The sequence below is a fragment of the Molothrus aeneus genome, chromosome Z (assembly GCF_037042795.1).
Source record: "Molothrus aeneus isolate 106 chromosome Z, BPBGC_Maene_1.0, whole genome shotgun sequence".
NCBI lineage: Eukaryota > Metazoa > Chordata > Aves > Passeriformes > Icteridae > Molothrus > Molothrus aeneus.
In genome coordinates, this window is record NC_089680.1 from 42,234,396 (window position 1) to 42,306,484 (window position 72,089).

A 72,089-nucleotide genomic window follows, 5' to 3' on the forward strand; every position below is an offset into this window, starting at 1 on the left:
GTTCAGTGCAGAGTAGCACAGAAACCACAACCTGACATTTACTTGCAAACGAAATCGTTGAAGTGCACTGAAAATGAAACTCTCTAAACATGCAATGTTCAGCTGAGTTCAGCAGAGAGGCAGATTGAAACGAAAATGAAAAACTCAGCTGAATCCCTCTCGCTGAATTGAAAGGAGAAAAATCTCAGAATCATTAGGTTGGAAGAGACCTTTAAGATGAGCCCTAACACCTCAACTAAACCATGGCACCAAGGGCCACATCCAATCCAGCTGCTCTCTCAGTTGGTTCATGCTTTTGATGGATTCTTTACCTTTTCTTTCTGGGCTTCCTGTGTGAGAGACATGGATATACTAGACTAAGTACAGAAAGATGACAAAGGGCCTGGAGCTCCATTTCCAAGCATTCCTGGCACTTCTCTGCAGGACAATCAGTAAATTTGAGAGCATGCTGGACATAGGCAAGGACCACCCTCTGAAGGCCAAGCCCAGGGACAACTAGCTTGTCCTATTTGCAATTACCAAGCACCACATAATTTGTAATTTGCCCTAGTATTCTTATTCAATTTAAACTGTGAAACCAGCATAAACTCCCAGTAGATCCAAAATGTTATGGAGTTCAAGACCAATATGCATGTTCTAGTTACCTTCCTCTAGCACATGCCACAAGACAACATGTGCCAACATGCAGCGTCATACACTCTGGACCTCTGTATGAGACTGGCCATGAGCCAAAGGTGCCAAAGCTGACAGCCCTTACTCTCTCTATATAGGAGGGTCAGTACCTGCTGTGCATGGTGCCCCTAATGCCTTGGGGCATGCACATGCACTCCGTGGGGCACTGGTCCCACTGAGCAGTGACTTCCAGCCATCCTGGCCCCACAGCACAGAGGCCTCTGAACAGCCTCAGAAAACCTTGTAGAGAAAAAAACAAAAGAAAACAAAAACCAAGCCCTTTTTTCAGCATTTACCAGAAGACCACAATGACTCCTAGACAGGAGATCTGGAAGCTGGTAGTCAAAGGGATCAATGGTGTTTGCAACTTGGGTTGGAGGGCTGGAGCCCTTCTTCCTCTTGGGAAAGCACAGTGCCAGCTGCACTGCGGGAAGTGCTTCCCATGCCAGTGCTTTCTCCTACTGGTTTTGCCCATTCTGCAAGATCCACCCTCCCCATATTTCTCCTACCCCTCACACTGGTCAGCCTCAGCCACTGGCCAGCAGATTCAGGATCTGTCTTCAAGATCTCTAGAAATGCAATTTTCTGCACTTTATTTTCTGCACCAAGTCAAAATTCTATCTAGACATTTCCAGATACACTTTTGTAACTCCTCAGGGCCAGAAAGTTTTCCTTTGGTGCTTTGTCTTTACTTGGACTTTTGGAGGGAGGTGAGGAAAATAGAAAATTTCAGGATTTCTAGAAAATAGCAGCTTTACCAATTCCTCTCCAAAATAGATATGCTTTTGTTTCTCTTTTAAAGTGAAAACATTTGCTAAATTACTTACTGCATTGATTTTTATGCATGCTCATTACATCACAGGAAGAAATCTCAGGAAGAAAAACTGCAAGGAAGCAAAAGCATTTCCTCTCCTACAAACCAGCAAAAACACAACCATGATATGACATGCAGGATAAAAATAGTAACATTCCATTTCTATACTAAGGCCTCTCAGGCCACCAGTGTTACGATGGTTGCACCATTAGAAAACTGTACCACCTACAGTTTTTTTCCATAGCCATTTCCTGCAAACAACTATGGCATATGAATGTATGAGAGCAGTTTGCAAAGATGTGCTGATGCATAAAGGCAAGCTTGTCCCCACACAACGCATTTGGTGCCACACAGGCCCTTCTGCAAACAAAAACTGGGCTGTTTGATGGAGCCTAGCTATGTCTGCCTGTTGTGGTCTTGTCCAGCAAGAGACAACAACCCATATGTCACCATTTGCAGCACAAACTCCAGGGCCAGTTTTCTCATGGTGACAGCTAAAACTGTCAACAGTGTCACTATTGTCATAGAGTGTGGAAGAGATAGGACAAGATGTCCCAAGGTCTGCTCGCAACGTGCCCAGGTTTTTCTGATAGTAAATGCTGAACAAAACTCACAGGACAGCCACAGCCAGGGATATTTTGGCTTGGCACATGACTTCTCTCAAGAAGTTTTTTTAATGAGAGGCCCCTCTACCAGGCAGAATTGTTAAGCCTTATTCCACAGGTCTGTCCCAGGCCATTGCTATGCATTATAAGAGTTTCCTTTTGGGCCGCAGCCCAAAGTTTTTTGACTGATTTCATGCAGATCTGATTTCATGCAGAAGTTTCTAGAATTTGGAAGTTTGGGGATTTTTTTCTCTTTACTTTCTGCTTCTTTTTTTTTTTTTTCAGTGCATAAGTAGAAATATTTCTTTGAAACAATTTCCTTCTAAAATTATCTCAGCTTGAGGAATCATGCTGCAGGTAGCTTCTATGCCTGCATATTCCACACACATACTGCTTTTATTCCTTGCATAAAGCTTTAATTTATGACTCATCACACTGTAAAGCTGTGGTAGAAAGAGGCCAAGGACTGTTTCAGGAAAAATAGCACCAAAGATATGCTTGTTCAGGCTGCTTTCTTTCTCAGAAAGACTATGTTGTTGCTCTTCTCTCTTATTTTCCTTTCTGTTCTACTCAGCAGGGTGAAGACAATCAGTGCAGCTGGTGAAACAAAAACCCAACTGGCAACAGTGATGACCAACAAAAGACTTGCACCAATTTACATCAGTCAGAGAGTTATTTTACTTCATACTGGAGTCTCAGATCTTACCTCCCACTCCTTTATCAGGCCTTACAATGGAGGGGAGCTTAGCCATTTGCCTTGCTTTGCAGCTAAAACAGTGACAGTAGAAATCTCTGATATTGAGCAAACATTAGCCTGTTTGTCCTGGCTGACTGGTGTGGGGGTTGTAAAACTTATTGCTAGACCCTTTGGCTAGTGTTCAGAAGGTAAATCAGGGATGGGCCAGCAATACGTTTGCCCACTGACAGAAGGTCTATCTAACAGCATTGCTATCTATGAGTGCAGATGGCTCTGGGACATTGCTCATGTGCATGTGAGTTTACTGGTCATTAACCCTCTTCTGATAATCAGCAATTTCCTGGGATGTGAGGTGTTGCCCTCCAGGTGCCAGTCCCATTGATATCTTGGGATAACACACATGGGAAATATTTGCTTCAACAGCTACACCTGAGATCCAGCCTGTGATTGAACACTGTCTCTCCTGGTGCTGATAATTTGCTGTTTGTTCTGGCACTTGCGAACAGTTTTCATCCTCCAAAAAGTAAGTCTGAAATGCCTGAGAAAGCCTGCAAGCTGGTCAGCAGCTCCAGAGAGGTGTGAACCTTCCCTCCAGCACCAGGGATTACAAGTTCTTGCCATTTCTCTGGAGACATACTAAGCTTTAAAGGAACTGGACTTGCAAAAAACAGATGCAGTGTTATCTGGCAGTGGGTTGGATTAAGCTGCTAAGTATTGCTATTTCCTATCCAGACGGCAAGGGGATGAGTAATGTGTACACAACAAGAGCAGCTGGGCAGAGGATGTTTTTCATGTGCTTCTCCTAAGTGGCAGCACTGACAAATCTTGGATTACTGCTACAAGCATAACTCTGTTCAGTATGCTTCAGTATGTTTCCCCACATTCTGGAAACTGCATTACCTTCATCCTTTGTGGAAAGAAAAAAAAAAAAAAACAAGAAAAACGAACCTCTGTGGTATTCAGCATGTGCCAATTGAATAACCAGTACTGCTGTGCAATGCCACAGCACCATTTGCTCTGAGGAGAGGTTGCTGGTTTTTCCTACCTGACCTCCAAGAGCACGAAAAAGTAAAGGGAGCTTTTGTGAGAGTCACAAACAGATTTACTCCCCTTGGTAGGAGAGGCCCATTCACCAAGGTGTCTAGAGAGTGGGTACCTGTTTTTGGGAGCATGCTGCACCACAAATGAGCAGTGCAGCACCACTGGCAGATATGAAGGCTGCAGAGGTCCCTGTTTCATGTCCCCAGATGATCAGAGCTGGCTATAGGGCAGAATAAGGAACAGGGTACTCTCTGATTAAAGGATACTAGTTGCTCCCAACCTTTACCCACCAGGGTCCTGCCCTCTGTGTGAATACAAGACAGTTGGCTCCATCTGAACTCCAGATTCAGCAAAATTTTTAGGCAACAACTCATCTCACAAGTGTTGCCCACACCTCCTGCAGGCTGCCCTACATATCCTGAAGGTGATGCTTGGACCCTGCAGGGACACGCAGGACCCTGTGAGGCATCTCAGAGTGCTGGTGCTGCACAGGCTGGGGGGACCTGGAACTGAACTGGCACTTCTTGGGTAGCAAAGAGACTTCCTTCAGCAGGGTCAGCTCCTTGGAGAAATAGAAACCTAATTATATAACACTGACACTGGTTCCCAAGGGCCCAACAGGGCTGGCAGCACCTCTTGCACTGGCAGCACCAGCTGCACATGGTGATTGTGCCAACTCTGCCACTTCTGCCTCTTTGTACTCCCTCCTCCAGCATGAGAGCAGAGTAGCAAAATCCACTCATGGACCACAGCAGAGGCTCACCCCATGCAGTGCCATGAGGAAAAATGGATTATACCTGATTTCAGTGGCATTGCTGATGGAGAGGAATGCCACTTAATTCTGTTTCCCTGTGCAGTGATAACTCCAGCAGGGTTGAAGGAGGACTCACAAGAATATCATTCCAAATTACTTCCTCCCAGCCCCAGGAAGGAGAAGAGGAACCCATGCTTTAAGGAGTTAAAAGAGGGCCTTCACATCTCCATCCGCCCTCCTTGTCTTTCTCTGAATTTGCCTTAAAGCTTTTTCCTCCAGCTTCTGCCCACAGAAGCCTCCTGGCTGCCATAGTAGGAAGCTCACCACTAACTGTGCATAATGTTGTTCCATCCATCCTGGCTCAGGCAGAAGTGGTCCAGATAGCTGCATTCCCTCTAAGTGAAAGAGTTATTTACTCAGCTGAGACCTGATCCTGGTGCCAAGTCAAGGCTGTCTGTTGGCAGCAGAAGGAACCACACTCTGGGACAGCCATCTCCTAGCAAAGGAAGTTGGGAAGGATGAGTAACTTAAAACCAGCTGAAGGCATCCTCAGACCTGCCTCTGGCCCAATATAATTGGCACTGATTACAGGTTTGCACAATCTGTAGTCATGAGTTTTCATTTTTAGATTGCTCAAGGTTTACATGTAGTTAGTTAACGTGGAAGCAGGACACCTGAGGAATGGCTGTTTGCCCTGGGCTTTCCAAAATATGCTATTACCTGCTCAGCAACTCCCTTGCCCCCAGAACCACAGCGGCCATGGCACCACATGTCCCACAGGCTCCACTTCCCAAAAGCAGAGCAAAAGAACATACACAGCATCAGGGCTGTGCTCTTGGCTGAATGGGGAAAGGGCTGCTAATGAGAGAAACAACAGCATGCAGTGATACTGGAGCAGGCTTTCCAAAAAGCTTACATCACAAGAGTTGTTCAGCCACCAGAGAAACAATGCAAGAAATAGGAAAGAGAACAGTGCTATTTGCAAAGTATATCTAAGTGCAAAAGCTAATTAAATATCATTCATGGGTCATCATGACTAAATACTGAGAATAAAAATAATATTAGAAACAGCCTAGAAGAAAAACAGCTTAGTACATGGCATGGGTTAAAAGCACTCACCTTCAGTATGTATTGGCTCAGGTTATGGTTCTGAGATTGGAGGTTAGGAGGAAGTTCATGGGTTGTGATCATGCACAGCGGGGGCTCTGGGTCTTCACAGCATTTACTTAGACATCACTGAAGCCTCAAGCTCCTGAGCCTGGTCCCTGCTCTTGCAGGGTGCTGCCACCTCCTCAGGTATGCAGCAAATACCACAGCAAGGTTTTCTCACTGCCCTTTGTCCCAGGCATGAATGCAGTGCCATGAGAGGTGTGTAGGATTTTGACAGATGTGTTTCCAAGAAAAAAATGTTCATCTCCTCCTGTGGCAATGTCCAGAGGCTTTGTCTGACTTCATCAGCATATGTTATTTTATATGCATTACTTTGTCAAACAGACACAAAATGTTATGCTCTTTCCTGAGCAGGGAACATAGCCTGAGAGAGCGAGTCTAAGGTACACACACAGGGTGATGTAAGTCTAGAGGACGCATTTGCAAAAGAAGACACCCTAGAAAGGCAAGTTTCAGTAAGATATCAGTTCGGAAAAAGCAGTAATAGACAAAAAAGACTAATTCCAAGTAACACTGCTGCAAATACCACTACAGCCATTCAAAGAAGACACAAAGAGAACACATCCACTGCCTTATGCACCATTATGTCAGTCAAACCGGAATAAAGAGGATGGAAGGTACTAGATTTTAAAATAGCAGCATTCTATACTCTTTCCCTCTCTTTCACACTGGAACAAATGAAGACAATGAGGAATCCAACCCTTTAGCTGCCAGATAAATAAAGAAGCTTCTCAGAAATAGGATGTATCACCTGGTGGAAAAAATCAAAGCTAAAAACTGGTACCCAGTTGAAAGAATACTATGTTCAAACAACAGGTCTATTTAGCAAGTAGGAATACAAACACACCCAGACAGCACTCAGGTAAGCATGGAAATCTACAATTTTTTCATTTACTAACATAAAAATGTCATATTTTAATATAAAATAAAAGGGAAGAAATTAATCAAAACCACATTTTCTTTTTTTTCTATTTACAAGCAAAACCTATGATATAGCAATCACATCTAATGTTTATTTAAATTTATTTAAAATATATCCTGCTAAAGAATAAAAACTAATTATTAATATGAAGGTAAATATATTTAGTTTGAAAGTGTATATATTGTGTATAAACAAAATATGCACAGGGTTAATGTTGCTTAGCTAGCTTAAAGCTAAAACTAATCCAATACACAACTCGAATTCCCACAGCTTCATACATTTTATGACTAAGCTGCTGCTTTAATGGCCAGTCATAAAATCTAAATCACTTAACCCAACACGCAAAGCCGAGCATGTGCACTGAAATCTGTGCTAAGCCATTAAAGGCATTGCTGTCTGAGACTATGAGCCTACTGGAGCTTATACTGGTGTTGATCACTGCAGTTGCTTCCCTCTGCCAGCCACCAGACCCTCCACTGAGGTCTTCCAACCTTAAAGCAACAAATACCCAAACAGAAAAATCAAGCCCAAAACTCCCAAACCTGACTCCTTCCCTTCATTTGCAACTGGATTTAGTTTGCTGAAATGGACTTGCCAAGGGTTTATTAATCCCTGCAACCAGTACAGTGGAGTGGCATTCAGTAACGTCTGACCTCTTCAGCCTGTGCCCAAATGTTCCTGTACCCAAATGTTCCTGTGCCCAAATGTTCCTGTGCCTAAATGTTCCTGTGCCCAAATGTACCTGTACCCAATGTACCTGTGCCCAATGTACCTGTACCCAAATGTACCTGTACCCAATGTACCTGTGCCCAAATGTTCCTGTGCCCAATGTACCTGTACCCAAATGTTCCTGTGCCCAAATGTTCCTGTGCCCAAATGTACCTGTGCCCAAATGTTCCTGTGCCCAAATGTACCTGTACCCAAATGTTCCTGTACCCAAATGTTCCTGTGCCCAAATGTACCTGTGCCCAAATGTACCTGTGCCCAAATGTTCCTGTGCCCAAATGTACCTGTACCCAAATGTTCCTGTACCCAAATGTTCCTGTGCCCAAATGTACCTGTGCCCAAATGTACCTGTGCCCAAATGTTCCTGTGCCCAAATGTACCTGTACCCAAATGTTCCTGTACCCAAATGTTCCTGTGCCCAAATGTACCTGTGCCCAAATGTACCTGTGCCCAAATGTACCTGTACCCAAATGTTCCTGTGCCCAAATGTTCCTGTGCCCAAATGTACCTGTGCCCAATGTACCTGCGCCCGGACGGTGGCAGAGGCTCGTATTTCTGCTGTGAAGGATGTGCTTCAAGGCTTACAATTTGCAGTGCCTTGTCAAGCTCAAGAGCCCGTGGCCACTGGACAGGCAGCATGTTTGCTTGTCTAAGCCAGGAGAGTTGCACTTCTCAGGGACACAGATGCTGGACACTGCATCTCCTTGCACCATCTTTCTGGGTTCCAGGATAGCCAGGCAAAAGCACAACACAGAAGACAATCCTACAATCCTTTGTTTTATCCTCCAACTTGGCTTCATCACTTTTTCAAAGCATCTCTGGAGCATCCAGGACTCCATTCCAGCAGTCCCTGACCACACTGACTAGGTTTTCAGCAATGGGTTCAATGGGCACAGAGGCTGGAGGCACCCTAAGCTCAGCTGTGCTGCCCACTGTTTACCATCCCCCCAGGCATGGAGGCAGTGGGACAGACCAATGGGCGGTCAGCAGGATGGTGACAATCAAGGCACCATGGCTGCCTCTGCATCTCCTCCAGCGAGGAGCAGGTTCATGCCACATGCAAGTCCTCCAGGAAGGTGCACATCAGCAACACATGGGTGGCTTCTGTGTGAACTGGTACCTCCTAGAAATGGAGAAGAGCAAAGGTGGAGAGAACTTCACTACAGAGCCAATAAGAAGAGGAATTGAACCTCTGTAAAAAGGACTACAGCCTAATGCTAACGCAGTCAGCCATCTTACCTGTGACATACATTAACCAATGATTATTCTCAACTAATCACAAAGATATTGGGACCCTATACCTAATTTTCGGTGCATGAGCATGAGAGAGGCCCAGAAATGAGGAAATGCACCTCAATCCCATGGATATGTGGTTGGACAGGGAGCGGCAACCTGTGCCTGTACTTGGCTGGGAGAAAAGAAATAGGAAGGAAGAGCAGAGAGAGCAAACCTAGAGGCAGAGAAAACAGCAATAGGAAACCTAGAAGTAAGGTACTGGCCCTGGAAACATTGGGCAGGTGAAGGGAAACCTAGCAGAGAGACTGGAGGCAAAGAAGAATTGTTATTGTGAAGGACAAGATGTTGATTCCCTACCCAGACAAGATGACTCATATCCAATATGCGATGAAGGCACTCAGAGTCTCTGTTTGGATATATCAAGGATTAACAAAACCCATTTATTCTCTTTTTCACCAAGTTATTTCAGGAATTAGTGATGCAGCGAGTAGTCACAGCCAGTGATTACCATCAGCAATCCATTTGCATTGTTTCTATTTCAGACCAAGAAGGATATATTTTGCTTTTGGTTTAGACTAATAAATTTTTTTTCCATATTTATACTGAAGTAAAATAACACCAGATTCATGCTCCCTTTTCACATCATGCTGATGTACGTGGCAGCCAGGAGGTCATGCTGTCATCTATATGGACCTGGTCTGGCTGGAGAAATGGCCCAAAAGGAACATCATGAAGTTCAGCAAGGAGGAGTTTTAAATCCTGAACCCAGAAGGGAGCAGCCAGAGCCTGGGGGCTGACAGTCTGGAAAGCAGCTTGGCAGAAAAGGAAATGAAGGTCTGGTGGACACCAAGTTGAACTTTAGCCAGCAGTGTGCCCTTTCCACAGAGAAGGCAAATGGTGTCTTGGGCTGCACAGAAAGGAGTGATGACAGCTGGTTAAGGAGTGGGATCCTTCCCAATACTTGGCACTGGTGAGGTCACAACTCAAGCAAGAACATGGGAATGCCACAAGCACAATGAAGGAGGTGAAGAATCTGAGAAATGAGGAGAAACTGAGAGAGCTAGGACTGCCCAGTGTGGAGAAGAGAAAGCTCAAGAGCATCTTATCTGCAGGTACAAATACCTGATGAGGGTGAAGGAGAAGGAGACCCACTTTTTTCTCAGTGGTGCACAGCGCAAGGATTAGAGACGGTGGGCCCAAACTGAAACACAGGATATTGCTTTTGGACTTTCTGAAACACTTTTGCTGTGAGAGTGAATGCACAGGATGGCCAGAGAGTTTTTGTCTGCATGCTCAAAATCCACCTGGACCCAGTCCTAAGCAACCAGCTCACACATCCAGTCTTGAATGGATCAGGGGGCAAGAAGCTCCTGTGCTGCAAGAAGGCTTTTGGTGGGCTGTTTGGTGCTGTTTGAAGCAGCAGTGATTACCAATCTTCTACTGAAAATCCAATACCAATTTTTACTGAGGAGATCCTTGTGGTAACACAGACACCCTCTGGCTGAAGGCAGAAATTTTTTGCCACATAAAGTTTTCTTAGAGTAGTGTCTTCTGATTTGTTGCCTGTGCACTTGTGGATAGCTGTAGAGTACTTCTAGAGGACACAGTAAACTAAACAAAGTGAGCTCATCACGAAAGGACTGAAACATACCATACAGGAAAAAAATCCTTAAGGATCTGTCAGCTGGGCACATAAAGGAAAATGGACATTTGGGTTGATCTGATCAAACTCAAGTGGGTAGTGATGCACCTTTCTCCCTGCAAAACAACAGGTTTCAGCTAAGTATGGAGAACAGCCCAGAAATTGGAAACAAGGTTTAGGAGATGTGTAGCAAGGACCATTTTTTCATGGGAATACCACAGCAAGACTTTTCAAATAATGTCTTTTTCTCTAAATAAATGCTAAACAAATACCATTTCCCCCCCTCCTTTTATTACCACCTTGGCAGGAACCAGTTCCCAAAAGCCAACTGCCAAGCATCAGTGTATCAGACTTACAGCATCTCCACACAGTCGTACATGGAGATAAGGTTCTCCAGCCTGGAACTCAGTATGCCCTTTAGTGCTCTCTGATTTTCACACTTTGCTAGCAGCAGGAAGGAGATGGTAAAATTCCCTTGACAGGAGGAAACAGATTTATCCACTGATTGCAGTATTGCAGTGGGAGCTAATGGCTCTCACAGGTGCAGCGGAGATCAGAAGTGGCTGCAGTGCAAACCAGATGAAGGCAGCAGAGCACTGAAATGGTAGAGCTTCTCTCCCTTCAGACACTTGCCATCTCCCACTTAGAAAACTGAAGAAAACGGTGTCCAGCCTATTTAAGACACTATCAGCTTCCTGGGGATGAGAAACTCAAAACATTTCACAGCCCACAAGGGGAAAAAGACCCCATGATGTTGGGAGTTATAAATTAGACAAAGTTCATGGGGTTTTTTAGAGGGAATTCTACTGGATTTTGGAGGAGGAAACAACTTTAGTAAAAAGGACACCTTTATTCTCTAAGATACTTTCCTTTAGGATATAATCTGTGTTTAGGCTTGAAACAATAGCAGGAAATGCTACCTTACTCATGCAATGCAAAACAGCATAATTTTGTGGCTAGAATCCCGGCTTCCGTGATCCTGCAAATCAGCTATCACCACCCATTTGAAGGACTTGAAGGGCAATTTCCTCTGGATATTTGTAGCATTTTGACATTGAAAACCCAATGGAGTGTGTGGCTTCCTGGCCTAAGTCAAGGAAAGCAAAGCTGCCTACTTTGCTGTGACGCCACAAAAACCAGCCTTGAGACAGACTGTACAGACAAGTGCAGTCCTTCCTGCTGCACAGACTTGGTTTATGACTTTATATGTTCATAAAGAATGACTCCACTGTTCACTGACAGTAACATTCTGCCTGAGGAAAAACTGCACCAGATTCTCTTTTAATCACTGGACAGAGAGCTGGAAATGCCAAATTTTACTTCTGATGTTCATTTCAGCTATGTTTTTTAACTAAATGAAATAATCTCTTTAATCATCACCTGTTGCATACAAAAGCAATCTGTTTGACAGGAAAAGCACGAAAATATTATGCAGTTATATTCTGGCTGCAGAAAGACTGTTTTTATGTACACACATAAAAATATGAATGCCAAATGTGACTGTTGTCTTCCAGCAGAGCCAGCATGTTGCTGACGCACTGATGAGATCATTCTTTCAGTCTGCATACAGGCAAGACTTGCTTCACCTTCACCAGTGCATTTATCACTGCGGGAGGATGTCTGAACCACACCAACATTTTAAGCCTGAGATTTTAAAATCTAGTAAGAGGGTTCTTAGTTCCACCACCACTGTAGTACTCACAGAACTACACTCCTTCCAACATCTGTCTTCTCCCTACTAGACACACAGTCTGCTTTTAGAAACCCCAGTCCCACAGCATCAGCAAAGACCCTTCATGGTACAGTCATCACCATACCATGGAGTTAATATTTTAATCTTAAATAAAGTCAGTGGCTGCAGACATTCCCAAACATGGGGAAAATCCAAACCTACCTGCTCCAGCTGGAGCTCCCTCGCTGCTCAGCCAATGGCCCAACAGTGACAAGTTGTCCCTATGTCCCTATCCTCCCTGCAAATCATCTGTAGGAGGGCAAGCTGAATGCCTCAAGACATGGGAAGCCAAAATAAAGCAGCCTTTGAGAGTTTTGTAATCCAGAGATAACAGGTGCAAGTTGCTCTGTCTTGCAGAGTGAACTGCAATCCCTGCTGAAATGCTTTCCTCCTTTTCCAGCCATACAACATAACCCTTAAACAGATCATGCTGAAAGCCCCATAAAATTCATGGAAACAGGCTTATTCTAGATATCTAGCCTTCAGGAATATCTCAGAGGTCTCCAGCCTCTGTCTGAGCAAGAACTCTTAAAATTTAAGAATCTTTCTAAAGTTTCACCTCTTTTATTCTTCCTTGTTATCTAGTATGTTGCAAAGGTGGCCAGATTCGCCCGTACTTCATTCTGGAGCATTAATCACAAGCAAATTTAACACTGCGTTCACCAGTTCCACCTCTTATTGCTGTTATTTCTCCGTCCCACATGTTTCTCTCCTTGGGAAAACTCTTTTATAAAGACCCTCAGGAACAACAGTTGCCCCAAAAGGGAGGAAGCCAATAAAACTGAACAATAAGGAGGCAAGTGACAAAAGTATGTGCCTTGCCTTGCTCAGATTTGGGGGGCTGCCAGCTAAGGAAGCAGAGTTTCTGAATTCTTAGTGGAAGATGCAAAAGCCTAGATGGATAAAATATTGTTCAGGCTTATAAGTAAAAAGTCTAGGAAGAAAATTACAGGTTTTGAGCTTTCCTCTGTCTGCTTACTGAGACGTGAAATGGAACTGGATATTAGACCCATTGGCTCATGATTTATTTAACTTTGTGCTGCTGGCCTTTTATACTAGCAAATCATTAATTTACCTGCATGGTCCACTTACAGAAAGAATAGGTTTGTCAAATTCAAGACTTCTTACAAGGTTTTATTTTGGCATTAGTACATATCCATATATAAAGTTCATACATAAACATACATGCACCTATACCTTTATGTATGTAATGTGTATACATGCAATAGAAAACCAAAAATTGTATGTACAGATTCCCCCAAAGGCTTCATAGTTTCTATTTTCTCATTTCTATAGGGTTAGGGAGTCACTTTTGAATGTCTTACTGTATTTTACATATGTACTTTACAGGCCTGTGTTTGTCTCATCACCTCTTCCAGTGTTTTGGTATCAGAGAACAGGTGAAGTTATTGCCACCAAAAATAAGTTACTGTTCAACATATAAAAATACACTCTTCCAGGCATCAGGCAAGCCTTGAAAGAAGAAAAGCAATTCATCATACAGTAAAGGCAGGGGGAGGGCTAGCAGAGCTTTAAATTGGCTTTAGCTCACTTCCACCCTGAGAGCAGATCTAAGTTTAACACAGGCCCAGAGGATGCAAAGACAAAGTCAAGAATAATAATTCACTTCATGCCAAAGCCCCGTGAAGAGATTTCTTTTGACAGCTCCTGCTTTGTGCTCCCTGTGAATTTACTGGCTTCCTGCACAGGGATATGAGCCTGACCTCTCCCATTCACCCACAAACTGGCTACATATAAAATGGCTGTTAATTCCAGCTGGCACATGGGCTTTTGGCTGAGGCCCTTCCTTCCTGTCTGAAACTGGGAAAAAAAGTGTTGGGGGAATGTGTGGGAGGGATGAGACAGAAAGAAGCAGCAATCCATAAACTTCTCCCTAGTCTGCATTTCTTAATTGAGCCTCTGCAGTCACACCAACAATTAGGGAAAAATCATTAGATCTGATTCAGCTCATAAAAAAAAGCATATTCTCCCCAGAAGCACAAATCACACATAAGCAGAAGTCCACTCTTGATCTGATGAGAATTCAAGAAATAAAGCATTCAAAATGCTGTGTTGGAAAGCATTGAAAATACCTTACTTTTTGCAGTCTCTTAGGTTACAGGATCAAGCTGGCTAGTTATTTTAACCTCGGCTAAGTGTAAAGATGGGCAGCACAAACATCTTCCACTTAAAAGGGTCGTTAGACACTTGTCCTTTCAGATGGACCCTGCAGAGCTTCAGCATAGTTAGAACTTTTACAGGACACTAATCTAGAACTGCCATTGAAAAGGAAGCCCACTGGTCACAACCTTGCAAGATTATAGCTGGACATCAGCAAAGCCTTAGGATCCACAAGACTGGTTGGTATGCTTACACTTAATGTTGGATTTGTAGGGAAAACTGGACACTTATCACAGGTAAGACTTAAAATTGAAAACAGCCACCAGTCCTTAGAAACTTCTACAAAGAAACATTTAGGGACCTGCCAAATAAACAAAAGCAGAATGTGGTGAATTTAGCCATAAAAATTATAATTTGTTCTCAATTGTGTGATAGCTGACAATTGAAATTCGTTTGTGCAGTGCAGAAGAGCTAACAACCTTTTAAGTAGTCCAACTCTAAAGGCTCAGAATCAATAGGATGCACAAAGTCAGCAGGATTTGGCTCTGTGGTTGGTGGTTTCCTTGGTTGTGCTGGTTTTTGGTTTGGTTTTGTTCATTTGTGGGAGTTTCTTGTTTGTCTGTTGTGTTTTTGGTTGGTTTGTTTTTATGATTTTTTTTTGTTAAAGCACATCCCAGGACCCCGATTTCAATTACAGTACATTTTTACAACACTAACATAAGAATCTTTCTATAGTCTCCAAAACCAACATAAAAAGCAGAGATGACTTTGTGGAGGGAAATTCTCATCTCCCCAGATAACTGCATTATAACACTAAGTACTGCCTTTGACACAGATTTAGTTTAGGAGATAAGAAAAAACCTTATGTAAACCTGTGCATTCACTCTGAATATCCAAGTAGTAAACCATTCAGAATAATCTGATCATAAGTTCAAAACTAACATTCTCAGACTCAAAAGATGGATTAAATTTGAAATTATTGCCATTCTATACAGTGCCATTCTCTCTTCTAAGTGTTATTTATGCAAGTATAAACACTGTAAAAGCAGAAACGTTTTTGTGTAACTATTAAACACTATTAAAAGTATATCTATTGCTATATTAAATTTTAATCTTCCTCAGCCTCAACAGCTATCATCAGTATCAGTGCTGTTGGGGAACCAGTTGAATCCAAGAACACCTGGAGCTCAAACTCACCCTAAATTTAGATGATCAGAAATTAGGTGTGAGGCTTAAAAGCTTTTAAGATGAATGAAACAGCTTCCAGAAGTGATTTGTGAAAACAGGTGGTTAGAGACAAGCTTTTCCAGCTGTCAAAACAGACTTGAGAGGAAATGTAGGTAGGCAGCATTCAGCAGGAAACAGGAGAGTGGCAAAAGGAATTCAAGGGAGAAAGACTTCAACTGAAAGTACAGAATAAAACAACAACATTATTTTAACAGTAGGCAGGAAAGTAATGAAATGACTGAGGGAAGAGGATTTAAGTATTGTGCTTTGTGGCTGCAAATGTACTGAGCACAAAATGCACTTGGGAACATTAAAGTTTCTATAAATAGTTTTCAAATGATTCCAGCAGTGTTTGTTTACACCATGCATGCAGGATTCCAACAACCCTTTCATAAACACAGTCTCTTACTAAGTTTCACATGATGTTCATAAAGGGTAGGGAAGAGACAAAAAAAGCCAAGTGGGATGGCAGAGCAAGTTCAGAGTGCTTTCAAGTTAGTGTACCTGAAAGCAAAGGATCAACATTATTTCTCAATGTCAACATGTTCTGTGGCAAAAGCTATCACCTCTAAAATCTGAATCTAAGCTAGTTACAATAGATATGGAACTATGCTGTTCACTTGTAAAATTTTTGTACACTGAAGCTACTCTAAAAAATTAAGAATAACTCAAAATCAGTTTAGCCCATTTGAGTTAATTTCAGTCCAATATAAAATCCAAAAGAGATGATGTAGTTGCAAAAACCTTTAAAGACACATCCCTTTACTGCTGTGAAGATTAATTAGAAATATAATCTAACAAAACTGCCATAAATACTTAAATCTGTCCCATTACAGCATCGAAGAAAGGAAAAAAAAGTACTCCATATAGATTGTATTCAAAATTTATTTTTAAATAAACGAAAAAACAATACAATTATTTTAAATAAACAAGGTGTATTCTACACAGCTGTAAATCAACATAACTTTTACATAAGCTGTTTATAACTTTTAAAAGTTCTGTTGCAGCATTGTCTACAACATTTGACACTGTTGGTTTCCATTTCATCATCAACCAAACAATACCCAAATGAAACCATTTGCTTAAGTGAAGCTTTATTTTTCACAGCCAAAGATGGCTCTACTAATACCAAAGCACCTGTTAAACAATTATCCCCACCTAGTTTTTTAAACGGAAGTCTGTTCAGCCTTTTTTTTGGTTCTGTTCCATTGCCTGCATAGAAATCAGCATAAAGCTAAGTAGCAAGCTAAGCTTCACTTCAGCAGTGCAATGAATGGCATCAAACTTCATGAAACAAATGAAGATACAAACATTGTCAGTAAAACTCAACTATGTCAAAAACAATATTAAAAAAAGAATGTTTTTGTGGGTCACAACTAGACTAGGTTTCAGTGTAAATCCTTCCTCAGGAAAAGTGCTTCTTCCTGATTCACATGAAAAGAATAAAGCATGCATCACAAGCCTTTGTTCATACAGAAATGCCCATTAAAAAAGTTCCATGTTATCATAGGAACAAGGCAAAGAGATATTAAGGTGGATGAAGCATCTTGGCCCAGAGTATGTTTTACAACAAATACCTACACATTACACTTGTGTAGCATATGATGGGTAAGGGATTGGCTCAGTAAGGTAAAAAGTCCATTTTTTATAAATACATGTCATTATTGCTAATATGCTACACATCATCATCATCCAACTTTTAAAGCTGCTTTGTTGACATAACCTTGTAATTAGCAGTTCACTTTCATGGTGACAATATGCTATTCCATATGAAGAAAAGTAAAGCAGCATAAATACAATTATGAAAACAAAAGGCTTATGCAACAGTCTTCTCTAGCTTTGCTATGTTGTTTTTTTTTAATTAAAAATGTTCAAAGAAAACAAGTCCAGTTCACCACAAATTAGAAAATATCACAATGAGGTTGAAAACCAAGTTACAGGGAACAGAGAGAGGAAAACCATGGCATGCATTATAATCTAGTCCTTTTAGTCATACCACTGGAATACAGAAGTCCAATTTAAAGGCTAGACTAACAGGCAAACAGCCAAGAGTAAACTTAGTTTGATATCTAAATTAAGACTACAGTTTTAATCAGTAACAGCAAACTCACCCGGCCCTTTAATATATTCACAATATCTACTGCAATTGAATACTTAATTATGACTAGTATAGGTATGTATGTTCACTTTACAAAGATATTAAATACCTGCATCATGAAATTACATTCTTAAGACATTGTGTAAGAAAATAGCTCATGTGTGAAATGTTTCTGAAATGTATTTCTGCTCCCTACTATGTACCACACACACACCCAACACCCTCCCCCCACCACAAAAGCATTCACTCACAGGGAAAAACAAACACCCCTTAAAAAAGGATGGAAGTACTGAGGGGATCACCTTGGCTAGTTACAGCACAGTGCTTAACAAGGTTCAAGAGACAGAACCAGATCAGACTTGGCCAAAAGATGCCCATAATACATGCTTGACCAGTAAATCCTTCCAACTCATTCTTATCCAACTCAGTCCACTTTTGGTTACTGCAATGATTAAAATATTCCCTATATACATATAAACACAAGACTACAGGTTTACTTTAGTTTGTTTTTGCAAAGCAGTTTAGTCTTTCTATTCATATTGTTCTGCAGCAGCTATAAGAGGTAGGCATAAAACATTTCAGAGCTTCTTTCCCAAGGTCCCATTACTAGCTCAATTTAGTGGAATAAAACAAAAAAGAGCTGTACCTCTGTGATTTTACTAGGTACAGTCTTGTGCAATCCAGCTGGAAAATAGCTATGTGAACCCTAGATTTGCTAGCCTAGCACACCAAGGAGTAAGAAGCTGTTCATATCCCAGAGGATATTTTTTAAAAAAAAGTCTACTGCAGAGCATCTAAATAGAAAGCAGATGTCAGGACCAATTCTCCCTATTTTTATTTGTACATAGAAGGAAGGTACCATTTGGCCAAGACTACAGATGTATTTTCACAGATGCAAGTGCCATGCAAAAATAATTGAAGAACAGATACCAAACATACAAGTAATAAAACTACTGAAGGTAGATCTTCTTGGAAGTATATAAACAACTTATAATACTTTTCTTTCCCCCTTCACTTTCTGACATTCAGAGCTACAAATGTGTGGCTATACATCAATAATTTCTTCTGCAGTGCCTCCACAACGTAACCTGTAGCGCCCTGTCCTCCAGCTAATGGTGGGGTCCCACAAAGCAGATAGGAAAATATAAATTGTCATGGATTCTCTGATGAACCAAGCTACTGCATAATCAAGTTTTGAAAAACACAGAGCACCACCCTAGAAACAATAAAAAGCAAGGTATTTAATCATACTGATAATTCAAGAGAAATTTTAAAGTAACTTAAAACCTTTTAATAATGTTTTATAAAGCTTACTAGGCAGATTTATGTATCAATAGCATCCTTCATTAAAACCCAAGAATATTTTCTTGTTCAAGATACAATTACCCATATTAAATATTTTCTATAGCATTAGAAGAACAAATGCTGTTCACATTTGTGGCATCTTTCTATGTTAAAAGTTTTATAAGGCCTTTCTCCTTGCCCATTATTAACAAAATGAATTTAAAAATGTAGGTATGAGTACACATACACCTCAACAAATATAAGACAAAGTGAAAACTAAAATAAAATAAAATAAAACCTCCTCCCCCCAAAAAAATGAAGTCTCACAAAGCTTCTGCTCTTGTACTGTCAAATGAGCTTAAAATTTCTGCATATGCCCTTGTAGAGCAGATTTGGAACATGAATATTAATTAAGGGGACAGACAAACTTTCTGTCAGAGGCAAGAGCAGAATTTTGTAGAACACAAAATTACAGCATTGTACTTTGTAGAATACAAAAAATAAAACTACTTCTTCCTTTTCATGACACTGTAACTGAAGCTGGAAGACTGAGAAGTAACAGGATTAGATCTGTTATTTCCTGCATGTCAATAGAGTTATTTATGGTTGTAATTAAGATTAGCTTTTTGCTGAAATTAATGGCAGTAAGTAATTTTAGTAACCTCCTGGAAAATAAAATTACATACCTGAACACCTTTTAGTTGAATGTAGTCAAATATAAACCATGCCAAGCAGTGACACATGAAAAATACCATTATATCCCATCTAAACACATGATGAGCTGCCCATCCAATAACTAGACTGGCAACGAAGCACTCTGAGATTGGCTCGCAAATTATTGTGGCAGGCAACATATTAATTCGTAGTTTGGCCCACCTAGAAAAGAAAAACAAATCAGTTTTGACTTTGCATTATTCATTAACTCCTCCTCCTGTGCCCCACCAAATGAGCCATCATAGTATTTTCTAAAACGCTAGTGTAATTTAATTAACACCTCCAAATAAAATACTGCAAAAAACCTCCTTTTAAAAGATGCTATGGATAGCATTTAAAAGGTACTAAGGACAGGGGTGTGTTAATTTTTCTTAATACTTGTAACAGTCATTCTTCTGTGGAAAGTCAGCGCCTCTCTCCCAACACTAATGAAGAAGCATGCATCAAGCTGTGCACTGAACTTTAGCACACTGGGCATTAGATCAAATTCACTTGGAAAATATGTTCCCTCACATCAGGCTGTCCCCACCAAAAGAAGGGAGCAGGGATGGATGGGAGAGGAAATAAAGATCAAAATCTTACCTGATCATTCTGGACTGAAACTGAGAAATAGAATATGAACCAGAGTTTTGCATTGCAACTTGCGTGGCCATTGCAAATTTCCAGCCCCTGAAAAAGGAATTTGTTATAATAAAAATCTGTAAATAACAGATGCAAAAACCAACTAGATAAAAACTGCAATTTCATAGGCTTGAGAAGTTTCTTTGGCATGTGTCCTACTATTACAATGGGTGTAGGCAAAAAAAACTAAAACCATATTTCAACAAGACTCTTCTTTGGAAAAAAACAAACTTAAACCAAGAACTTAAACACAGAACTTAAACCAAGTTCTGAAACTTTTCTCTAAAGGAATTAACAGTGATATGGCTTAATTATTCCTAAAAGCCTTATACTGATAGGACAAAGCACATGTCATTAATATGCTTGCTATATATATGTGAAGCTGATATGAACACTGATACTAACAGTATGTGCTATGTGTTTAAAAAAAACCCAAAAAGCAAACAAAAAGAAAGATTTAAACTACACCTAAAGCAATAAGCTTATTTCAGAGTCATCTTACCGGTCAGCTATCGCTTTGGCCATAAAGTAATCTTCAGCAATATACTGTGCAAAAGCTATCAGTCCTCCAGCCTGGTCCAAGACATCCTTCCTCATCAAGCATGACATTCCTGTTACACACTTAAAGCCAGTTAAGTTGGCTGAAATATATGACCTTGGATGTGAAGTACCAAAATAGACCTGTGAAAAGAACAAAAGGCATTTAAAACTCTGTATTTAAGTACTACAATGACAACTTTGTCCTCTGGAAACATAAGGAGGGTAGAATACACTAGGTGTGGCCAATTACAATGGTGTATTTGGAAAGACCTTTAGTACTATTTAAAAAAACCTACAGTATCACCAGATCTGAGAAATCTATTGGTGATATTGGCTGTATTTTTGCAAATCTATAAGCAGGTTTTAAATTCACATATTGAACTACTGCAGTTCATTTTGTATTTAATTTCTAACTTACTGAAGTTTTTCTCAGGGAATATATGTGTTAAAAATCCATTAAGTAACTGATTAATCACTAAGATTAATGTATTATGTGGTGATAACTGACAGACATGTGAAAATTAACTGCATTCCTGCATACATGTTCTTAGAAACTTACTATATGATTCTACAGAAGCATGGGAGATTTGTTTACTTAGCATGCTTGCAAACAAAAACAATGAAGAAAAAACTCAGATTGTGAGAAAAACTTTTTACAAGATTCAGTACTTGAAGACTAGGAATGACCTACAAAACAGAGGGAATGAGTGCTAGTGCCTCTCATTATTACTTAGTGTAGACTGCCTTCACACTGGTACAGTAAACTTATTCAACAAAAGGTGTGCTCATCTTGCAGTATCTTGGATCAGCAGGCAAAAAGCTCTTCCAGGAATACAGGAGCAGGAGTTGTAATTCTTGCTTTAACAAGTAGCAATACTAGGAAATTTGTGCTATAGACCTCTGCTTTTCTCTTGTAAGAAAAAATTCAGACTTTGTATCATTTAAAAAAAAAGGAAGAAAAGGAAGAAAAAAAATCAGCACAAAAGCATCTCTCACTTAGAGCAATGTCAGAGTAGTGAATTTCACCACACTTTCATCTCTCACATTTCTCTCTTTCATCCCCCTACCAGTTAGCCTTGGGGCCAAAATGCCTTATACATGCCAGCTCCAAATAAAAATGGATTAGATGACATGCCTTGAGACACAAGGAACAAAAAGCCAAACTCAAGCTCTTCTTTCTACCAAAGAGAACTTACTGAGAAAGAGGACAGGGAAGAATAGAACAGAATGAATAATATGAAGATGGTGAATAGGAATCAAACTTTCACTTTCTCTTTCACAATACAATTATTATGAGACATGAAATAACACTATAGAACAAGGGTCTCAGTAAACCAGATATAGATCCTGTAACAAATAGATCTATGCAACTTCCTGGTATAGAAAATTACAGATGTTAAAGATTTATATGGACTCAAAAAATAATGGAAAAGTTAATTTAAGAAATCTGTTCTTACTAAAATGTTTTTATATTAAGGATTAGTAAACATACAAGTCTGGGTCCTGCTCAGGTAGTCTCTCAGCTGAAAATTACAGAACATTGAGGCAGTATTACAGGAAAATAGGATATAAGCCTTGCATTTATTCTACTTTCCATAAAGACTCTGCTTGTAAATCCTGCTGGAAGTAAGATACTGTGTGAGTTAGACTTCACTTAGACTTGTCATGGCCATTTTTGTGTGCTTTTTCAGATATCCAAATAAAATTAATTAGTCCTTTCTGCTAAGCACTAGAAAGCATTCATCAATTCAATTCTTCAGTTTTTTAATAATTTTAAATATAAACTGCAAAACATGTATCTTGTAATCTTTACTGCTCATATTGTAAACCTAAATACTGAATCAACAGACAGAGCACCACAGAAGAACTCTGAAGTACTTAGAAATTGTCCTAGTTACCCTGAGTTGGAAGTGTGACTGCAGCTAAAAAATAACCATTTCATTACTCAAAAAGTACAAGAGGCACAATACAGCTTTCACTCAGCAAGGCTTTGTAAGCAAAAAAGAATAAAACAAGATCCGCCCTCCCACAACACTGCACTCACCTGTTCAAGAGTAGCAGCAAACCCCTGTCTGTCTGCAACATAGGGAAGCCCATGGACCAAGCCCACTTTTTCAGTCATTTGATTGGCCATATCTGTCAGCGTGTCTGGTGTTACTAAGTGACAAATGAAAAAATGACACTTGATGGAGAAACTCTGTCATTAGCAGACTACTGCAGCGAGACACTGATTCTCATTTTATTACCAGCATCAAGAGTACATGTGCTTTGATGCGTCCTATATTATAAAAATGGTTTCACAAAAAAATAATATTAGCGATTAACAATTGTTATGATCAACAACAAATAAAATGGAAACAGCCTGAATTGTATTTTTAAAGGTATTTTCTCCTCTAATTAGAGGCTAATCTTTTATTTCACAAAAACATTTCTTTCCAGACTTTTAACTTTAATTTCTGCTTATAGTCTCAGTTAAATTAGTCTCCAAAATCTGCTTGCTTATGGTGAATAAGCACAGTTTAACAGTTAGCACATACACACCTACCTCTGATTCCACTATCACAAATCCATATGAGATCATATTTGGCAACTTCATAGCCAGGCATTAAGTTATTAATCTTAGGGTTGATGCCAACCTTCTTGCCACCTAAAAAATACAAACATTATAAAAATTAATGTATGGGGAGTTTTTAGAATTGAGACTCAATATCCAAAATATTTAAATATATGAACTGAAGTAAATATTTACCCACTAATTCTTAAAGTCCACTTTTATACAAAATGTCTATATTTTATGTATACCTTCACTTCTATATTTTATACTTGGAAAAATAAAAAGAAAAAATATTCAAATGCTTCCTTAAAATGGCAGTGTAGCGAGATTAATGTAATTAAAGGAGCAGTAGAACTATAAAGCTTATTACTACATTCTTGTAAGGTAAACGTTATTCATCTCTTATTCTTTGAGACTATCATTATGAAGATTGTATTCTACAGTAATTTCAGCAGAAAAATTAAAAAGGAGCAGAATAAAGTGAGACACACTCCTTTACATCCAGCTGACGGACATGGTAAAGTTCTTTTTATATCAGAGAAAAAAAAAACCAATTACATTTTACTACCTTGTTCTAATTCCCCTTTCCTCCGCTAATTCAAAGTGAAGAAAGAGCCACGCAGCCTAAGCAGATTAAAAAGGACTGCTGCAGGACCTCAAGCTCAAATACAGCCACAACTCTGAGTCACTTCCTGCACATTTAGTTCAGTGCAAAGACAGGATTTAAACTGTTGTTTTGGAATTAGGAGATAAAATTGCAGGGAGTTACCCAAACCATTCCTTCTTAAGTTTTTTTGGACTTTTGTCACAGGCTGACTACAAACTTACTTTTTACTGCAAATCAGTGATTAAGCTACAGAAGCAACATGGGCTGAACAAGACAACTATTTATTTAAGTCCATATACATATGGAGTCTACAACTCCAATGCAGAGTACTCCATATGGAGCTGAAGACCTATCATTTTACAAGTCAGAGTCCCACCTTCAAGTTGCACTGCTTACCTATAAACAGTCTAGCATCAACATTTGGGTATTTGCCAAGGAGCTTTTTGCACACATCAATAGCTGGATCATCATGATCTTGTACACAGAGTAGTACTTCATACTAGTAAAAACAAAAATGTATACACTCACATATATATTTACATACATACAGCTAATATCCATACGGTCTATGAAATAAAGCTTAAGAGCGTAGTAAGCTAAAAAAATAAAGAGTGCTGTTATAGAATTAAAAACAAAGGGGTTGTTTTACAGCTAAATGAGTCTAGTTTTTTAATACACAGCCAAGTACTTCTGAAAAAACAACTAAGGCTGTGTCTCAATGAACTCTTTTACTGATGAACATTACTTCTTCTGTTATTGAAGGGTTTCTATTAGTCATGAAATAAGATGTTCTGGTGTACAATGTTAAATTTTTGTTTCCACTTCCATTTTTGCTCACATACGAAATCTTAAATCAAATATTATATTCAATGAAATGACAGCACCTGCAATATTAAAAAATGAGGTTATGACACACTATGACTGCATACCTCTGAACTACATCTTCCATTCCTTTACTTTATAGATACATATGCAGAACAGAGTTGGAAGACAACCCACAGAGACCAGTATATGTACATATGTATACTTAGTTGTACAACAAAGCTCAGGAATATGTATATGTAACATATGTGTATTTTCTTATTAATAGAGTAATGGTTGAAAAGCAAGTGTTAAGGGAAAGCTGTAGATGCTATATGCTTATACAAGCTAGTGATAGTGGGCAAAGAAATAAATCATTCAACATTGAGGCAGCTTCGATAAAGGTACTTCTGCTTTGGCAATGAAGCAAATACTTCTTACCTGATACAACTTTTTTTTTTTCTACCCTGTTAAAATTAGAGCTATTAAAAGCTCCAATAGATAGAATAAAATACAAAAAATGCAAATTTCTGATCAAGATACCCAAAAGCCATTTTGACAGTCTACGACTGAAAAATTCAATCCAACAAGAACCAATTTTCTTGGACATTTGCAGCAGCTGCTGTAAAAAATCAATAAATGGTATTGTTTTACACAAAAGCCTGATCTACTCTAACTCCATTCAGAATACTGAGGAAATTTAACATAATTTAAATGGGAGTTTAAATTTGTTCTAGCACTACAAACCATCAGGCAAATATCTTTACCTCTCAGAATGCAAACTTAAAGTCAATTTTGTTAAGGAGCATGCAGTGTTTGACTTCTACCATCTTACAGCATGGAGAATGGATTTTAAGAGTTGTCTTATTAAGCAGACAGGTCCTCACATCACAACAGAATCTTGACAGCATGAACACCATAGAAATAAATAACTGAAGAAATTATTTTTTTACTGCACATTAAAATTGTGTACAATAAAACTGGTTTTCCAACTCATTATATAATCAATCTTCAATCCACAGCAGCAATGACACTTCTTGCCCATATTCTCCAAGAAATTCAACCAGAAGTAAGCCAGATATTTCAGACTCCAATACTTGAGAAGAGAAAAATTCAAAACAAATGGCCTTTCTATGCAGTAGCAAAGTAAAAAAAAAAAGGCTTATTGACACAAGCATTACCATCCGGTTCATTTGAATTTAACATGAATAGAGAAACTTTTGCACAATTACAATATGCACAGTAGGTGAGAACTCTTCACTTATAAAAATATTATGTTTAAGTCCTGTAGTTTTGAGACAGCATAACTGGATTCCATTCAAGAGAAGAGTATTTCACACCATGTATCACAGAAGAGAATAATTATCACCACAGTTTGAATTCAGCTTCACTGGAAAAAGTTTCAGATTAATCTTCCATAATGATTTTTCACTGCACAGCTGAATTTTGAATACCAGGCAATACTGTTGCTCTAATTTTTGTGGTCATCTCTTAAAGTAGCTCTGGACAGTAACTATAAAAAGTTTTTTCAGACAGTTTGGGGACCTTGCTCATACTGTCTAATCTGTGCTGCAGCAAACTGAAGCATCCACACATGCATTTTCACTCTCCTTGGAAAAAACATGATTATCTACTGTTACCTGAAACTCAGATTTGTGTGTAGTAGCAACATTTTAAAATTATTATCCATATGTTTTCAGAACTAAGGACCAAAACTACCTTTTGTAAAGCAAGATCCAACATTATTTTTTTTAATTATTAAACAAATTTTATATGTAACCAAATGTATCAGATGCATAATGTTTGGATGCTCATTATAGGTCATATAACAGCTTATGATATTGCTGAAGATTCTTTGCACTGTTTGCAATATTGGCATATGCAGCTTGCCTTAAGTATGCTTTAAAATGTGCTTGGCCACACTTTATTGCACTTTGTTGAGCTGAAAGAATTCGTATGTTCATGTCTGAAGCTTTTCAAAAGACTCAAAGCTTCATTACAGAAAAAAATTCCAATTTCTGATTAGTTCCAAGTGATACAGATTTTTATTTGTTTTACCCTGCCTACTTAGGTGCCAGTTTAAGGCTCTCAGAATACACAAACACTGACTGTACAGCTCACACAAACCTTTGACCTTCTACCATTGGAGAAGCAGTGTCAGATGCAGTTTTGAGAAGAACTGAGAAAAGAGCAGTTTTTATGTTAAAGCTAAATTTCAAATTTCAGCAGACACAAATTCAGTAAAAAATGTACTTTTTCCCATCCACAGGAGCATACTTCAAATATTGAATGATACAGCAAACATTTACTTCTTTTAAGCTCTTTAGAGCAAGGAGAGCATCTGACACACTTATCAATTACATTGCTTATTGCTTGTATTACACATTCAAACAGTGTTCAACAGCAAATGTGAGCTTTTCTGAACTATTTGCTTCTCAACACTAACACATGGCTTAGAGAATACCCTACCTACCAACAACTGGTGAGGTACACTATCTCATCACTGAGCAACTCTTCATTAGATGAGCCATCAGTAAGAACCACCAAAAAGTTTCAGGTTATCAGTTAAAGTGCTCTCTATTGGAGGATCTCTTACAGAAAAGTAGTCAACTGAGGAGAATTTCTTGCATCTCAACTAAACTGAGGAGAATTTCCTGTCTCTCAAGTAAGCTCTTGCAGCAGTATGAAACACTTAAATCTATAAACACCACAATACAGCAACATCGATTAAGCAAATCTTAGTGGAGTGTAGAGTATGTTTCACCCTTAAGCCTTGGACATGGTCCTCAATAGACAGCTTTTTAAAAAGGACTATGTTTGTTTGCAACATGTAAAATATGTAATGATACATCTTCTACAGAAGGAAGAACAATCCAAGACAACCAAGCAGTATATCATCCAAGTTCATCATGTGACTTTTTGAGACATAGGAGGAAAAAAAACTACACTAAATAATATACATACTTTAGGATAATCCAGCTCAAAGAAGGTTTCTAGGTTATTGATCAGGTTAGGATCCACGCCTTTTAACGGCTTTAGAAGTGAAACACCAGGAAGCTTGCTATATGGCTGTTTGTCCGTGGCTTTCTTATTGAGGTGGAGGCGTCTGTAATGAGAAACAGCACATAACACCACTTAAGAAAATGCGCTAGAGAAAGCCATTCAAAATACAGTCAAAACTAAGAAAGCTTTGGAGTTAAAATTGCTGCAAAAATAATTAAATCTAGTTGTTGAAAAAACAGCTGTTTTTCTATCCAATAGTTGATGTCAAAGTTGATGTCAACAGCTGATGTCAAAGGCAACCTAAAAAAGCCTTAGCATGACATGTAGTTTCCCTTCAGCTTTATTTAACTTAATAGATATTTCAGATTAATGCATTTTACACGATGCATTTTGAGCAATAGGAATACGACCTTTTTTCAAACTGCAGCAGAGATGAGATTTTTATTCCTTCATGGCATTAAAACTCACAGTATGCAAAAAACGAAGTTCACACTTGAGAATTTTTAAAAGTTTAATACGGGATAAAAAAAAAAAAGTACAAATAACCAGAGCTGGGGTGTTTTTGGCGATGGGCCAGAAAACACACCAGTTAGTGTAAAACAATGTTCTCTATATACTGTTACATTACATACATATTCATGATGCAACGTATACATTAATAATGAGTTTCATTCATTATTCAAACATTCTTGTGATTTTAGATGTTTCAGGGATTTTCCTGCTCAGTTTTTAACCTTTGACTTGTCTGCGTACCATCCTGTTGATTAGATCAATATATTTTATTTCTTCTTGTGGTTTTATTCCCTGATAACAAGGGTCAATAAATTCTCTTTTCTCGGTGTTCTGGCTTTTGCCTGAGTTACGTTGTCTTTCAGATAAGATAGGCCCTGAATGTGGGAAATTCATTATTTTAGACCATTTGCTGAGTTAGTTACACGAAAAAGCACTTTAACATCCTACAGCCTCTATTAGGCTATGGTCTAAGAAATTTTATATACACACATATATATACATATGTGTGTATATATATATATGTATATAACACTACTATTTAAAGAAGCTATATGGTGCCTACATAAACAGAGATTATACTATGCCAAAAGCAGTTAAAAGTAAGTATATATTGTACCATATCAAAATAGTTCGTTCTGATTAATAACAACATGCAAAAGCTAATATATAAATGCAAAAGCCAATATAGTATTGTCATTTATAATATAGTATTATAACAAAATAAGAATAAAAACAAGTGAAAGGCTCAGGTGCTTTTTCTTGCATCAAGTTATGCAAAATTCAGAGCAAACTGAAACAGTGGTAATAGCTGATCCTATTGATCAGTTTGTTAACAACTTCAGGAAAAGATTAAGGATCAATTCACTGTAGCATAAAAATCCTGACACCAGGCTAGGTCAGAACCATAGATAAACTTTTACACACAATTTCAAATAGTTTCCGGTATTTCAGCAATGAATCAGAATCATTTAGGTTTTGAAAAAGACATTTAAGATCATCAAGTCACACTCTAAACCCAGCACTACACCAAGTCCACAGCTAAACCATGTCCCTAACTGCCACAATGAATATTAAAATGTGTTGGCAATAACATCACAAACTCACTAAAATGAATGTTTAATCCTACACTCCTGGGTAAATGAACACAAAATTTAATTCCAAAAGATTGATGGATATTGGAGACTGAATGTTTTAATTTATGGCCTAAATATCTTCATGAAGGACTTTCACTTATATAGTGAAACTGTGTTACAAAAACTGCAGAGAAGACCACCACACCCTGAACAGAGCTTCTGACCCAGGCAGCCAACTGCTCGCTGATGGAGATAAAACACAGTTAAGTTCAGGTCTACGGAGAGAAGAATACATTCACACAGCAATCAAGCGTAGCACCTTCAGGAAGGAGACAGCAGCCCCAAGCCCCCACAGACCCTGGCACCAAAGGGTGGGGGAAGGAGAGGTTTTGGGTGCCTGTTGGAACCCTCTGGTGAGAGGCAGTGACCGCCCACCCTCCGCTGGGCAGAGGAGATACCTGAGGGGTCCCTTCACCCTGGGAAAAGCTTCTCCACAGCAGAGGGGGCATCACAGCCATCAAAGGCCCCAACAAAGGGGTCCCACCCCGACCCTGCACCAGAGCACTGCAGGCAATGCCACAGACCCTCAGTGTTGCAAGGGGCAGCGTCAAACTGGGCCCCTGCCAGGGGGGCACCTGGGCGCTCCCGCCTGCCCAAAGCGGGGATGAACCCACGGAATTCTGAACTCTTGGGCGTGTGGTGGCGGCAACGGGGGACCCTCACGCCAAGAAGATCAGACAGAGGGGAGCAATGGGATGTCTTTGGGACCCTCAGATGGGTGACATGCTTCCACCTAACCCCTGTCACTCTCCCCCTGTTCCCCCCAACCAACATGCACACCTCTTTTTCTTTTTCTTTCTTTCCTCTTCCTTTCTCTTTGCCTCTTTTACTATTACATAGAAAATACATCTTTTTTTTGGTACCAATATCTAACCTCCTTCGGTTTAAATCACATTTTTTGGGTATATTTCAAATCTTTCTGGGTCCAATCTCTTTTATTCACAGAGGCTTCATTTCCTTTGGTTTTCTGTGGTAAACCACCTTGTAACAATGGGCAAGTATACAATCGAATTTGCATCAAGAAAATACATATACACAAATAACTGAAGGACAAGTGTCCGCAGAAACAAAATTTGCAAATTAACATATCTACTGCATACTGCAATTCTCTACCATGCAGAGCAGTCAGACTGAAAGACTATTTTCTTGTAATATGTATCTAATGATATCAATTCTCATCTTCACCAAGTAAAATTACTGAACTATGAAGAAGATCCAGTAAGAGACAAGAATCCAGTAGATCTCTCGATTTTTTTTTCCCCTGATGTGGGACAGTGGCATTTGATACCTAATCAGCCCCAGCCAGCATGTTTGCCTTTAGGCAGGTGACTGGCTAGACATCACGAGCATAATGTTACAGAAAATAAACAATGGGTTGACCAAGAAGACAGAAGAACAAAGCAGATTATGTCCTAGTGCTGTTTTTGAGTCCAGGCCTAGGCTCTTTGGAGGTAAATTGAAATAGTCTTGCTGACCGTTTAACTGACAAGGGATGGTCAGACCAAAGGGGTAAAAAAAGCAGTAATTCAGATAGCTACCCCAGGCAGAAATTTTCCTTGCAATGTTCAAAAACAAAACAGGAAATAAGGCCTTTTGTGCCAATAAAAAGGGAGAGTGTCAAGAATGCATCTTTGACCAGGAGGGTCAAAAAGGTAACGCAAGGGACTAAAAAAAAACCTATCAGTGCATAGAGCTTTGTACAGCAACAAAAGCCATGACAAACAGGAAATACTATAAGGAAGTGTCAGTGTACTAAGTTGCAAAGACAGCTCTGTGGCAGGACTGTGGTGAATAAGCATGAAGTGAAAAAACTGCAGACTCTTGCAAGGCAACCTATTACAAACCATGCTGACACAGTATTATGAGGGCGACTGAATTACAGTAAAAGACAGAAAGAGAGAGAGAAAAACCTTGCAAAACACACAAATAAGATGCAGTGTCACAATCCATTCAGCTCTGAAGCACTATACAGTTTTGACAGCAACTGGAAGCCTGTCCCTAACATTCTATCTTAAGTAAGACTTCAGTTCATGTGCTATTCATAACACTGCACAAAAGGGGCAGCCTGCCCTTTTGAAAGCACTGAGGTATTATGACACTAAAGTAACTATGGTGCTCTGCTAGAGTCCATGTACCAAACAGCAAATTAATAGTAAACGAGATCATTTTACACTGGGGACTATTTGTGAAGTGGCATATTCTGAGAAAGAATTAAATTGACAACCTATCAGAGAAACAGGCCAACCATTAAAAAAGTTACAGTATTGAAATTCAGGCTAACATGTAACATGAAAGTCAAAATAATAGACTAAATTTAAGATTCATTAACACTGTTGATTCAAGTACATTTTAAGTAAATCTGCTACAGTATATGTACCAAAGTCTCCAAGAGAAGTAAGATGAAGATGGTGGTTTTGAGCACTAACTTGTGCTTATGCTGGTTCAGTTCTCTCAGGCATACATTGTGATTGCAAAGATCTTAATTTCTACATTACTCTGCATGTATAACACACACAGTTCAAAATCATAAGGCCAGGCAATCCTTTCTCAATACATGTTATTTTGCATTGATATTAGTTCCAAGCAGTCAAAACCTCCAATGACCTCTGAACTCTGAAACAGCTGCTGGCAGAGCAGTGTTCATAAGCACTTTCAGATAACATGTGCAAACGTAGCCAGGTTATATTTAAGCACTTTGGCACCCACATTTATTAAATTAATCAGCCTGAAGTCCCTAGGTAGTGAAACTGAATTTTTTTTATACAGTCTGGTACTGGCATACATAGATGAGGAAAGAAAAAAGAAAAAGCAGCCATATGGGAATCATGCCAAGAGCTGTAGTTTCACTATCCAGCATCATGGAAAAAGCACAAGCAAAATCTTCTCTAACTTGGTTGCTTATCACAATAATAATTAACCCACAGAAGCCCGCACCCCAGATTTCCTCTCAGCAGAGGGGAAAAAAGTCTCCAAACACAAAATCCTGACAAGTTATCACTGTTCAGAATGAATTCTTGTTAATCTGTACCAAATTATGCAACCAAAAGAAAAAGGCCAAGACAACACTTCCTCTCCCCAGCTCATAAAGGGCAGAAGAGTATTATCACAGAATGACTGGGGCTGTAAGGGACCTTAGGGCCATCTAGTTCCAATGCTCTGTCATGGGCAGGGACATCTTCCACTAAATTAGGTGGCCAACAGCCCTGCTCAACCTGGCCTTGAACATTTCCAGGGATATGGCATCCACAGCTTCTCTGGGCAACCTGTTCCAGTGCCTCACTTCCCTCACAGTAAAGAATTTCTTCTCAATATCTAATCTAACCTACTCCACCAGTTTGAAGCTACTCCCCCTTCTCTTATCGCTACGTGACCTTGTAAAAAGTCCCTCACCATATCTTCTAGCACAACTAAAAACCTTGCTACAGTAGACAAGCTGCTGGGTCTCTCAGATATACACATTTTAAACACAGCTGAAAAAAGCTCAATAGTCTTTATTCCCTCATGTCATCCTTCCCTCAGCAGCTAGTTTAACTAAAGAACTATCCTGCTGGAGGGAGATAAGTAAATCTTGATGAGAAATTTGTAACAGATACTTAAATATTGCCAGACAGCAAAACAAGATGCAGAAAGCACTTATGACATTCTTTGAAGACTGTGATTTCACAGACCATCAAGATAAGGTAGCAGATTACTACTTCTGAAAGGGACTTTTTTCCTGCTTCTACTTCTGAATTTTTAGTGATCTGAAACACCTCAAACAGGTCTTTGTGGAGTGTTGGTCTGCTATGGAATACAGGGCATAAGGTCTCATCCTAAACAGGAATAAGAAAATGTGAGATTATTCTCCTTTTGGTAACAGAAAGGTAAAAAGGATGAGCTCCTCATATCTTCTTCACTTCACATATTATATATATATATAATGAAATACACCTATCTATATAGCTATACATTTAACCATATATATATAATTAAAACACTCCCAAAAGTTGGTACCTTTATCCACAAACGAAAAAACAATGACATTTGCTACTGGTATACCACACTGGTCAGTACATTAAATAAAACTGAAAAAGACTGGAGGATTTCAAAAAGTATTACAGACAACCCCTAAATTCATGACAGTGTTAACAGCATCATTGCTTCACCAAGACTAATATTAGCAGACATAAAATCCTACCCTTAATGTAATATTATAAAGACAGTTCCATGTAAGAAGTCATAGACAGCTAACAAAAAAGTATCTCACAGCAGTAACTTTTTATACAGTCATCTGATCCTTTTAAAATTAGGTAACCAAGAATCTTTTTTATACAGAAATAGGACTTCTATATGGAAAATAATGTACGCAGAATAATGTCCTTGGGACAACTGGTTATGGGATCAGAACACAAACAGTTTCTCCTATATCCTTCCAGTTGCAAAGAAGCATGAGAGAAGAAATCACAGGAAGATCAAGCAGAATATAATACCTGGCTCTATAACTGGTGTCATCAGCTGGTGTCATTGGGTTTCTTGATCCATGATTGGTTTATGTGACACCATGGGCTACTGGCAACAGATGGGGTATACCTGTCTCAAAGAGGGGGAAAGGATTTTTGCATGGTATTATCACAGCTCATTGTAGGAGCTTTTAAGTAATTTAAAGGGGAAAGGGATAAATATCAGGCATGGTAGAAAAAAAGCTTGGGGACACTGTCAGTATTTAAGGGACAGTGTGCTAGTGAGGTCTGTCAGCTGGCCATCTCAGTGGAGGTGGGGGATTGAGATCTTTGTTGCAGCAAAGACGCAAGAGTTACTGATGTCCTAGAAACAACAGAAGTCTTTGAAAAACTGTCACAAACCTCCAAAAAAAGGTGGCAGAACTAATTGTCCACCTGAAGTGCATCTACACCAATGCATGCAGCATAGGCCACAAACAGGAGGAGCTGGAAGCCACTGCGCAGCTGGAATACTATGACATAGCCATCACCATGGAAGGACGGTGGAACAACTCAAGTGCTACAATAGCTGGCTATAAACCCTTCTCAAGGGATAAGGAGGAATAGAGAGATGGTGGGGTAGCCAGTATGTTAGAGACTGTTTTGGTTGTCTAGAGTTTAATGATGGTGATGATAGGGTTAAGTGTTTATGGGGCAGTAATCAAGGTAATAGGCCAAAAAGGCAGAAACCCAGGTGGGAGTTAGCTATAGACCACCCAACCAGGAAAAAGAGACAGATTAATTATTCTACAAGCAGCTGGGAGAAGTCTCATAATCATTAGCCCTTTTTCTCAAGGGGACTTCAATTTCATAGATGTCTGCTGGGAATACAGTAGAGCAAAGAATAAACAGTCTAGGAGGTTCCTGGAGGGTGCAGAAGATACCGATGGTGTCAGGAAGCTGAATGAGCCCATTGGGGGGCCCCCCCAGTGGATCTTTTGTTTGTGATCTGAGGACTGGTGGATGCTGGGGTGATTGGAGGCTGGCTGCAGCTCAAGAATCACAAAATTATGGAGTTTCTAATTCTTGGAAAAGTAGGAAGGGTCAGCAAAGCTGCCACTTCCAGAGGGCAGATTTTGGCCTGTTTAGGAGATTGCTCAACAGAGTACCTTGGGAGGCTATCCTCACATTCAAGAAGGAAATCCTAAAGGCACAGCCAGCAGGCTATCCCCATGTGCCAAAAGACAAGGCAAAGAAGATGAACGACCTGGCTAAAGAAGGAGCTTTGGCTGGAACTCAAGATGAAAAGGAGAGTTTATGACCTTTGAAAAACAATGCAGGCAGCTCTGGTGTCATTAAGTTTGGACAGAGAAAACTAGATGGGCCAAAACACAGCTAGAACTTGATCTTGCTACTGCCATAGAAGACAATAAAATGTACACATAAACACATTAGCAACAAGAGGAGAGCTGAGAAGAACCTCCGTCCTTTACTGGATGCAGAGGAAACGTACTGGAAAATTATATGGAAAGGCTCAGATACTGTCTTCTTTGTTTCAGTTTCTAATAGTGAAACCAGTTATTCTCCAGGTAACAAGGTCCCTGAGTGAAAAGAAAGGAATAGGGAGCAGAATGAAGGCCTCATAACCTGGGACAAACCTTAGACATACAAGTGTCTGGGGCCGGATGGGATCCATGCAAGGCTACAGAGGGAGCTCAAGAAGTGCACACCAAGCCTCTTTCGATCACTTAACCAGCAGTCCTGGCTCATGAGGGAAGCCCCAGTTTACTGGAGGCTACCTAACTGACAGCCATCTGCAAGAAAGGTTGGAAGGAGGATCCGGGGAACCAACTTCAGGCTTGTCAGCCTGACCTCAGCGCCAGGGAAGGTTCTGATGCAGATTATGAGTGCCATCATATGGCATGTACAGGACAACCTGAGGATCAGCATAGGTTTAGGAAAGGCAGGTCCTATTTGACCAACCTCATCACCTTCTGTGACAAGGTGACCCACTTGGTACATGAGGGAAGGGCCATGGATACTGTATACCTTGGCTCAGTAAGGCCACTGAAACCATTTCCCACAGCATTCTCCTGGAAGAAACTGGCTCCCCATGTCTTGGACAGATGCACTCTTTGCTGGGTTAACAACTGGTTGGATGGCCAGGCCAGAGAATGGTGGGGAATGCAGTTAAATCCAATTAGCGTCCAGTCATCAGTGGTGTTCCCCAGGGGTCAGTATCAGCTCGAGTCCTAATATCTCTATCAATTATCAGGATTAGAGGATTGAGTGCACTGTCAGTAAGTTTGCAGATGACACCAAGCTGATCTGCTGGAGGGATCTGGACAGCCTGGATTGATTGGCCAAGGCCAATTGTATGAGGTCCTGCACTTGGGTCACAACAGCCCCTGCAGAGCTGCAGGCTGGGGAGGGAGGGGCTGGAAATCAGCCCAGAGGTGAAGGATCTGGGAGTGCTGATCGACAGTGGCTGAACATGAGCCAGTCATGTGTCCATGGGGGCCAAGAAGGCCAATGGTGTCCTGGCCTGTACCAGCAATAGTGCGGCCAGCAGGACCAGGGCAGTGATTGTCCCCCTGTACGGTGGTGAGGCTGTGCCATGAGTGCTGTGTTCAGTTCTGGGTCCCTCACTACAAGAAGTACACTCAGGTGCTAGAGTGTGTCCAGAGAAGGGCAAAGGAGCTGGAGAACGGCTTGGAACACAAGTCTGATGAGAAGAGACTGAGGGAGGTGGGGGTGTTCATCCTGGAGAAAAGGAAACTTAGAAGTGACTTTATCATTCTCTACAACTCCCTGAAAGGAGACTGTAGTGACATGGGGGTCAGTCTCTGGTCCCAGCAACAAGTGACAAGACAAGAGGAAGGGCCTCAAGTTGCAGCACTGGGCTAAGTTTACATCAAATATTAGGAAAAATTTCTTCATCAAAAGGCTTAGCAAGCATTGGAATGGGCTGTCCAAGGAAGTGGCAGAGTTACCAAACTTGGAGATAGTTAAAAGGTGTGTAGATATGGGACTTATGGACACGGTTTAGTGGTGGACATGGCAGTGCTGAGTTAACAGTTGGACTTGATGATCTTGGAGAGCTTTTCCAACCTAAACTATTCTATGACTCTATATGTTGCTATGTTTCCTATGTGAATAATATTTTTTCTATATATAGTATTATATAATAAATATCTATGACTATAATTACATTTTGTATAATAAATATGTATGTGCAGGTTTTTGTCTGCATGTGAAGGTGGGAGGGATTGGCTCTAGTAGATCCCATCAGGAAGCAAAGCATGGAGGCAGAGAAACACAAGAGGACTCTGCAATTATACAAATAACATACTATTATCAAGTATCTATTTCTTATACTTCTCTGTCCAGATTTAAGCCCATAGAAATACTACTGCTGCATTACTGTGGAGGCCTACTACACTATTACTCTTTTTACAAACCTCATAGACATCAGAGACCTTTAAAAACTGAAAGACAAACAAACAGAAAACCCAGAATCACCTGTGGCCACTAGTCTCTTAGTAAACTGAAAGAATTATTGTTAAAGCAAGAATTAAACACCTTGGTCTTGTTTTAAACCTTTCTTCCCCTTGAGAGGAGCTTTATAATGTAGCTGAACCAGTTTAACTGCAGGCTACTGCTCAGAGGCACTCCCTCTTTCCCCCTTTCTCCTCTTTTTCTGGGATGTCCTGTGCTGACAACTGTCTGATCCCACAGTGAACTAGCTGAGATTCATAAACCACCACATAACTATTACTCAATATGTAATTATAGAATTTCATCAGTTCAACCTAGCAAGCTTGAAAGGATGCAGCAAGATAATCATGCTGCTTCACAGGCAGCAAAGGTCCCCCAGTAATCCTTCTGCTGTGCTGCCATCAATACCAGCCAAGCAAGACATCATGCCAGTATTGATGCACACACAATACTGCTTCAAACCACTCAGCCAACTGAAAGCTAAATCTGGATTTTGTTTTCTTCCACTTCAGATTGTCTTCTGCCAAATTAAAGTTCAGGCATCCTATGGAAGGCTGCACAAAGCTCTGGAGTATGTTCAAGAAGGCTCTGAATGTGCTGCCAAGATCACAGGAGAAGAGCAGGAATAGGGTCTCCCTCCACCTCATGCTTTAGCTGGATTTCAGAAGAGCTGAGCTGACCACAGATTTGGGTCAGGCCCCTAAAACTGTCCCATAACCAACTCCACATCACAGTTTTCCCTCACAGCACTCACTCCATTAGAGGTTGATCCTTATCTGCCAGAAAAAGCTAACTTCAGTTAATCAGTAACAGAAAACAATGCCAGTGTTCAAAAGTGACTCTTGCAGTAATACTTCAGGCATATCCCTCTTTGACCTTTCTTGACTGAAAGGAAGACATCAGCTTATAGAATTATGCCCGTGCCAGGCATCCTTGCTCAGCTGCTGGCCTGGGTCAAACCATTGCACCAGACAGTCACTGCTCTCAGAGAGGCATTCTTTCCCATCCTCCACTTTTGTCATCTGCTCACATCCAATTCAACAGCCACACGGACACATAGCAAGTCAATCCACCCACTCACCAGCCTCATAGCTACACAACCTTCAGATCCAACAAGAGGGAGGAGCAGAAACAGGCAGCTGTGGACAACAAGAAAAGGACTTAAGGGGAAACTCTAATGTAATTAAAAACATGTAACAAGTCAGTTGGCCTGGATAAAATGTTCAGAGATAGGGGGAAGTATAGGAGTCTGAAAGAAAAACATGGCAGGTGTGATTCAGGTATGCATTTTGTAGCAGAGACTTCTTGTGGCTGTCTGCCAGCAGAAAAACAGTCATAGGTTTGTGCATGCCTGCAAAACCTGAAAAAAACTGAAAACAAAAAATGCAAACCTGCCTTTTTCATGCTAGGGGTTTATGTTGAAAAGCATGTTACAGTTGAGCTTCATCACATGCCAGTTGAGTGTACAAGGCAAATAAAACACTTCATTCAATTCCAATGCATATTTTCTCCTGTCCTACACATAACCTCCACAGACAAAATGAAAGGGACCTTACAATGTAATGCACTGAAATCACTGTAGTGGAGAGGAAGAGAAATTAGAAAAAAACGTTAAGCTAAAAGAAGCTCAAAACTTTAAAAAAAAAAAAAAGAGAAAGGGTCAAATTAGAGGCCTTGAACTGGAATTGATCAAGAACAAACCTAGATTGTGACCATTGTTATTTTTCAGAAGGCGAGTGTTCTCAAAAACTAAATATCAATTTGCTTTTTCAATTTTGGAGTCATTCAATCAGTGGCTAAGAATAAGGACAAAAATCATGAAATATAGAACAGTTGAAGTCCTATCTAGTGCTATTTGCCATTTCAAATTTAAAAACTCCATGCACTACTGAAATTCTTTAGCCAGCATTTTCCAAGTATTACCATTAAGTCACATTCAGTACCTGCAACACACAACTTGATACAGTCTTTTCTAAAACAGGGGAGAATTGAATGGGGGGGATTGAAAATGCTTTTGAATCTGTTTAACAGTTTCAAGTAGAAAAAACCCTGACCTTATCTTTTAGGAGTAAGAAAGAGCAAACACTAGAGACCTCAGCTTAAAGCCAGCAAACACACTTCCCCTCCAGCTCCCCTCCCACTCCCTCAGGATAAAGTGAGAAACAAACAGCTATACAATAGGCTGTGCCTGAACCCGAAGCAATAGGAACCCTTTTACTGACCAAATCTTTGTTCACAATTCATCAAGTTGAATGGAGTTAACAAAGACATAGCAAGATGCCTACAACACATCCATTACTGCACCATGCTAAACATTAAAATAAACACACTGTTTTTCCTTGTAGTCCATCTGCAGTCTGCCATCAAAATAGCAGTTTATTCCCTGATTCTGCTTTCCCACACCCTCAGCCCACTTGTGGCTATAAAACAGGCAGCACCACAAGACAAACTGGACCAGCCTGCTGATCAAACAGGGAACTACCCCACAGAAAAAACTTGCTTGCTGATCTGAGTCACCACATAGCCGCATGCTCACTAAAGGCAGATTAGAATGGCAGAAATGTTTAGAAAGGTATAATAGAAGGAAGGGATTTGGATTATCCCCTGGAGCATCAAATCAAGATTCACTAAGGCATAGAAACAGATATGTTTTTGGAACTCCTTGCAGCAAGTACTATGCAAGTTTAGAGAACTGCTGCATCCAACACAATTGGTATTTTGTTTATGAAAGCATCTCCAGAGGATGGCCATAACTCTGGGCCAGAAAAAACCAACCACAGACGACAGCTTTTAGTACAGGATCAACCCATCAATGTTTGGGAGCTTCTAAAACACAAAGCTTTAGAACAATTTTATTTTGAGACTATTCAATTTGGTTTTCTGACTTTTATTTTGAAAACCTGTTAAGATTAAACTAGCTCAGCCTCAATTATTTCATAAGGCACAAGTTTAAATGACAACATGATTTGCTAAACATTACATCCTGTGCATCCTACAAACCCCAGGCTGCTCCTTTTGCACAGCTTTTTCCAGTTTCTTCTTCCTCAAAACTTCCAAAACAATTAACTGCCAGTAGCAGAATTATGTTAAGGCCTCATCAGGAACTATATTAACAACCATACTGCAGGGTTCCATGCCAACATTTTTTCTTTATTTCCAGTGTATGACAGTCTGATTTTTATTTCATTAACTCAGCAACAAGTGTTTCCAGAGTACAAAACAGCATACTGCTGAAAAAGACACTAAAATACCAATTCACACAAGTTTGAACACACAGTCTGGGACCACATTACCCACAGCTGGGATAATAAAAAAGCTGTACATCTTGTCTGCACTACACAATTGTCAGTGAGAGGGTCACTGCCCTCATGCTGCAAATACCTTGGAAAGATTGAATAAGTCTCCTGTATGAAACATCAGAAACTGAAGGAAGCAATTATATAAAAACAAAAATGCTTTGAAAGAAAATGTTAAGCTAAAATAACACTTCTACACTCAACATTATGTTTGACTGCATTTCGGAAGGGTAATTTTTTTTTTACATTTCTGACAGTACAAACCAGAAAAACTAACTTCACAAATTTTATCTGTCTTACGTCTACAAAAACCCCACAATACTTGGTTTGTACTGTCAAAAAGTTTACTGCCCTTACCACTACACAATCTGCACAAAAGAATCTTCTCAGAAATGTAGGCATAAAACATATGTATTATCTCTTAAAAATGCTTAAAAGGAAGTGTGAAGTAACAATTTTGAACTCAATTTTGATCCAATTTTTAACTCCAAGTATTTCAATATAAAACATGGGATATTTGCTCCATAACAGCACAGTACATGGACCAATACCTGGTTTTCATCAGCTTGAATATTTTAACAATGTATGCATATGACCAGACAAGTGACACTTCCGCTTCATAAAATAAGGTGCAGCATACTACCTATTATTAAACCAAAGCAGCAGTCATCTGGGAAATCACTACAACATGGGCAAATTGAATCAAGATCAAGGCAAGTGCTTAACAAGAATAGGACAGCTGCAAACATAAAAGTGAATCGTTAACTTCATTTACAGATTTCCTTGTCATGGACTAAATCCAAGATGAGCCCTATCAACAGAGGGGGAAGAAAACAAAACAATCTTTAGTTTGCAAAGTGGTATTTCTAAGACTGGAACTCAAGTGGTCGAAACCTGATCAGATCAGCTACCAGCACAAATGGGCAAAGATAGGTTGTTAGTTATCCTACTACTTTAATGAAAAAAGACTAGTCCACTGGAAGCACCAGGTGTTCAAAAAACTGCCATAAGAAATAAAGCAATTCCTCAGGAAAGTAGCACTGGCAAGTCCTAATCTTTCACTTAGTACAATGCATACCATCAGCTTTCTATCTTACAAGTTTATACTTGTAAGAATGTTTTTTACCTTAGTTGTCCAAAGGATAGTATAAGACTTTCTTTCTACATGCTGAAACTGAAATAATTTGATTCAGGGTATGAATTCACCCAGACTACTTATGAGAAGACATAGTCTTCAATATGTACCTCACACCTACTATTAAAAGTAATGTATATAAGAAAATGCAGAACAAGTCACCTTGCAATTAGCAAAATGAAATTTTTTTAGTCTATAGGAAAACATCTCTCACAATAAAGTAATCAATAATTTATTTTAAACAGTAGTCTTCAGTAAAATGTAAAACCAGTATTAAATGTGTCAAAATTATGGTATTTTATTTCAGTTAAAAAGCAATTTAAAAATCCTAATGAATTGTGACACCACTATTTACCATTACACCATTCTCAGGGGGTGATGGACAGAAACACTGAAGGGTGCTCTAGTAAGCAAGTAAAACTAGTTATATGCTCAGCGTGTCATAGAGCAGCTAGGACAGAATTTTTAGATTCCAATTTTTAGAGTAATTTATCATCTCGTTCTACTCATCCACCTTAATTAAAATTTGTTCTTTTATGGAAACAATTAATGTAAAACATCAACTTCTTTAAAATCTTTGTATCCTGACAAAAGCTGACCGAAAGATATTTTTCCACATCCCACTAATCATCTTCCACTCCAGCTCACGTACAAAGCAGGATGCTTTTATGCCCTATAAGAGCTCCACTAACCCAACCCATTTAATTTCCATATTACACACTCCAAATCTTAGAGCCTTCTATCTTCCCCTTCCACACAAACCACTCCAAGAGATGTGACAAGTGGGCTTTAAAATCAAAATGCATCTATTGTACTATCTTCCCTCTTCTCAACATAAGTACATCATCCACCACTGCCATGATTCCCCTCCTTTAAATGAACACTAGACAGTTTTTAGGCTTAGGTTTCTTGCATTCTGCTAAATCATTCAGGGACACTAATACCCTAATGTTTACCCCAAATAGTCTGCGTCTCATCCTCCTAACTCCCCTATTAAAGAATTGACCTGCCTTAATTGCCTTCAACATTATTGGTTTTCTCCCAAACTGTTACCACTCTCAGATTTCTGGTCCTGCACTGTTTTGCTTTCCCCATTTATCAAGCCTGTAATACAGAAACTCATCCAACCACAATCTTAGTATATAAAAAAATCACCTCCTGTTTTTTTTTTAATATTACTTCCCCTAAGGATTATCTAAATTTAAGCATTATGATTACATGGTATCAGGTAAATTTCAGCTTATTTAAAACAAGCAACACACAAAACTTACAGCTCCACGCAACCTTTCTTAGTTTATTGCTCTGTAATAGTCCAAACAGCTGCCTCAGTGTCATCTTTCACACACAAAAAAAATCATCATTTAGCAGAGGTAGGAAGGCAGCTCTGGAGGTCAGCTACTCCAAATGCCTGGCTCAAAGTGGGGTAACTCGATTAGGTTGCTAAGGACCAGCCAGTTTTTCCTGTCTCCAAGGACAGAGCTTCCACAAACTCTCCAGAATGCCTGTTTCAATATTCAGCCATGAGTGTCTTCTTTGCTTTAAAATTACAGTCTTTCACTTGAATTTGTCCTTGCTGCTTTTCATCTTGTCACACAGCACCGAGATGAGTCCTGGACCTCACACCCTTCACTCCCCCAAACAATCAGGTACTCACACACATTAACGGGATCCCTCAGAGCCTTCTCCGGGCACATTTCCAGCTCTCAGTGCCTCCTTGAGTGAAGGATGCTGCAGTCCCACCATCATCCCTGTAGCTCTAAGCCAGACTTGCTCTAGCATACCCATGACTTATACTGGAGAGACCAAAATTGTGCTCTGCACTCCAGACAGCCTTTCTGGTGCTGTGTAGAAGAGAAGGATCACCTTCCTCAACCTGCTAACAGTGCAGCAATGGCTTTCTCCACCAAAAGCATGCCACTGCTCACAATCAAACTGATGTTTGGTAGGCTGATTGGCACAAATCAGCACTCCCATGTCCTTCTCTGCCAAGCTGTTTTCAAGCCTCTCAGTCCCTAGCTTGTGCTGATGCGTGGAGTTATTTCTGCCAGGTGCAGGACATGGCATTTTCCCGTGTTGAGCTTCATAAGCTTCCCGTCAGACCATTTCTCCAGCTAGTCTGGAGAAATGGGTCTCTCTGAACTCATCTGGTGTATTAGCCACTCTCTCCAGTTCTCTACCATCAGCAAACTTGATGATCATGTCACATAGTCCACGTCATTAATGAAGATGGCAAATGGCCCCAGCAATCATTGACACCTGATCATTTTGCGCATCTCAAACTAAACATTCCTTCAATAGTTTCCATCTTCTATCACAAGCTATTATTATCATATCAATGCAACATGTACACAGCAAACTATGAAAATTTGTTTCAGCTTCAAGCAAGAGATGGAACTTAACCTTCAATTGGCACTTCCCACCTAAAGCACCCCACTTTCCTTCAGTGTTGAAAAAAATGGCTTTCACCTCTAAGTTGTTAGAGATTGTCCCACTCTGCTCTGCACTGGTGCAGCCTCACCTCAAGTCCTGTGTGCAGTTTTGGGCATAACAATACAAAAAAAAAAAAAAGATATAAAGCTATTGGAGGGCAACAAAGAAGATGAAGGGTCTGGAGGGGAAGCCTTTTGAGGACTGGCTGAGGTCACTTGGTCTGTTCAGCCTGGAGAAGAGGAGACTGAGGGCAGACCTCACTGCAGTTACAACTTCCTCCTGAGGGGAAGATGAGGGGCAGGCACTGATCTTTCTTCAATGGTGACCAGTGACAGGACCTGAGGAAATGGCATGAAGGTCAAAGAAGGTTTAGGCTGGATATTAGAAAAAAAGATTCCTCTGCAAGGACACGGTCAAAGCATCAAGTCTGCTGGAGCTAAAGAAGTGCTTGCACAACACTCTCAGGCATGTCGTTGTGACTCTCAAAGCTGGTCCTGTGCAAGAAGAAGAGCTAAACTTCTATGATCCTTGTGGGTCCCTTCCAACTCAGGATATTCTGTTTATTCTGACTTCTGTGTTTCCATACCCTATGAATTTCTTGTGTTCCTTCCCAGTAACTGTACTTGACTTCCAATCTTTGCATTGCTATCTTTCAGATTTGGCTCGCTACAATGTTGTTATCCACTTGCTGAAAACCCATACAACATGAAGTTTTATGGATGTAACACTTGCCACAAACACCTTGGGATTTCCACATAAAGTAGGGCTCACCATCAATGCACAGATTATGGGAGATAAGGGTTACTCAGGGAAAAATCAGGAAGATGAAATGTCACCTGAGATCAGACATAAGCCTCAGATAACTTTCCAATTTTTCCTGCCGCTCCAATGTCCCAGTTTATGGTCAAACACTTAAGTATGTCTTTTGCTTCCTTTTAAACCTCAAAGAATTTTTGCGAAAAGACACTGCTAATCAGGTCATGAATTTGCTTCATTCCCTGTTCCATACATACAACATCACAGACAACAATCTGTTTGTTGTTAGAGTCACCAACACTCTGCATCATCTTTGTCATCAGCTACATAACTGGAAAAACTACGTACCTTGAGGAAGATAACCTGCATAAGACATTTAAGCTCAAGTTGTTCAAGTTGAATAAAAGTTCATTTAAGTCACAGACCCAAAAACAGACATAGCATTCTGCATGTGCTAGACATATTCCAGCCACTTCCTGGAGAAGCTCCAGTAGAATCACACTTTGCAGTTTTCTGAGTTTGGTTATCATCAGGAGGCAACGGTACCTCTCACCTTATAAAGGAGTAGCTGGATTATCTCCATTAGAGTCTATCAAAGTGTTTGTTCACTTATGCCTGGTAACACTTGATAGTAACAGGAAAGTTCTCTAAACACTGCCTTTTAAATTAGATTTACGCTACAACCTACCTAGTTCCTATCTGCAACAAGATGTGTCTGCAGCAGTTCCACAAATCAAAGAAAATGCAACTTGATCATGGCTAATTGTGCAACTAGTGCTGCTCTTAAAAGCTATCTTACCCAGTCTATTGGCAGACAATGGAAAATACAAGAAAGTTTAAAAGAGGAGACAGTCCCACCAACACACAAAAAGTTGAAAGTGAGATGACAATGAGAAGCAGAGAGATTAGAGTAGGATAAACCTGGACACAAATTACAGACTGAGCAGCAAGAGATGGTCAAAGTGTAAAAAGAAAGGGCTGACAAGACAAACAGGGCCAAGAGAAACAAATTATTTTTTTCTTAAGAATTAAGTATCACAATTACTATGCAATGAGGAATTATTAACCAAAGTATTAACTTCACATTTAAAAAAAGCAGCAGTTAAACATCAGCTATGTGGAGGTTTTTGCTTAGGTTTGGAAGCCATGTTTAAGCCTTTCAATATTGCAGAAGTACCTCAGGAAACTTGAGCTTTATGCATCTGTGCAAACTGAATTTCCTCCTAGTGTCCATACACACAATATTAATTACTTTTAGTTACGTCTGGGTTTTTTATTATCTGTATATGTTTCTGAAAAGTCTTGATTTTCACTCAGCAGACAAGGCCAAGTTACATCCAAAATGCCACATAAATGCAGAATTCATTATTTGTCCATTGACTACTGTAACTAAATGCTTTTTAAAATAATTTGCCTAAAACCAGCAGTATGTTTATCAATTAAGTGTCATGCATTACCCTTCCCACTTACACCTATGAACCAAGAAAATGAGCAATCTCAATATCAACTGACTGTGGCTGCCTAAAAGTGATTTCCATTAAGTGCTGTAATTAGAATTGCCACTGACAAGTGGGACAAGAACAATGAAGACTCAAAGCCAGAAGATGACTTCACATTAGTACAGGTTTTTTTACCAGATAAATAAAGACAAAAAGATAAATAGCTTTAGAGAGTTGACAAACATTATGTAACATCTTTAATATCATTAGTGAGGACCCAGACAATGGGATCAAGTGCACAGTATGTTCACAATGACACTAAATAGGCCAGGAGTGTTGATTTGCTGGAGGGTAGGAAGAACTCTGGAGAGGGATCTGGATCAATAGGCCAGGAGCAATTGTGAGGTGGTGTTCCACCAAGGTGGAAATAGTGGGGGGTGTGAGTGAGCTGCTGCGGGTGCTTAATTTCTACTGGGCTTAAGCCATGGCAGTGGTTCAACAAGGTGAACTGCTGGGTCGTGCTCAGGAGTCAGACAACCCCATGCAGTGCTACATGCTGAGGGCAGAGTAGCTGGAAAGCTGCCCAGTAGAAAGGGACTGGGAGGTCCTGATCAACACCTGCCTGCACATGAGCCAGACATGTGTCCAGGAGGCCAAGAAAGCCAATGGAATCCCGGCTTATATCAGAAATAGTGTGGTCAGCAGGACCAGGGCTGACCAGGGCTGCCAAGAGTGACTGTCCCTCCTGGCATTGGTGAGGTCACACCTTGTACCCTGTGTTCAGTTTTGGGCCTCCCACAAGGAAGACACTGAGGTGCTGGAGCTTGTCTAGAGACAGGCAACAAAGGCAAAGAAGGGTCTGGAGAGTAAGTCTTGTGAGAAGCAGCTGGGGGAGCTGGGGTTGTTCAGAGTGGAGAAGAGGAGGTTCAGGGACATCTTATTGCTCTTTACAACTCTGAAAGCAGGGTATATAGCCAGGTGGGGGTTGGTGTCTTCTAGGCAACTACTGACAGGACAAGTGGACATGGCCTTAGGCTTTGTCAGAGGAAGTTCAGATTGGATATCAGGAAGAACTTCTTCACAGAAAGGGTTGTCAAGCATTGGAATGGACTGCCCAGGGAGGTTGCAGTGTCACCTTTCCCACGGATATTCAAGAAATGGACATAGCACTTGGTGCTAAGGCTTAATTGATGAGATGGTGATCAGTCAAAGGTTGGAATCAATGATCTTGAAGGTCTTTTCTAACCCAGGTGTTTCTGTGTTTCAAACCCATTCAAAGTGGAGGAAGGAGGTGGCAAGAATCAGATTTCGCAAATACAGAATGGAAGAACATTCCTTAGATATCCAAAGCCTACAACTTTGAATGCAAGTACAGTATAAACCAATGCAGAAGAAATACTGTCTTGATCTTAATCACAACAACTACTGAGAGCATTTCAAGACAAAAAAGCTTACTTTCTTGAATAACTCCATTTACCTACTTAAGTCACACATTCTAAGTGCTTTACTAAATCAAACTTCCTAAATACCAATGGGAAACCACAGAAGGATGACTGTCTAGTCCACAACAGCTTTACTGACATGTTACAACATTATCTTAATACTCCAGTGGCACATATGAGACCTTCCAACTCTCCAACAGAGCATGGCTACACACAGTGCAGACTGAGTACAAGCAGTACCTCAATGACTTCAAAAAAATTAAACCAACAATACTGTCTGTAAGGAGAAAACAGGAAGACTACTTTCATCCTTCTTCTTTACTGCCTGTAATAGGAACAATGTGTTATTCACTATATGCCAAATATCATCTAATTCTATTTTAATACAGCATCTTCCGACATAAAAAGCAGTTTCTGTCCATAAGTGAAGATCCTTTCTTACCTCAGGGGTCTCAGAAGAGGTACAGTGTGCTGTGTCTGCCATCCAGAATAAAACTAGTCTCTATGAGATGGAGGGCACTAGTAACAGTGCCCAGCCACCAGCATTTTCAGCCATAACACCAGCAATCATCATTTATCTGGAGCCCTTTCCCCCTAAACACGCTTCAGCATTCAAAGCAAATACCACTGATCACCTCCTTCACCTTCCCTTCACAGGACTACCTTGCTTGCAGGAGCAGACAATTCCTTCATGCACGGCTCCATCAGACAACCTCCCAGCCATCCTCCCTCACACAGGGCAATGCTAACAAGTGGCACACGCTCCAAAAGCACAGTGCCCTCTCCAGCCATCGGCTACATCCCACCACCTACTGTTTTCCAGCACCACCACAGATGCTGCAAGGACAGTTGCTTGGGATGGTGTCCCCCACTTCTTTATTTTCACTTCAGAGGGCAGCTGTGTGGTCACACTGTGGGAAGCTGCAGTCCTTTTTCCTCAGATCTGCCAAATCACTGTAACCAGGGCAGCTCCTCCACAGCTGCCTGTGAACCTAGAACAGTTTGCAATTTGGTCACCTCAGTGCTACCAGCTGCTCACTTCCAACCACTGGACACTGTTTTGCTGAACTGAACTCTAAATATCCCCATTGCCATCAGCCCATTACTCTGTCAAAGACAGCTTCTGACTCTGGCCCTACTGAGATGGCAATTCCAGAGCCCTGCGGGAAGCAGACTAGGGGCCTCAGAGGCTGAGACTGGATCACCCCAGTTCTTACCCACTCCATCCACAACTGACAAGTTTTCCACCTATTAACATACAATTTATACATGCACTTGTAATTCCCATTAACAAAAAACACAAATCCTTCCAGATTTCATACCACTGCAAATACTCTAGATGCAGGCCATACCAGGTCCAGCTACTGCTTGGATGCCCCACCAATTACTGCCACAGACAAAACTGCCTCAACTCAGGCAATTCAATTTAAACTACTGGCAATCATCAGGCAACTAATTATCAATTTGGGTATTGAGGAAAAAAAGACAACCTAACTTTTAGGGAAGTACCTTTTGTCCTCCTTCCCCAGGCTCTGCTTCAGTAAGAAACATTTCCCCCTCACCCTTCTATCTGAACTGCTCATTTGCGTGGTTCCTTACCCTCAGTCCCTCCCCAGCCCTTCAGCAAGATGACACAGGAGGCAAGGGTCAGCACATAATGGTTTTTCTTGCCATGCCTTACTTCTTACTCGTTTTCTTCCACTACTTGTTTTTCTTAAACTGTTACTCTGCTCTAGCAGGTGTGACTGCTCACGAGTGACTGCTGTACAGGTTGCAATCCCTTTGGCAGAGTCTGTGCCTCAGTATGGGCCTGCCACAGGCTGCAGTCTCCTCAGGGGAGAGTCAACCATGGGGCTTTAGCCCCTCAGGGCATCTCTCCAACAGCATGGGTTGCCCACAGGTTACAGTCCCTTCAGGAATGCCTTACCTGCAGCCCGCAGTGCACTCAGGAGTGCCCCTGCTCCAGTACTGCCTCCACAGGAGGCAGTCCCTTTGAGGGCATAGCTCCTGTGGCATTGTCTGCCCAAAAGTGTACTCTTTCCTCTAGCTCTTCCCTGTTCTTTCTTCTCACATCTCTTAGCATATCTCATCCTTCTGCCTCTTGTTTATCCTCTTGCACGTCTTCCCCATTTGTGTCTCCCGCCCATTTCAGTTGTCACTTATTAATAAAAGAGTTCTGAGCAGTAGCACCACACATGCTCACTTGACAGGTTAAGATTTAAGCATGCAAGGGACAGTTTTAATCATCTTTAAAGCTGACCAAAATCAGCCATGCCCAAAGTAGTCTCTTTGCCCACTAAGCACCCTTTCTGCCCCCCAGTGAAATCCTGCCATTTGGGTCAAAGGTAACCCATACAGGTATTTTTCAAGAAAGAAGTTAATTGTCCAAGTGAATATAAGATCTAAGGATAACTGAACTACAGTAGAAGAAAATAAAACTAATCAGAGCTTATTAGTGACTTGACATTTAAAAAAACAAACACCCCCCAAAAAAACCAACCAACAACAAAACCAGAAAAGAAGAGAAAAGGAAGCAGAAGCAAATCTTTGGTATCCATAAGTTCAATTCAGAAAGTGTGGATTGCATGAGTGAAGAGTGAAGTGGATTGAGAACTGGCTGAACAGCAGATCCCAGAGTCACAATCAGTGGCACAGGCTCTGGCTGGAGGCCTATCACTCATGATGACCCCCAAGGTCCAATAGAGGGCCCAGTCTTGCTTAATTTATCCATCAATGGCTTGGATGAAGGGCAGAGGCCTCCTCAGCAATTTCACTGACAACACAAAGCTGGGAGCAGTGGCCGATAGCCCAGAGGGCTGTGCAGCCCTTCAGAAGGACCTCAGCAGCCTGGAGAGATGGGCACAGAGGAACCTTCTGAAATTCAGCCAAGGCAAGGGCAGGGTCCTGCAGCTGGGGAGGAACAACCCCAGGCACCAGCACAGCCTGGGGGTGACCTGCTGGGAAGCAGCTCTGTGGAGAAGGAGCTGCGGGTCCTGTGGACAACAAGCTCTCCATGAGCCAGCAGTGCCCTGGTGGCCAAGAAGGCAGTGACATCCTGGGCTGCATCATGAAGAGCAGTGCCAGCAGGTCAAGGGAGGTGATCCCACCCCTCTACTCAGCCCTGGAGAGCCTCACCTGGAATGCTGTGTCCAATTCTGGGATCCTCAGTAAAAGAGACAATAGAGAGTGTCCAGCACAGAACTCTGAAGATGATTAAGGGACTGGAGCATCCCTCATATAAGGAAAGGCTGAGAGAGCTGGGGCTGTTCAATGTTGAAAAGAGATGACTGAAAGGGGACCCAATCAGTGTCTATGAGCATCTGAAAAGAGGGTGGCAAGAAGACGGAGCCAGGCCCTTCTCAGTGGTACCAAGCAACAGGACAAAAGGCAGAAACCAGTGCACAGGAAGTTCCACCTATTAGAAAGGGCTTCATTATTGCGCAGGTGACTGAGCACTGGAACAGGCTGCCCAGAGAGTTTGTGGAGTCTCCCCCACTGGAGATATTCAAGAATCATCTGGACACAGTCCTGTGCTATGTACTTTAAGATTAACAGATTATCCACTGTGGTCTTTTCCAACCTGACCCATTCTGTGAGCTTTGCTTTCAGTAAGGGCTGAGGTTTATCACAGGTACCTATCAGATGCAGTAGAGCCACAAGAAAGGAGAACAGATAAGCATAAAGAAAGCAAACAGAAATTCAGGTATTTTCTAATCCTAGTAGTGATGCAAGAATGGCCTTTTACTTAAGAGAGCAAAACAACTATCTACAAAGAGATGCATTCTTAATCCTTTCCCCACATGCCCATAGAAAATTCCTCTGCCAGGTTCTATCTGCTTTGTCAGTTACTAAAATGCAAACACTGCTCACAAACTCTAAAGGCATTTTTACTTGGACTTATCCAAGAAGAATCTGACTCACTACATATACTTGTTTTACTAGCACTATCATTATTTCTCAATACAAAAAGAAGTGTGCTTATGGCTGGCACAGAGTACTGTGCTCTTTTAGTTGTTCTGCCGTACAGCCTTTGCAGTTAAAAATCATACATTTTGTAAGTCCTGTGCACCCTGGTCACCCAGTACCACCGGGAAAGCCACACTTTACAAGTCTATATCAGAATACGACAAACACTAAGCCTTCCCCAGCAGCACTGAGAGCTACGGAGCAAAGATCACCGCACAGCGCAAGAGGCAGAAAACCAGAGGACGGTTTCTACCCGAAGACCGACGGCAGGGATACAGCCGTGCCCTAAGCACGGCCATCCCGACCCCCGGGTCTCTCGACGGGGTCTGCGGGGGCCACACCGCAGGCAGGCGGGTCCCCGGCTGACACCCGGGGCAGGGGAGCCGCCAGCCCGGGGCGGAGGCGGCGCGGCGGACGGGGCCCGCTCCGCGGGCGCTTCGGGCACGATGGCGGGTGGGTGACGGAACAACGCCAGCGCCATCCCCCCGCACCCCAGCGCTTACGTGTAGATGATGGACATGAAGTGCATGAGCCAGAGCACGACGAAGAGGATAAGCCCGAAGATGGCGAGTCCCTCCGAGGCCAGGGCCAGCACCGCCATCCCCGGGGGGCGCGGCGGCCCGGACAGGAGCCGGCGGCGGAGCGGAGCGAGGCGGGGGCGCGGGCAGCCCGGGGGCGGCGGTTGCTGCGGGCGGGCTCTGGGGACGCCGCTGCTGCTCCGCACCGGCCTGCGCGCGGCAGCCACTGGCGCACCGAGAGCCGCCGCCGCCGCCTTTCTGTCAGCGCAGGAGGCGGGGCGGGCGGGCACATCCGTTACCGGCCCCCGCCCGCCGCCGCTGCCGCCTGACCTTGGGTCCGTCCCCCTCGAGCCCGTCCCCCTCGGGCCGCCCAGGGAGGTGCGGGGCCGCGGCCGCAGGCGAAGGGTGGCGGTGCCCCGCCCCGCCCGCTCCGGCCGCCGGGGAGGGGTGCGGGCGCGGCGGAGGCGCTGGTTCCATGTCGTCCAACTTTGGTGTTGGCCGCTGAGGAGATGGTAGCCCTTTGTGCACAGAGGTGGGGATCGGGGGCAGACGGATATTGTCGGTGTTGCCGAGCATCTCTGAGCAGAGGCTGTGGGAGCTGGAGCTGTTCAGTCTGGAAAAGACAAGACTGAGAGGGAATCTCATTAATGGATATAAATATCTCAAAAGGGAGTGCCAACACCAAGGTGTCAGAGTCTTTTCAGCGAGGCCCAGTGACAGAACAGGGAACAGTGGCCATAAACTAAATCAGAAGTTTCACCAAGAAGTTCATCTCAACGTGAGAAAGAACTTCTTTACACAGGTAGAGCACTGGAACAGTCTATGCAAGGAGGTCATGGAGTCTCCTTGTCCCAAGACATTCTAAACCCACCTCCACTTGTTCCTGATTCACCTGTTCTAGGTGACCCTGCCTTGGCAGGGGTGCTGGACAGGATGATCTCCAGAGGTGTTTTCCAACACAAACTGCTTTCTGATTCAGAGATCTAGTACAGGGGGGCTGATATTGGGCTGCATGGCCTTTGTTATTTTTCTTTATTGCTTTTGAGTCCAAACACTTTCTTGGTGATGTTGAATGCCGTAGGATGGGATTGCTATTTCTAGCATAGGTGTGCACCTCTGAGTGGCTGGGAGCACTGAACTCTGTGAGTCAGAGCAGGTGCTCCAAGGACTGGGGCAATTCAGCAGTCATACTGCCATCTGTGGAGCCCAAGCAGTGCTAATGCAACCTGGTGACTACCAGCCTTGGCTACGTTTGAGTTAGCATCCAGTTAATGAAAGAGTCAGTTGCTCATTCCTAATCCTCTGAGCCAGCTATTCTTGCCTCTATTTCATTACAGTGTTAATGGCAGTTACTATTACTGTGATGTGGCTCCATTCTCCATTTCTGAGGGGGTTCATATGCAGAAACACACTTCTGCTTTCTTTTACAGTTCAGTATTTTTGATCTGGGGTCAGAAATATAAATTTATCTTTTTTTTTTTTTTTTTTTTTTTTTTTTTTTTTTTTTTGCTTATTGTGTAATAGGCAAACATGCATTGCATTAACTGTTTTAAATTTAACTCCATTAATCTGGGGTATGCTGTGGGAGGATAAAATGACTTGACTGGCTGTTCCTTGACTATACTGAGCTTGCCAGAATAAGAATAGCCTTACATAAGACACTATGTTTACCTGTACATGAGAAGGTGTACTTTTTCTCAGGAGTCTTCACCAATAACACAAGCTGAACATTGCAATGTATGTATGTTCTCTAGTTTTTTTTTTTCTTCCACAGCTCTCTCTTATTAATGTAGGTTCAGGAGTGTTCATAAATTCTGCTGAGAACTCAGTTATGGTTTTGAAAAGTATTATAGCCACCACAATAACTATAGAAAGAATTTGGTTTCAAGTTAGCTCTAGTTGTATGTGAGAAGTTAGGATATAGTAATTTAAAGGCCACTTAAAAAGGCATCTCATCTGGTGTGGAATTGACCAAATTATAATTTAAAACTAAAAGTGAAAAGCTACTAGTAACTGGTAAGAACAGGTGAGGTATCAGTCCATTCTAGTGTGAATACTGCCTTTATAGTCTGTAGTTCCTGGTTAATGTTAGTTTCCACATAAATAAATCATGGGGCCAGCAACGTGCCTTTTCACTGGCTTCAGTGATTTCTTATTATAACTTCCTTAAAAACAGCCTTTCAAGTAAAACAAATTACCTTAATATTCAAATTCCCCTATTGTGTTTGTATGTCATTTGTAACTGAAAGTGGCAGGGTTTTTTCTATTTGTTCCTTCATTTAGAGTCTAATGATCACATTTATATTAATTTAAAATTGCCTCAATGAGCTTTATAGGCATTTTTTAGCCATGATTTGAATTGCCATGCTTAATGTTGGCACAGTCACAAGACTAGCTGAGTCAGAGAATTCAGAGCTGATACGTATTAATTGTTGGAATACAGCTCGTATAACCCTTACCTGGTTGGTCTGCATCTCTCTTCTAAGGCAGAAACAGCCTATGCACAAGATTCTCTTGGCTTAAAATATGACAGTACAGGGAATTGAAGAAGATTGAGGGCCTGTCTCCAGTTATCAGTAAAGCAAATGATCAGAGTTTATTAAACTGAAGCAGTAAAGCTTATTTTTTTGTCCTAGAAGGTGTTTGCCTGGGAGATTAGATTGAGAGGCTGCTTATTGTGCAACAGGTAGGGTCAATGACTCCATGCAAACAAACTTTGCTGAGGATTCTTCATAAATAAAATGAATAGAGGTACTGGCTCCTGTACTTCAGCTAGCCATACTGATGAATGAACAGTCCTCAAGCAGTGTTCCATGGGGAAACACCAAGGTAGTACAAATAACTTTGTCTAGAAAAGGATCCACCTTTCTGTCATGCTCTCTGGGATGTCATTCTGCCCTCTGGTTGTATGGGGAGAAAGAACTCTCTCATGAGGTGTTTAAGGTAAAAAGCTGCAGCACTCAATGTTCAAGTTGATGTAAGGTTTAAAACCAGAATCTTCAGTATACTTTCAGAATTGTAAGGGAGGAAAATCAGGTATAGTAAAGCCTTCAACCTGAGCAATTTCTCTAGTAAAATTTGCTGCCACATGGATTCTTTCAGCAGGTAAATTAAGATTAGTGGGGAGCAAAGAGTAAAGATTGCCTGAAGCATGGGGCCACCCGGAGTTGTGACAGTTCAGTAGTAAGGGACATGTACTTGGTCTCCCCTCTGTAAGCATGGCAGCAATTCACGGAGAGCTGTGCTCTTCAAGCAGGACAAATCTGCCTACTCAAAGGTGCCTCATTGTGCCTTGGGGCATGATACACCCTGGTGTTTAATCAAGTGCTTGGGACTTAATGCAAATGTGTACTATGTTTAAAATAAAAACAAAAATTAGCCCTCCCATATCCCATAAAGCTGCTGTTCTTGGTTCATTCATCATTTTGCCAACATATTGATTAATTTTAACAACATTTGAGTGTAGTTTGTTGCAGACTGAAAAAGATTAATTTAATACAAATCTTCATCATAAAAATCTTAGGTGGCCTAGATATGAGACTTGTTCCCACAACAAAAATGATGCAATAGAAACATGTAATCTTGAACTGATAAAAAGGGATAAATATAATTAGTTAACAAAGGAACAATAGTGGATTAACCTGTAGTGATACTGGTGTGAATGCTGAGAAGGCTGTGGAAACCAAAACCACTAAAGTTTTTCTTACTGGTATACCTATGAAAGGTTTTATCCCTATACAGACCTCCCAGTTTTCTTCTCAACCATCAGTTTCTGTTGAAAACCATTGCTTACATAAGCTTTGGAGACAGAAAATTGAGTCTCCATCCTCAGATGGCAAGACAGCTTGTCACCTGGATGTCAGTTAAAATTGTATTTAAAATCTGCTGAAATGCTATTTCAGAATTTTTATTAGTGTTTCAAGTACACTTTCTCCAGTTCACTTTACTATTACTGTTTCCATTTAGAATGGTACACTGCGGTTCTGGGCAAATAGAAGGCAAGAATAAATTAGCTTTCTCTTGCTTATGTGTCATTTTCCTTATGCAAATATAAAGTAAGGGGACAGACGTGGAAGTTTTCTCTTTGCTTAATGATTTGATCCATTTATGCATCTGCACTCTGAAACTGCTTTGTAAAATACCTTATTGTAAAGGGAACATGCATTGGTAAGGATTGTGTGTCTTTGAAACTTGGTTCTAGTAATTTAAACTCTGAGATGTCTGTCTTCTTTTACTAAAAATCCACTTTTGTTCCTTTTAATTAAATCAAAGAAATGTGTGTATTACAGCTCTGCGTGTTTTTTACTACATAAATACTCTGCCTTGTATCTTCCTCCTAAATGTTTCGATTAAGAATGAAGTTTGCAATTATTAGTTGGATTTGAAACAGAAATCTATGCAATTGCTTCCTGCTTGTTAGCCTCCATGCCTAAGTGAGTTTAGAACTTATATTTAAGTCCTAGAGCACTTGCGTATATAAAAACCTGTCTAGAAGGGGCAAGAAAGGGAGACCAAAAAGAGACAGTTCTGCCAGTATCCTCTTTGTTTGGCAGTAACAGGCAATCTGATCTGCATGTGTGAAGTGGCTTGTGAGGTTTAACAAATATAGTTCTAGGCTAGCCCATAACACAGTCTTTGTCTCAAAAAATTAAACACCAGAAAAAACCGAGACCAGAGCTCTTAAGCCCAAGGGTTGAAAAAGTTAAAACTACAGGTTGCAGTGAAACTTCAAAGTAGAAGTCTGAAAGGAATAAAGCCTCAGTACTTTTGATCTTCAGAAATAATTTTGTAATAGAACATGAAAGCAGTTTAAAAAAAAAAAGTCAAACGGTGTTTCAGGTATATGTATTTTTCTTGACAAGTTGATCTAGGCTGATTAGCCTATACACCTCCCATGTATTGCTATTGGAAATAACTAGGCTTATGCACTCAGCATTAAATTGTGGAATACCTGGAGAATAGTTACATTTAGATAACCAAGGTAAATAATTTTGCAGAGTCACCTGCAAAATTTTAGAATAGTTGGATTTTGAATAGACCTCTGGAGATCATCTATTCCAGCTTACTGCTTGAGCAGCGCCATTGAGACTAATTTGCTGAGTTTGGAGTCAGTCTCCATCTTCATTACTCCACCCAACCAGGTATTTGTGTGCATTGGTAACATTCCCCCAGGGCCTTCTGCAAGTTGAACAATCCTGACTCTTCTGTCACTGCTCATATGTCAGATGCTTCAGTATCTGTCATCTTTGTGACCCTCAGCTGGTCTGTTTCCATGCTGCTACATGCAGTGGCAATGCACATAACAATGAAAGCCACGATGATGTTTGCCTTCTTTTCTAAAGGGTGCATTGCTGCTTACGGTCAACTTTGTGTCCACCAGCACCCCAGGTCCTTCTCTGCAAAGCTGCCTTCCAGACAGTTATCCCTCAGTGTGTACTCCTGCCTTGGGTTTTTCCTCCCCAGATGCAGGACTTGTAATGTTCTTCCTTGAGTTCTACATGAATTCCATGTAGTTCTTGTCAGCCCATCCATCCAGACTGTCAAAATCCCTCTGAATTCCAATCTACCCCTGTATGTTATCAGCCACATCTCCCAGTTTTGTATCATTTGCAAACTTTCTGAGGGTTCAAACAGCACTGCCCCCCCCTATTGACCCTTGGTGCATTCCAATAGTGACTGGCCACCAGCTGGAGTTCTTGCCACTGATCACAAGGCTTGGAGCCTGGCTGCCCAAGGCAGCTTTCAGTTTATTTCACCACACCCCTATCTGGTTTATTCCTTGTCATTTTGTCTAGGAATATATTGTGGGAGCAAGTGGTAAAAGCCTTCCTGAAGTTCAGATTCACAACTTCCTGTTACCACCCCTTATTCACAAAACTAGTAATCTGGTCATAGAAAGCTACATAGAAGGTTGATTCCCACTGCATAAATCCATGCCAACTACTCCCAATCACTTTGTTGTTCTTTGTTTGTTTAGAAATGGTTTCCAGGATGGTTGATCCATCACTTTCCCAGCGATTGAGGTGAGGCCAATCGGCCTGTAGTTTCATGGCTGTAGCTTGTGGCCCTGCTGGTAAACAGGAGGGACATTTGCTTTCTTCTAGTGCTCAGCAACCTCCCATGTTCTGCTGATGTGTCAAAGACAATCAGAAGAGTCACGCTGCTTCAGCACTCATATGCATCTGTCAGGTGGAATGGTCTCCTGATCTTCCTCCACTGAAGGTAGGCACTGAGTAGTTAGTTCATTGATATCCACGTCCTTTGTCACCACGTATCCTCCCTGCTTAAGCAGTGGTCCTAAATTTTCTATAATCTTTCTTTTGCTACAGGGTACTTCACTGTCCTTCACATTCTTCATCAGATTCAACTCCAGATGGACTGTGGCTTTCCCTCTGTGCTCAGAAAGAGTGTGAATATTCCTCCAGAGCTGCTGGTCCCACCGCTTCTAAGATTCTGTCTTATACTTGATTTTGATGAGGAGACCTTGCTTATTCATACAGATCATTTCAACGTTTTTCCTCTATATGCTCTGAATATCTTCCATTTCTTTACTGCTCTTTCCTGACTCTCCTTCAGAGTTCTTATTCTTCACTTCAGCAGCCACATTCTGTAAGGGTTTGTTCTCCAAGACCCGCCTCCAAATGTTTGCTCTGGCTTGTCCTCTATTACATACTCCAGAGTCTCCTTTTAATTTACAATTATCAATGAACAAGAACAATGGGACTTTATTATAAGTAAGTGTTAACAGGTAATTTTTTCATTTTTTATCTGCTTCTTTTTTATTCATTTACCTCCTCTTTTCTCCATTTTTATTTTGAAATTTTCAGAGCAAGCATTATCCCTCTGAGATGAAAAGACATTATTTTTCAATATACAGGCTGTCACAAAATTGTCATATCTACACACCAGTGTATTTTTATTTTTTTAAAACTCTTATAAACAAATTACATGCTCCTTGTTAGGCATATTATACTATCCTTACCTCCTGGAAAACAAAACCATCTGGCCACAGCATTGTGAAGGAGGATGGCCAGGAATCTCTCCCTGTGAGGTCGTATGAGAAAAAGAGGGTGGTGACCAGGGGTGAGAGCATCTGATTGAAAAAGTGTGATAGTTATGATATTTTTCATGTCTGAAGTACAAAAGGAAACAGTAAATCTATCTATATCTATATCTTTATATATTCCACAGAATCACAGAATCAGCTTGGTTGGAAAAGATCTTTGAGATTATCGAGTCCAACCTCTGACCTAACACCATCTTGTCAACTGGACCATGGCACTGAGTGCCACATCCTGTGTTTCCTTAAACACCTCCAAGGACAGTGACTCCACCAGCTCTAGTGTTTTAAAAGTCATATCTCTAAGGAATATTAAGGAAACAGGTTTCTTTTAAGAACAAAATCTGTTGCAGATATTATTATCAAAAAAAATCAGTAAAATAAAGCTCCATATTACCAATGTGGCATTAAGAAGCAGACATTCTTTATTGTGGCACTGGATGCACACGGGATATCTCCACCAGTTGAGCTGAGTATAGAAAAGCTCTTGCTTTTATACTGAATTTTACATAATATTAATTGATTTTCCTGGAATAAACATACATGTGATAACTATTTCCCTGAAATTATTATTATAAAATGTTCCCTCCCCTTTGCACATATGTTTTTATGTCCTGGGGTTTCCTCTGGTCATCATAAACCCTGAAGTTACAGCTGACTGCTGTAAACTGGTGTTACTACCCAAACATAGAAGTAACTTCGTTATTTTGCAGCGCTTCTTGGTTAGCATTTAACACGATCCTGAAGAATACGCATTGGCTTATTGGTTCCATTGGCTACTGGTTTTGCAGCATAACCATTGTATTTTCCCACCAGCTGAGCAAATAATTCTTCATCCGAAACAGTATGTACATGGAATTTCACATGCTGAGCAGAATATATATCAAAATATAATTGTTGTTTTTAACCAAGAAACATGTTAGAGAAATACTGAGTACAAGCATAGAGAGGGAAGAAGAAGGTAATTTACTGTAATTAAGAAAGTAATTATCTATTTGGGTAATATTGTAAATTTACATTTTTCATTAATAGTTTTGAGAATAAAATTGGATTTTTTCACAAGTATCTTAATTACTTACTGTTAATTGTCAAGCTGGATACCCACTATGCCTGGACTTTTCACTCAGACTATAAGTTATTCATGGTTTTATTCATGGAACTCAACTGGCCATTGACATCTCCTCATAGTGGCCAATATCTTCTATGGATATCTCAGTTTTATAAAGATAAGGAAAAAAATCAAGCAAAATTACAAATTTATTAGCTAGCTACGTATTTCATGATTTTCAGAAGAGTAAGCATTCATTCTACAGAACAGTTTCTGAGTTTCATCAATGTAAACCTTCTTGGAAATTAAAAATGCTGAGTGCAAGTTAAAGGTATACTACTACTATTAGGAACAAGTAATCAAGTTTCTTTTTCCACCTGTTGGACCCAAGCAGACACTAAGGGTTCTTTGCATCTCTCAACCCTTTTTACTGCAAAACCATTGCATTCTTGTTAACCCAAGCAAGGATAGCCAAGAGCTACTCCCAATTTTAGTGGATTCAGTGAAGGGCAGGTTGTTTCGGGGCTTAGGAACCAAAGACATACATCAAGGGCTTGAACTGGGGGAAAGAATTTGGTCAGGGAGCAAGACAACAGAAATTGTGGTCAGAGAGCCTCCTTGGGGATCAAAAACATGAGTGTTTTTATAAGCCAAGAGTAAAAGCCAAAAAGGGTGAAATCCAGGGAACAGAATCTAGCACAGAAGTGAGCTAAATAGTGAAATAGTGATGTTTCATGACTGAATGGGACACTGTATCTAAAGGTAATGTTTGTTGCTTCAAAGAACAAGTATTTGATACTCCAAGAATACATATAGGCACAAATAATACATTTAAATGGATCTATGGATACTGACACTGAGATTAGTCCTTAAGAAACTCCTGGGCCCCAACACTAGCACCACAGTACAAAAATGGTGGCTAATGACTGAGCTGGTTCCTGAGCTCAGTCAAAGCAGATCCAGGAGCAGCTGAAAAGCTCATAGTCCTTTCTCACTACTACAGCCATGATGGCCTGGAAGCAAAACTGCCTTGGCCAGACAGGTGAGCAAAATTGTGAAGATGTTTTGGTCATTACTTATCAAAGCTTAGACAGCGGAGGGAGTAAGTGCTTTAGAAAGATATTTGTCTTAGAAATCAGGATCAGCCCTGCCTTGAAGCTGAGTGCCTGGCAATTTCTCAAGTCGACATTAACACAGTGACGACAAGATAACTTGTGATTGAATACGGTCCAAGATATCTCACAGGGTTTCCTACACGTCTCAAGCGCTGGGTTTACAGCATACAACATTAGCTTCGTCAGAGGCATCCCTAAGGAATGCCTCTTTCCCAAATGGCTGCGAAGATATGATTTGTATTTGAATCTTTCCCAACCACTACAGAATTGTCAAGCATCCAGGAATCACTCTGCACTCATTTATGGAGTGCTTGGATCTGCTTTCTGATATCTGTGAGTATTTACATGCAGTTTCCCACAATATGAGTGGAGGTACAGACTGAAGATGGACAGAAAGGTTATGTGTAAGGAGCCAGAGTGCACTGAGACATCTGTTCTAGCCATGTATTTGGTTCTCATCACAAAGAGTCACAGTTTCATAGCACTGTTTGAAAGGGACATCTTCTTCAATTTCTGCCTGGCTGCTGCTGAAAGAACTTGAAGATAGTGTAACCTAAAGACAAAAATGCACCGTTAAAATTGTCGAGAGGAAAAGTTTGTCTGGCATTTTAAAAACATCATTTTAAAAAGCTATTCTAAACGCTATTCCTGAAGTGGTTTATAAACAGTTGTTTCTAAATAGTTGTTAACACAATATTTCAATCAGATATGAATGATTTCAGAGTTGCTCATTTAGCTGTTATTGCTGCTCCTCCATCTTACCACAATGCTTTCTGATATTCCAATTCTTTTATTTTGTGAAACTAAGCTCAATAATAGAGGTCACAGGAACATGATAAAAGCCACTGTGAAAATATATTTCACAACCACATTGAGCAAGTTTTCCCAACTCTTTTTTGGGAACATCTTTTATTTACCATGTCTAATACAGGTATACATCCTGAAAAAGCTGTACTTGCATTTCTTTAAAAGAGTTGCAAGGCCCCTGGACCTGAGAAGCTCCACTGTTCCAAATTGTGTTACGTGTTTATAGCATAGTCCAGACCTGCTATTTCAAACAGAGAAGTGGTTTTTTCCAGAATAAAAGAACTGTTTTGCTCAGGACTTGCAGTTTTGCTCAGGACAGAGCCATTTTCCCAGTTGTGTGCTGAATTGGGCTGATAGGTCACGACTTCAGTGGCTACTCCTGCATGTCTGGGAAGTGCACAGGGTGTGGTGAGCCGAGACTAGCTGAAACAGTGCAGTCCTTCATGCAGAGTGTTTGCAAAATTGGTGCTTCGGATGTTCCTTACCCAGCTCACAGGGATCATCTATTCTGACCTTTGCCCATTTTCCACAGCAGTTACAGACTCTTGCACAGTGATTTGCATCCAGTTAGAAGCAATCAGGGTGACCTGAGATGTCTGCCAAGTTTTCTCTGTTGTCGGTCATTTGTATTTTTGCTGTGGTTATTTATTTACCACTTTCACAGTGAAGCAGCTGTTAAGTGGCTCACAGGACTATATACATTGAGTCTAGACAGGCACAGTTTGAAACCTGAGTTTTCAGCTTCTCTCTAGATAACCAATATAAATGATGCTATCTGAATTTCTGTTTCTAAAAACATTCAGTATTTCCATAGCATTTTCCTGTTCTTTGCAAAGGAAAGATCATCCTAACTTGTGCTGTTACATTGTCCTTGAGAGGACTTAAACCTTAAAAATGTGAGGAAAACTGCTGAGGAAATTATTTTGATTTTTTACAATGGAGTCAGCTCTGAAAAAAATAACTCTATTTTTTAAATAGTGAATTAACAAATTCTATGTACATTTTCACTTCTCTAAGCAGAACCTGTTTTAGTTTGTTGCAAATACTAAGTCGTTAGGTGTTGTGTGAACTAGTTTCATGCTGGGGACTGCTCAGCAGTAGAAGAGACAGAGGCTTACTAGAGCTCATGGTCTTTTCAGGTAGTGACTTCTGTTTTACTCAGCAGTTCACTTCAGTTTGGTTTTCATGTTGACCCAGAGAGTGACTGTTATATAAAGATGTACGGATCAGAATTAACATGATTTGGTGTGGATAAATGGTAGAATGCTCTCCAAAAGGATGCCCCTGAAATGGAATATTGACTCACCTACTTCTGGAATCAACTGGTCTTAGCAACCACCAGTGTCTATCTTCAGCCTTGCATATATTTGTAAGAGTAGAGTCTTGCCAGGAACAGAAGTATAAGCAGTTGGTTGTTTTTGTGTTAGGGTTACTGCTATCAATCTGGACACCAAGGATGAAACAGTGGGAACAGCTGCAGTATCCATCAAAATTTCACCCCAAATTTCCTCCCTATTTTGCCCTATACCAGGACAACCTTGTTCAGGAGTGTGATCTGTTTCAGATACTGACAAAAGTGAACAAACAAATGATTGGGTAATTTGCCCCAGTTTCATTTAAGTTTGAGACCTCAGCCCAGAGAGCGAAAGCGAAAGCCACGGGGTTTTTGATCTGTCTTGTTTCTCTGCAAGCCTGCTATTTGCCTGTTGTGCCAAAAATCCCTGTGGTACAAAAAACCTGCTCTTGGATCAGTCTTATCTTGAGTGCACTTGAAGATGTCATGAAAGCATTGGCACTGTGTCTGGGAGACACAGCTGCTGTGCCCTTTTGCCTCAGGACAAAAAGTTCAGTCCTTTACCAGTGAGTCATAACTGGGTGGATCAGCTGTAATACAGGGAACAGGTTAATTCTGCATGCTTGTCATCATGAGCCATTGTTGCATTGCATCATGTATTCCAAACCCATGGCGTCAGTGCAAGGTGTGACAGTTGATTTTGATAAATAGGAAGAGTCTACAAATTACTGCATCCTCCATGGACTCCAAGGGACTATTACAATAATATATATTCTCATCCATTTATTTGTGACTTGTTCTGGTTTTTATTACAGTTAAAGGTTCTTTTCAGGCATGTAATTTTTGTTAAGTTTGAATATGGAAAGGCTATATTCTGTTTCTGAGTATCACAACTGTGAGGTCCTGGTCAATTGTGAAAACCAGTAGGCATTTTGTTTTCAGCTGACTTCATCACAGTTGAATCAGAAATATTTTATGCACCCCCTCCTAGTAACCTGTCCTTTGCCCTTTCATTCCTTTTCCCTCTCAAGCAAGTAGAAATAATACTCAGGCATCAAACGTTTTGTGTGTGAGAGAGAGTACAAGCATTAGATATGGTTAAATGGGCAATATTTCTCTGCAGGCTAAAGCCATTTCCTTGCTTGCATATGTTTGTATGCCCAATATGCATTTGCTTTTCATTGGGCTGTGACATTCTGTTTCTCAATGCCATGAGAGAGCAAGCAGTTCAGCTAAGAGGCTTGTATCACATGAACAGGTGTGGCTTTGAAAGAAACTCCAGACTATTTCCAGCAGGAACTTATTCACCACTGAGTCTTTTCACAGTTAGTTACTTGTGTAGAGAGTGGGGCTGATAAACTCTCATTGAGCAATACAGCTATGCTTGGCATGAAGTAATCAGCTTTTCCAAAGGCTAGGAAAAAACTCCTCTGGCTGATCCAGACATTTACATGGCAAATTACTCTTTGGTTAGAGGGCTGTGTGCCAAAGAAATTGGGATTTATTGACTGCAGTCCTTCTCTTCATCCCTAAGGAATAAGGAGCAGGTGTCAGACCTTTCATGGGAAGCAAGGATACCACACGGGATCTGAATGCAACCTCTTTGAGAAACTTTATGGAAAATTAAAAGGGGTGAGAGCACAGAGCACTGGAGTCCTATGGCAGAGTTTGGCACAGTGGTACAAGTCTACACTTAGGTACTTAAAGGTTGTAGCTGCATTAGAGTTAAGGTTCCAGCAAAAGTACTCCCCAATATTCTTCTGTACCTTTGCCTACATGTATTCCACCTTGTATGGAGACAGTTAAATATCAAGGAAATGTGACAATGATGTGACAGACAAAGCCAATTAATTAAGGAATGTAAAATTATGATTGTGACTACTTCCATAGCATTTATCTTATTCTGGGAAATGCAAAATAAATTACTTCACTATGTTTTACCACATTAGTAAATACGCTCTTATTTAAAGGACAGATATCAGCACTTGGGTTATGGGGTGGATAGGTTGGTAATATATGTTCATACATGCTATTATGCATTAAATATGTAGCCCATGACAAAGTATTGCTAAAGCAAAAGAGTAAGCAACATGTCAGCAACTGTCCTAATTGGTGTCCCAAAGCCGACTCCACACTGATGCAATGCACTGACAGTTCACAAAATCACAGAATGTGTCAGGTTGGAAGGGACCACAGTGGGTCATTTCTTCCAAGCTCCCTGCTCAAGCTGGGTCATACGAAGCACATGGCATATGATTATATTCAGATGGTTCTTGAAAATGTCCATTGGGGAGACTCCACAATCTCTCTGGGCAATGTGTTGCAGTGCAAGATCACCCACACAGTAAAGAAGTCCTTTCTCATATTCCTCATTTATTCCCACTGCCCCTTGTCCTATTGCACGGCACCACTAAGAAGGACCTGGATCCAGCTTCTTAATACCTTCCCTTCAAATACTTGATGGGGCCCTCTCTCAGTCACTTCTTTTTGAAGCGGAACATGGCCAACTCTCTTAGCCTTTCCCCATAAGAGAGATGCTCCAGTCCCTTAATCACCTTCATACCCTCTGCTGGACCCACTCCAAGAGCTCCATGCCTCTCTTTTACTGAGGAGCCCAGAGCTGGACACAGCATTCCAGGTGAGGCCTCACCAGTGCTGAGCAGAGGGGCAGGGTCACTTCCTTCAACCTGCTGGCACTGCTCTTCATAATGCAGCCCAGGATGCTTTTTTTGGTATCCTAGTATTTAACCCTGACTGCAATGGAACTATATTCACCTCTACCAGCCTAAAGTCTGACCCAACATTAGAAAGACCCACTTCTAGATATTAAAGTAAGTCCATGCTGCATGTCCAAGTAATTATTGAAATTTTCATTATTTGTCCTAGAAATGTTCTGAAGTTTTAAAGAAACCTCAGTGCCAATACTTTTGCAAGGACTGAAACAGAACAAATCCAATTTTTGCTCTCCTGAATCGCACTGCGGTATCTGAAATATATGGTGTTTCACATCTGATCATGCCAAATTAATTTATATTTATCTTTTCCTACTTTATCTATACTTATGAAATTGAAATTTTGCTAACAGATTATTTCCTTTGACACAGTGAATACCAACATTATTATATATATGTTTGTAATTTTTACCCATATTTCTGAGAGCTAGGAAAATCATTCCCAATGCTACAATTTCCAATTAATGCAATTTTAAAATGTTCACTGTGTGAGCATTTTACTATGTGAGCAAATGTAATAAAATCATGGGTACTTATATGCAAAATATTCTAGATTTTTTAGTATAATTTCATTTCACTTCTGCTCTAAGTTGCATACTCTGTAGTACTACAAAGAGACCAGACTGTTCCTCAGGCAGCTTCTTGTCAGATTTTAGTCATGATTCTACAAAGGCAATAAACAAAGATGGCACAATAAATAAGGGAAATTAAGATTACAGCTAAAACATTTAATTGCAATACCGTGGAGTATAAAGATGTTCATTCATATATAGAAATCCAATTCATAGTCCCTCTAGAGCAATGGAACAAATATAAAATACTAGAGCTTAAAGCACATATTTAAGTGCAGTAGCTGAATCAATTTTGCTGTGATAATTTTGGCATATAAGAATGCAAGTAGTTGCCATGTACCCAGAAATAAAAATGATTCAAAAATTACAAAATTATTTTGCTATGTAAGGTACAAAATCACTTTCTAAGATGTCCCTAAATTAGGGCTTAATTTTAAACCATGCTCTCCTTAAGAAAGTAACCTCTGTGTCCCTCTTCATTGGGCACATTACCAAGATCTTCTATTTGTTATCAACTTAAAAGTAAAGGCAATTTCAGTGGATGTGTTGGTAGAACAGTGAAATGATCCTCAGCAACTTTAGAGAGCTTTGTAAACAGCAAAAAATGGCTTCAGGACATAAAGAATACTAAATATTTGTTACAACAGTCTTTCTGATTCTGAAGGTTACCAAAGTGTTTTGCGAAATGTTTTCATTGAAAGACAATCTTTCTTTCTTTGTTATACTTTCTAAGAGAGTTGGTAACATTAGAGTTGTTCCTATCTGCCAGCTCAAATGAATTAAGGCTTGTTTTTCAAGACACTAAAGAAGAATAATTATGAAGAATAAATAAATTATGAAGAATAATTTTGTTCTAGTATATTTGTTTATTTAGTAAGTTTATTTAGTTTCTTTATTTAGTATCTAAATACTACTATTATTTTCTGATATTCATATCTCAAACACTTTCCCCCTTTAGTCCCAAAGCTTGCTGCACTTCTCCTATTTTTCTAATCCACACATTTTTTTCTGAATGGGAATCTGTTCTAACATCCATTTTCCCAGTGTAAAGCCCCAGATCAGTCTATTGTACAGAGATTCAGAGATACGTTATATCCTCTTTGGAACCACAAAGGAAACAACATGTTAAAAGACCTTTCCACCCAAGTACTGGGCTCGTATTTGGTGGCAAAGGGCTCCATAAGAACTTTTCCAAAGCAAAAAGGTAATATGAGAGGTGACACTGATACTGCAAATGCCACACATTTTTGCTGTGCCATATATAGATTACTGTCTGTGGATTCAATTTTGGCTTCAATACACTTAATATCTGGATGTCCCTGAGCAAAGTAAATGCTCCCTGAATACTTTCTGCATTTTTGTGTGCTATGCACTTCTAATTGAATCTGTGAACCTGTAATTCTCTTTTTTATGAACCTCATCCTTTCACACATGAGTGAAAGAGGAGAGTGCCCATCTGACTTCAAAGGGCTTTCCTCTGCCATGCACCCTGGCTGTGCTGCCCCACATCTGTAGTGGACACTCTGCTCTGAATTTGCCCTTCTTTCTCTCCCTTCAGAAGATCACTCCCATTATACAGCTGAAGATCTGTTCCTGGAGAAATGGGCTGAAATGGGCTTGAAGTAAGAGGGAAGGTAAGGCATACTTTAAAATATGAGAATGAGTACTCTAAAAGTCTGTAAGAGACTTGGCATAATTTATTTGCTGTGTTTGATGTAAATGCCTGAACAGTGATAAAGGAATGAAGAGCCAGATGTTCAAAGAGCTATCTTGATCTTCATAGGCTGGAGAACCTCCATACCTATGTCTTCTCAGCAACCCAGCTGCCGGAGCACTGCCCTTGTTCCAATGCTCACTTTTAGAACCTTTTATGTGCATTTACTGACACAGCACATAGATTCTTGTGCTCTCACTACTCAGTATAACTTGATGCTAAAATTTCCAGCCATCCACTTGTTTTGTGCTCTCTGTGTGTTCAGTAGTCAGGAGCCTCCACTGCCTAAACTTTGTTTTATGAGTAATTTTTTCATTTCAGTCCAACTTCATCTCTCTTACTACCTATTTGAGATGTCTTTTCAGACCCTTGACTTCTAAAGAGAGCTATTAAGGCATTCAAGCCGTAGTGATACAAATGACAGTAAAATGAGGTACATGGTAAGTCATACTTAAAATACAGGTTTGAGATTGTCTACCATATATGTAGGCCATGCAAAAAGATGATCATGGTAGCTGTAAGCTCTCCAGATACTTAGTCCTGGAGGATTAGCTTAACTCCAGAAAGCCTTCTGGCATGTTTCTACAGGTTACACATCTGCTTAGACCCTTCTCAGCACATGCAGCTTGTTCCAGCTTCTTCACCTTCACCATCCCAAGCTTTGTTTCCCACAAAGTAGGTTTCTGAGGAGGTCTATGGCTCAGAGAACACTCTGTCTTCTGAAGTGCCTGCATGGAAAAAAATTCTCTCCTGGATAGATACAGCAGTTTTCCCTTTATTATCACTTTTGCTTCAAAACTGCTGTAAAGGAGAAAAGATCTCACATATCTGAGAAGAGGGACCCCATAACAAAAAAGAGGATGAAATGGTATTGTGGTAAAGTAAAACAAAAAGCTGAGGTTATTATTTTTAAAAACCCCAGACCAACCAAATGAAAAAAAAGAGAAATAATTCAGCCTGGATCAGCAACAGAAAAAGGGGATCAAGTCAGAGACGTGCAGGCCTTCATAAACCTTGACAGTCACCAGAATATGTTCTAATACTGCAGTACAGAAAAATAGGTGGCAAGAGTGTTTGGAAACATACCTAAGTGGTGTGTGGTTTTGTGGCACTCTGTCAAAGCCCATGTGTGTGTCCAGCTTGCAATAAGCACTGTGTGTGCAGCTTACCAAAGAGAGACACCCTGATCATGTTTTGCAAGTTGGATTTCTCACTGAAATGAATTAGTGGCCAGCTGGCACAGCAATGCGCAGGAATGTTTGGTCCATAGAATAATATATTTCTGCTGACATGTAATAAAGGGAAACACTAGTAAAAGTCATTACTAGCTAAGAACTTTACTGAGAGTATCTGCAGCAAACACTTGTGTATCTCTAATGGCTGTGATTACAGTGCACACAGTGCCAACCACGCCATCAGCAATACACAGGACAGAAAATAAACCTCTTCCTCCTTTCCCAAGGTTCAACATGTTTTCCCAACTTTTTCTTCCAACTTATATCCACTTACATGACTTCTTAATTTTTTTATTCTGTATTTTTAGGTATATGAGATCTAGAAAAACCTCCTTTTTGCACAACAGACAGGACTAAAATGCTATACTTATTTGCAGCCAGTACAGAGACGAGTAGAGCTTTGTTTCTATTCATGTTGTCAGGGCAGTGGTTTTCCATCACCAAGATCACACTTGCTGTCATCTTACAGAAGCTTTTCCCTATTACAAATGTTAAACATGAACCCTACAATTATGTGGTCTCTGTGTCTTTAGAGTCATACATTTAAAGATTTTAGAAACTTACCAAAATTTTCCCCCATCTCCCTCTTCCACTGTGTGCTAAGCACCCCCCCCCCCACGCCAGCAGATGGTCAGTGATATTCTGGTGCTAACTCTCCATTGCCTTCCCCTTCTTCTATATACACAGTAGATTTCTGACAAAACTTCTTAAAAGTAAGACAATCATATTTATGCAACATGTTTTGAAATCTTAACTCTCAGGAAAAAAGCTAATTTGACTCACTTCAGATCACATGGATTCAAATGGTGTGAAATTTGGTAATGATTAAACAAAACCTGACCACATTGATCTGAAGTTTATGGCCACTGAGACCATGGATTTTGATTCCAATCAGATTAAATTCCTTGGATCTGGAATTTAGGGGAGAGGGAGCTGGGAAAATGCTATTTATAACCAATTTAACTTAGTGCTTGGGAAAAAGTAAATGAAATCTTTTTGCTGAGGGACATGAGCAAAACTTTGACACAAGACGCTGTGACTAATTTCTCTAACTTCTCTCAATTATTTTATATTTATTTTGCTTTATTTGGTTTTGCTTGAAGGCAGAGGCCCAGCATTCACAGAGGTCCTTAGTTTGAAAGGCATTTTAGAAAATTAAAACCTTTCTGTATGGATGCAAAAAGCAATCCCAACTTGAGAATAATGTATACCATTCATACCAACAGTCAAGCATTTTCAGTGCTGTAATTATTTACACAGCAGTACAGGTTTTAGAGAATTTTACTGTAAGAAGGCAGTGCCTTCTAAGCTCTTTAGTTTTGCACAGTGCCTTCTGATACTTTACTATCTCCATGGCATTTTGATGAGCCCAAGTGCCAATAGGGTCTTGCTATTGAGTTCATGTCGTATAAGAGTATATGAACATGCAGAGACTTGCTTCACTAATTGCACAGGTGAAGCAACCATGTCCCATTTCCTGTTACCAAGTGTATTGCTATCTATAGAGCTCAGCAGTTTATAAATATTGCTACAGCTTCTTATCAGAACTACATCAGCCACAGTATTTCATAACTGTTCCATATGAAAGTGTTCCCAGGTACCAGGGTGTGTTCAAGAAGGCCTGGGAAGAATACTGCCTGAGCCCATGTTAAGCAACAGTAAATGATTAGCCTTCTCTTCCTGCACTTGTAAATCAACCCCCACTCTCGTGTGCATTTTCAGTATGATGAGAGATGATCCTGAAGACCCATGAGCAGACATTGCTGCAGTATTGGCCTGCAAATCCTGACAGAAGTGTCTCAGAATTGTTTTCATGTGCCTGGCCTCTTTTGTTCTGAAGTGACTGCTATATTGGGTGAGGAAACGGTAAAAAGCATACCTATAACCTTTTGCCTCTTCTGCTCTCCTTTTCCTAAATGTTAACATTGACTGTTCCCTTTTTCATCCCTTTTCAGCTTGCAAGATGTTTAGGAACAATAACTTATTCTCACAACTGTTCAGGAAAGCAACTAGACAGAGTTATCACATTTTGCTGCTGAAAGGATAATTGAAATGCAAAGTTCAGTGGACTTCTTAAGGTGATAAAATTAAGGTTTTATTTTTGTTCAGTTTTTTTAACAATTCAGAGAAAGGAATCTCAAAAGCAATAATTTACTTCACCCAGCAGTAAATGAGATTCATTGACTCCAGAGTAAATTACTTTCCTTCATGTCAGCCAGGGAGATCAGCAGTTGGTTAAATTTCACTTAGCAGTCCAGCTATCCCCCTCCAGAACCAATACCATCATCCTTCTCTATGACAGCTGCACTCAACAGCAGGATTCTGCACAAGCTTTACTGCAAATCACTTTTAAAGCACGTTTATAGTGTATGTGCAAAGTCTTCCAT

The 72,089-nt window shown here is 40.5% G+C and overlaps 1 protein-coding gene across 1 annotated transcript; it reads right to left on the bottom strand.

Annotated features, from left to right (window-relative positions):
• Nucleotides 1–16,226: 16,226 nt before the first annotated feature.
• On the bottom strand, nucleotides 16,227–52,236 carry UGCG (UDP-glucose ceramide glucosyltransferase). The gene is made up of 9 exons (XM_066568863.1): nucleotides 52,111–52,236; nucleotides 27,543–27,684; nucleotides 24,174–24,276; nucleotides 23,162–23,263; nucleotides 22,661–22,773; nucleotides 20,579–20,757; nucleotides 20,038–20,124; nucleotides 19,428–19,617; nucleotides 16,227–18,673 (listed from the first exon to the last, which is right to left on the bottom strand). Exons 1-9 carry the CDS (start codon nucleotides 52,206–52,208, stop codon nucleotides 18,503–18,505), a joined length of 1,185 nt encoding a protein of 394 aa, XP_066424960.1. The 5' UTR covers nucleotides 52,209–52,236; the 3' UTR covers nucleotides 16,227–18,502.
• Between the last annotated feature and the right edge of the window lie 19,853 nt (nucleotides 52,237–72,089).

What these genes read in the sequence shown, in the direction of transcription:
- UGCG (XM_066568863.1), bottom strand. Translation starts at nt 52,208, where the DNA reads ATGGCGGTGCTGGCCCTGGCCTCGGAGGGACTCGCCATCTTCGGGCTT. An exon ending in TGATGCTAGACTGTTTATAG is followed by an intron (nt 23,264 to 24,173) that starts GTAAGCAGTGCA and finishes TGTATTTTTTAG; the next exon opens with GTGGCAAGAAGGTTGGCATC. An exon ending in TTCAACTAAAAGGTGTTCAG is followed by an intron (nt 18,674 to 19,427) that starts GTATGTAATTTT and finishes TATTGTTTCTAG; the next exon opens with GGTGGTGCTCTGTGTTTTTC.